General features: G+C 45.9%; 1 long non-coding RNA gene across 1 annotated transcript; it reads left to right on the top strand.

Annotated features, from left to right (window-relative positions):
• The first annotated feature begins 39,612 nt into the window (after positions 1-39,612).
• LOC137570841 (uncharacterized) lies at positions 39,613-64,336 on the top strand. The gene is made up of 4 exons (XR_011031207.1): positions 39,613-39,799; positions 44,182-44,357; positions 49,065-49,223; positions 64,117-64,336. It is a non-coding gene; the product is annotated as an uncharacterized lncRNA (long non-coding RNA).
• Positions 64,337-72,089: the final 7,753 nt, after the last annotated feature.

Genomic DNA, 72,089 nt, shown 5'->3' with positions numbered 1-72,089 from the left:
ATCTACCTACGTGAGTGCACGCAGTGTGATATACCACTCCGTGCATACCTGTTAACTGCACCTGTGTACCTGCACATTGTATTAGTAAAGTTAGTGCATACCTTTCACTTCATCCCCCCTCCCATATGGACAAAACGGACAAAACAGGTAGAGGAAGAGGTAGAGGCAGAGCCAGAGGAAGGCCGCCCGGCAGGTCTGTGCGAGGTCATGTTGATGTGATTTCATGTGGCCCTGGCCCAAAGTACAGTGCTCAGAAGAAGGCACGTGCCATCAACTCCCAAGATTGTCAGGAGGTGGTTGACTATTTAACACAGAACACCTCATCTTCCGCAGCCACCAGCACTACTACAAGCACCACATCTGCTGCATTTGACACTTCGCAGGAGTTATTTGGTGGGGAATTCACTGATCCACAGCCATTATGTTACAACAAGATGAAGGTGCTAAGCAAGTTACACCACCTCACATGTCTGAGTTAGGCAACACTATGGACGTAAGGTGTGAGGAGGAGGAGGATGAAGTACCTGCTGTTGGTGCAGTTTATGAGGTGTCTGAGGCAAGCGAAGCTGGCGAGGATGATTATGATGATGATGATGATGATACTGCCATGGATGCCACGTGGGATCCTAATAGACGAGATGACCAAGGGGACAGTTCAGAGGGGGAGTCAGAGAGGAGTAGGAGGAGACGAGTTGCTTAAAGAAGCAGGGGGAGCTCATTGTCAGAAACAGCTGGTGGCAGTCTCCAGCGCCATGTATCGCCACCAATGGAAAAACAGCCAACATGCTCTTCAACGTCAGCTGCTGATGCCACCATAGTGCCCACACCCCTGGGCTCACCGGTGTGGACATTTTTTTGTGTGTCTGCCTCAGATCAGAGCAATGTCATCTGTTCTCTCTGCCGCCAAAAATTGAGCTGTGGAAAGGCCAACAGCCACGTAGGGACAACTGCCTTACAAAGGCACATGGAGAAAAGGCACAAACTGCAATGGGAAGACCACCTGAGGAAAAGCAGCACACAAAAGCAAAACCACCCTCCTTCTCCTCTTACTCCTTCAGGTGCATCATCTTCAGCCGCTTTCTCCCTTGCACCTTCATAATCACAGCCACCCTCCTCCACTCCGCCTCTCAGCTTGAGTGGTTCCTGCTCCTCTGCACACAGCAGCAGCCAGGTGTCCGTGAGGGAAATTTTTGAGCGGAAAAAGTCAATGTCTGCCAGTCACCCCCAATTTGTGGCCATTGGGACACCGCAGTACAAGATACCAGGCCACAATTATTTCTCCAAAAAGGCGATACCCAAACTGTACTATGAAGTTGAAAGGCAAGTGGTGTCATCTCTGGCACACAGTGTTGGGTCAAGGGTCCATCTGACCACGGATGCCTGGTCTGCCAAGCACGGTCAGGGCAGATACATTACTTATACAGCCCATTGGGTCAACCTGGTGACCGCTGGCAAGCAGGGAGTACGTGGCTGTGCAGCGGACCTAGTTGTGACACCTCCACGCTTGCAGGCAGGCCTCCTGCCACCTCCGCTCCTTCTCCTCATGCTACATCCTCTTCGCTGTCGTCGTCCTCCTCCTCCTTGGCTGAGTGGCAGTTTAACTCTACTGGTGCTGCGATCTCCTCTCCAGCTACACAGCCCCAGCTCCCCAGGGCCTATGCTGCATGACAGGTACGACGGTGTCATGCCATCTTAGACTTGTCTTGCCTCAAAGCGGAGAGTCACACTGGAGCAGCTCTCCTGGCTGCTCTGAACAAACATGTGGAACAGTGGCTGACCCCGCACCAACTGGAGATCGGCAACGTCGTGTGTGACAATGGCAGCATTCTCATTTCGGCTTTGAATTTGGGAAAGTTGACACATGTACCCTACATAGCACATGTGCTGAATCTAATAATTCAGAGATTTGTGTGTAAGTACTCAGGCTTACAGGATGTCCTGAAGCAGTCCAGGAAGGTGTGTGGGCCTTTCAGGCGGTCTTACACAGCCATGGCATGCTTGGCCGATATTTAGCGGAGAAACAACTTGCCAGTGAGACACTTGCTTTGCGATAGCCCGACTCGCTGAAATTCAATGCTCCTGATGTTCAACGGCCTGCTGCAACAGGAGAAAGCCATCAAACAGTATCTCTACAACTACAGTCAAAGGACATGCTCTGGGGAGCTGGGGATGTTCTGGCCGAAGTACTGGACACTCATGCAAAATGCCTGCAGGCTCATGCTGCCGTTTGAGGAGGTGACAAACCTGGTGAGTCGCAGTGAAGGTGCCATCAGCGACTTGATCCCATATGCTTTTTTCTTGGAGCGTGCCCTGCGTAGAGTGGTGGATCAAGCTGTGGAGGAGCGTGAACAGGAACAGGAACAGGAGGAAGCGTTGTGGGATCAATTCTCAGCAGAAGCAGATAATTCCTCAACATCTGCGGCAGCACAGAGGGGGAGGAGTAGGAGGAAGAGTTGTTTGGGGAAGAGGAGTCAGATGATGATGAGGAAGGTGTTTTTTGGGGGGGGGGGGGGAGAGGAGGAGGTGGAAGAACAACCGCAGCAGGTTTCGCAGGGGCCTTGTGCTGCTCAACTTTCCCATGGTATTGTTCGTGGCTGGGGGGAGCAGGAGAAATTACGTGACATCACTGAGGAAGAGCAAGAGGAGATGGATAGTATGTCTGCATCCAAATTTGTGCAGATGGCGTCTTTCATGCTGTCCAGTCTGTTGAGGGACCCCGTATAAAAAAACTCAAGGGGAATGAGCTGTACTGGGTGGCCACGCTACTAGACCCACGGTATAAGCACAACGTGGCGGAGATGTTTCCAAATCACCAGAAGGCAGAAAGGATGCAGCACTTGCAGAACAAGCTGGCAACTATACTTTACAATGCGTTTAAGGGTGATGTCACAGCACAATGGAAAAAAGGTACCACTGCCAGTAATCCTTCGCCAGTAATGTCCACTGCCAGTAATGTCCACGCAGGCAAGGACAGGACGCTCCAGCGATCTCATGGTGATGTCGGACATGCGGACAATCTTTAGTCCAACATCTCACCTTAGCCCTTCCGGATCCACCCTCCACCAACACCTCGACCGGCAGGTAGCCGACTACCTGGCCTTAAGTGTGGATGTAGACACTGTGAGCAGCGATGAACCCCTGGACTATTGGGTGCGCAAGCTTGACCTGTGGCCAGAGCTGTCACAATTTGCCATCCAACTTCTGTCTTGCCCTGCCTCAAGCGTCCTATCAGAAAGGACCTTCAGTGTAGCTGGAGGCATTATCACTGAGAAGAGAAGTCGCCTAGGTCACAAAAGTGTTCAGCACCTCACCTTTATCAAAATGAATGAGGCATGGATCCCGGAGGGTTACTGCCCGTCCAAAGACTAAGTCGGTCCTCACACAGCATCTCTGCCTGCAGGCCGCTTGACTGCCTTCTCCGCCACCACCAACAGGGACCAGGACTCCAGGTGGATTCCTGAATTTTTAAGGCCGCTGCTAGCAGCGGCCGCTATAATCATTTTTCTGGTGCGTGTACATGCCTGCCTTATTTTTCTGGCTGCACTGCAGCTGCAACAACAAAACAAAAGGCATGTACATGTGTCAATTCCCCTTCGTGATCGTTACCTTGCCGCGGTGAAGAGACTTGTGTATCACAATGAAGCAATGACCGACTGCTATAATAGCAAAATAGAAAATGAGAATTGGCTCTTGGGTGCATGAAAAGGACCGAAATTTTATTCATATATCACAAATATCAAACAACATGAAAAATACAAATATCCCATAAATATAAAATAACCCCATAAAATTACTCCTCACATGACCTCCAACAACCCAGGGGCTGCAGTCCCCTATAAACAATTAGTAACCTGCACCATGAGAACTTGAAATGGTACCACTAATGTAGGTGAGATGAAAAAGCACAAAGGGTCAAGCCCGCCATATAAAGCCCGCCATATCGCCCTGTTCCTCCGTCCTCCCTATTGGGTGGCCACCTTTGACGTCATCCACCCGGCGCCATCTTGCGCCGTTGTGTGATGCGCATTGGTTGGAGCGCACCTGCGCTCCATTTGCTGGCCACACACATGCCCACAACTCCGGTGGGCGTGTCGGGATGACGTCTGTGACTGGGGGTGGGCCGGGGGGCGGGCCGCGCGGCCGCAGTCAGCATTTATGGACGCCGGCATGGCGTCCATGCATATTTCCATGCTGTCTGCCTTTGAAAAGGCCGCTAGGTGCGGCGAAACACGTCAGGCTCCTCCTGACAGCGTCCACTCCTCCACACCTCCACATCTCCTCTAATCTACACCTCCTTGGTCCCACGGACATTGAGCGTACAGGCCATTTGGGTCAGCCTCTTGCCAGCACAAGGGAAGCCTAGCATGCATCCGCACAGCCTTATGGACCTTGCCATTGCTATTTGGTAACTATGAGAGGCCATCATTCTTAACACACACCTGCTTGTTTGGCTGCACATGCCCTGCGAATGAGGGACTGTTAACTACATTTGGCATATGTGCTTATACCTGTGAAGATCTTCAGCTCTGCCTCACCTATGCATACTTTGCGTTTGGGGGACTGCTTGCTCACACTTGCCATTGCCTGTCATCAGGTTACACTATTGGCCATCAACACTGCATGCCATTAGCTTGCTTAGACGCTATCTACCTGCTTCAAGCTTCAGTGTGTTGCTGTGTGTCTTTCTGGATGCTGCCACTCCATCTGCTCCTTTGTGCTAACATCATTTATGAGCTTTGCCTGCATCCGCTGGCTTCCAACTGTCCATTATATGGCGGGCTTGACCCTTTGTGCTTTTTCATCTCACCTACATTAGTGGTACCATTTCAAGTTCTCATGGTGCAGGTTACTAATTGTTTATAGGGGACTGCAGCCCCTGGGTTGTTGGAGGTCATGTGAGGAGTAATTTTATGGGGTTATTTTATATTTATGGGATATTTGTATTTTTCATGTTGTTTGATATTTGTGATATATGAATAAAATTTCGGTCCTTTAATGCACCCAAGAGCCAATTCTCATTTTCTATTTTGCTATTATATATATTATGTTGGCTATGACCGACTGCTATATGATTGTCTCGGGGGGGGGGGGCACACCCAAGGTAATAAGGTTGTTGCTTCATTGTGGACAGACCAAATTCGATCAGCTGGACAGTCACTGTTCTGTCATTGAGTTACCTCCTCAGCCTGGCTGCAATATAGGCTGGAAAGCCGCCATCACCTGCACTCTCGTCATGGTGTGCACCAGTCCAGCATGGCGGGGTTGCCAACCTATTTTCTAATTTTTGACGGACAAAAGGCCCCAAAAAGCAGAACACTCAAAATTTTGGACAGACAGGGGGCGGAGTTGGGGGCAGAGTTGGTAGTGCAGTGAGGTTTTATTGTAAGGTGCATTTATTTTCTATTATATAATTCACTGAGAAATGGCTGATATAATGTATGAATCTCCTTTATGAAACTATAATAGAAAATACATGCACCTCACAATAAAAAAAAAGTTTTGTGTGCAATACTAGACTGCAATAGTACACTAAGTTGCACAGCATTACTTTAGGGCAGATTTTCATCCATTATTTAGCATTGTGTGAGACATGCAGCCCTGCCTTGCTTGTCAGGGCTCTGCATTATGTCACACACACCATAAGCAGAGGAATTCTGTGTCATCTGCTCCTGGCTGCAGAGATCATATACCCCCGGAGCAGACGACTCAATCTCACAGGAATTACACTAATTTATACCTGTCTGGCTGGCTGAGATCTAAAGAACATGGCTGTGAGCAGTAAGCAGTTCTTTCTCCTGACCTGTTGTGCTACTGCTACTGTAGACGGAGTTTGTGGAGGGCGAGCTCTGTCGGCTGGCTGCCTCTTTCATTGGCTGGAGGAAGGCACCAGCATAAAAAAGAAAGCTCCTGATTGGAGGGCGGGAGGGGAAAGGGGGAAAAGAAGCTCCTGATTGGTGGGCGGGAGTTAAGGGGAAAATAGAAGCTCCTGATTGGTGGGTGGGATTTAAGGGAAAAAAGAAGCTCCTGATTGGTGGGCGGGAGTTAAGGGGAAAATAGAAGCTCCTGATTGGTGGGTGGGAGGGAAGGGCAAAATAGAAGCTCCTGATTGGTGGGTGGGAGGGAAGGGGAAAATAGAAGCTCCTGATTGGAGGGCGGGTTTTTGCTTAACAGGGCAGCCGGCAGGGGACTTGGCTGCCTATAGCAGCAGTGCCAGAGAGTTATTTTAACGGACGCCTGTCCCAAAAGGACGGGCACAGGGGAAATTTCATGTCTTTATTACGGACTGCCCATCCTTAGACGGACGGTTGGCAAAACTGCAGCACGGCCGACACTACACAAACAGCTGTGTGCGGTGCGTTACACAGTGAGTTTGGTGTGTCAGTGTGAAGCAGTACACTAATTACACTACCTGATCGATGTATACACATGCAAGATGTTTTAAAGCACTTTAGGCCTCCAATTTAGCACGCAATGTGATTTCTGCCCTTAAAATGCTGCTATGAATCAAAACCAGATTTTTCCCCTGGACTTTTGGCGTGTATCCCACTCCGCCATGCAAAAACTCAGATGTTAGACCCCTTGAAACATCTTTTCCATCACTTTTGTGGCCAGCATAAATATTTCTAGTTTTCAAAGTTCGCCTCCCCATTGAAGTCTATTGCAGTTCGAAAAGTTTGCGCGAACCGAACTTTTTGCGGAAGTTCGCATTCGAGGTTCGCAAACCGAAAATCGGAGGTTCGAGCCATCTCTATTTATAAGCAATGTTGTAATGCTTTTGCGACCCAGGATACAGAATTGTACTGGAAATTTATAATAATCTATGGCAAAAGTTGATTTTGTAAGGATTAACAGTGTCCACTGAATATTTCTATGTAAAAGTTAAAAGTTGTAGGGATTAGATTGTGAGCGTCTCTGAAGGACAGTTAAAGAGACTCTGAAGTCTCCTAAAATTGCACTTTTTATTTAACAGATATCTTCAGCATTATAACACAAGCTAAAAAGCCACATCCCCGCGGCAGATTGCTACATTTAAACCCCCCAAATCCCCTGGGCTAAATATGGGGAGCGCTTCCTTGTAGAGGCAGAGCTTACTGCTATAGCTCTGCCTCTACTCGCGTCAATCCCCGCTGATCTCCACCTCTCCCCGCCCCTCTCAGTCTTCTTTTCACTGAGAGGGGCACAGGAGAGGCGGAGATACACATGGATTGACAGGAATGGAGGCAGAGCTGAAGCTCAAAGCTCTGCCTCACTGGGCAGCAAAATCCACGACTTCGAAAGTTGTGGATTTTTACCCCGGTACTTGGGGGGTTTAAATGTAGCGATCTGCCGCGGGGATGCAGCGTTTTAGCATGTGTTATAATGCTAAAGACAACTGTTAAATAAAAAGGGCAATTTTAGGAGACTTCAGTCTTTAATTAACTGCATTGAAAAGTGACAAACAGCAGATAAACATGGGAGCAAACTTCAGTTTTGCAAACTTAATCCTACCGTGCAAAGAGGGGAGTGTGGGGCAGTGGGTGCTGAACACTGAACACAGGCCTGAGGGCCGTTTCACATGTAATATGCTGCTTCTGAGGCAGGGGGCCATTTGGCTATTTAAGTTGCAGGACGGTAATGAGCATGACAGGGCTTCCATGCTTGCGTGTAATGTCGCTTCCTCCTGTCCACTGCCGTGCGTTGCGGTTCAATTAGGTCTTAACCTAGGAGCCAGGGCTGCTTGCGTTCCATCTAAGTAACCCTGTGGTCTGCATATTCACAGGCCATCAAGTTTATTAACTATGTTAGCGATAGGTGGGGCGCAAGTTTCCCACAAGTTTAGCATATGCTAAAGAGTGAATAGTGAAAGATGAAAGTAAAACAGGAATGGGATTAAAAGGGAAAGTGATGATAGGAAGGAAAAGATATATGCGTCATTTGTGAAGTTAGAGGCTTGTGCCATGCCAAAATGGGGGCGTAGTTATAAAGTGGGCCCACGGTGTATGGGACAGTCCAAGGGGAATCGCTGTGCGATATTGGAGAAGGAAGAGTTACGGTGGATAATTTGTGACATTAAAATTAGATACATATAAAAACAATAATATACAGGGGTGAGCCTGGGGTGCCTGGCACCTGGGTGCAAGATTTTCTCTGGCGCCTATGGGTGTATAGGTGTCCCCAGTATAGCCAGGTGTATAGGTGTCCCCAGTATAGCCAGGTGTATAGGTGTCCCCAGTATATACAGCCAGGTGTATAGGTCTCCCCAGTATAGCCAGGTCTATAGGTGCCCCCAGTATATGTAGCTAGGTCTATAAGTGCCCCCAGTATATGCAGCCAGATGTATAGGTCTCCCCAGTATATGCAGCCAGGTGTATAGGTCTCCCCAGTATATGCAGCTAGGTGTATAGGTCTCCCCAGTATATGCAGCTAGGTGTATAGGTCTCCCCAGTATATGCAGCCAGGTGTATAGGTGCCCCCAGTATATGCAGCCAGGTGTATAGGTCTCCCCAGTATATGCAGCCAGGTATATAGGTCTCCCCAGTATATGCAGCCAGGTGTATAGGTCTCCCCAGTATATGCAGCCAGGTGTATAGGTGCCCCCAGTATATGCAGCCAGGTGTATAGGTGCCCCCAGTATATGCAGCCTGGTGTATAGGTCTCCCCAGTATATGCAGCCAGGTGTATAGGTCTCCCCAGTATATGCAGCCAGGTGTATAGGTGCCCCCAGTATATGCAGCTAGGTGTATAGGTGCCCCCAGTATATGCAGCCAGGTGTATAGGTGCCCCCAGTATATGCAGCCAGGTGTATAGGTGCCCCCAGTATATGCAGCCAGGTGTATAGGTCTCCCCAGTATATGCAGCCAGGTGTATAGGTCTCCTCAGTATATGCAGCCAGGTGTATAGGTCTCCCCAGTATATGCAGCCAGGTGTATAGGTGCCCCCAGTATATGCAGCTAGGTGTATAGGTGCCCCCAGTATATGCAGCCAGGTGTATAGGTGCCCCCAGTATATGCAGCCAGGTGTATAGGTCTCCCCAGTATATGCAGCCAGGTGTATAGGTCTCCCCAGTATATGCAGCCAGGTGTATAGGTGCCCCCAGTATATGCAGCCAGGTGTATAGGTGCCCCAAGTATATGCAGCCAGGTGTATAGGTCTCCCCAGTATATGCAGCCAGGTGTATAGGTCTCCCCAGTATATGCAGCCAGGTGTATATGTGCCCCAAGTATATGCAGCTAGGTGTATAGGTGCCCCCAGTATATGCAGCTAGGTGTAGAGGTGCCCCCAGTATATGCAGCTAGGTGTATAGGTGCCCCCAGTATATGCAGCCAGGTGTATAGGTCTCCCCAGTATATGCAGCCAGGTGTATAGGTCTCCCCAGTATATGCAGCCAGGTGTATAGGTGCCCACAGTACATGCAGCTAGGTGTATAGGTCTCCCCAGTATATGCAGCCAGGTGTATAGGTCTCCCCAGTATATGCAGCCAGTTGTATAGGTCTCCCCAGTATAGCCAGGTCTGTAAGTGCCCCCAGTATATGCAGCCAGGCTTGTAGGTGTCTCCAGGAGGGGAGACGGCCAGTGAAGGAGGGCGATGGGCATAGCAGTGGAGAAGGGGGGAAGTTCCCCCCCCCTTCCCTCACCTTGGTGCCCCCCTTCCTGGCTCTCCCCTCCGGAATCTGTAAAGTGTCGCACAGCGGGCAGTGGCTGACAGCGGGCGGAGACCTACCGCTGTACAGCCACCGGAGGGAGCGCTGATCTGTGTGCCGCTGGTGTGGGCTTGAGTAGACCACACTAGCGGCACACAGATCAGCGCTCCCTCCGGTGGCTGTAAGTCTCCGCCCGCTGTCAGCCGCTTCCCGCTGTGCGACACTGTTCTGCCCGTCCTTCCTTGCCTTCCACCGGCGCCTGTCAGAGAGAGGTCGCCTGGGTGCAATGCACCCTCAGCACCCGCCCAGGCGCGGCCCTGATAATATACAAAAAGGACAATCCAAACCCTCCTCGAAAGGCATGCATGACATGCTCCATCATTAACATTAAATCAATAGTCTATATTTATTAGATTCTTATTTAAATTAGCAAGGACCTGACTGTCCTAATTATAATTGACAAACATGTGGCTGTCATGCCTAAGAGAAGGGAATGTAGAAAAGTTATTAACCTCCCTGGCGGTGCATTTCTGTCTGGAGATATGAGTCAGCGGTACATTTTTTTCAGGAATTTTAGGTGTAAGGCTTGGTGGTGTATTCTCCACAGTCAGCATGCAACGCATGAGCTGGCGTGGAGGAGGTACACACACCAGCACAAGGAAACAGGCTATCCCTAGTATAGTGGAGGGGAGGACTGACTCCAATAGGAGATTGTGGCGCACAGAGCCGGTGCAGATCTGACAGCCACAAACAATGCTTTCGTTATAACGACTCAGCGCAAAGTAGCGCTGAGCGCATAAACCAGAACTGAGGAGATCAGGACAGGTAGACAGAATGAACACTTGCTAGCTAGCGGCTACTTAGCGACAGCAAGCGTCCAAAACAAGACAGACTGGAATGAGGCAGCCAATGCGATTGCAGCGATGGCGTGCCTCACAAAGACAGGACAGGATAGTCAGGAAATAGCAGGATCAAGATAGATGAACGTAACACAGACAAATATACAATAAGTATGTTTTCCTAGCGTATTACAATTACAGCTATCAATGAAACTATTTGTAACGTCTGACTAACATATGTATATATCGGCAATGAACCGATATATGACATAAGCAGGAACGCTGACTAGGACTGGAGTAATACAGGGAATAGGACTCAGAAGGATTCGCTATCTTTTCGCAGAGATGAACGCAATCCACAAACGGTAACAGAACAGGATTCAGAAGGATTCGTTATCTCTTCGCAGAGATGAACGCAATCCACAAACAGTAACAGAACAGGATTCAGAAGGATTCGTTATCTCTTTGCAGAGATGAACGCAATCCACAAACGGTAACAGGACAGGATTCAGAAGGATTCGTTATCTCCTCGCAGAGATGAACGCAATCCACAAACGGTAACAGAACAGGATTCAGAAGGATTCGTTATCTCTTCGCAGAGATGAACGCAATCCACAAACAGAACCAGGAGCAGGGTAACTACCTCAGCACGGGTGGTCACGGTACGCGCAACCTACCAAAACGTGCTGGAAAGCTGACTAACTGCACACAGGATATAAACAGTTCGTGTACGTATACATCAGCGACACTGATGTATCAACGTAACACAAATACAAGAAAAATAATAAACGTGCTAGTATGCATATATATTGGCAATGAACCAATATATGATGCAAAGACCAGCAAAGTATCTTTAGAACAAGAAACACGATCGAGGGCTGAAGCGACAGCAAGACAGGCTTAAACTGAAGCTATGAAAACCCAAGGAAACCCTGCAGGAAGCAGATCTTTATACTGAGGTCATCCAATGGGAGCAGACATGCAGATTCCCACACAGGTGAATGATAATCAGTCACAAGCTGACAGCAGGGAAAGACAGACAAAGCTATGCAGCTTGCATGGAAAGACATCAGAACTGCCTGAGCTGCAGCACTACTACTTCCAGCAACACCTGCTGCAGCAGCGATCATTACAGTACCCCCGCCCTTAAAAGCGGATTCCAGACGCTTTTCAAAACTGAAATTCCCAACAAAACAGTCTGACTGATAATTCATGATGACCGGGACAGCCCGGCAAGACCGAATTCCAGAATCAGTCCCCACAAGACTGGACCCATCAGAACCAGAACCTACAGAACCATGCCCATCAGTACTACAAGCCCCAGTGTGACACCCATCAGAACCATGATTTCCAGAAGAAAGCCCTCCGAAACTCCCTGAGCGATACCCACCGCCTTCCAGGAACCGTTCAGAAACGCCAAAGCCTTTGCAATGCCCACCGGGACTGTCTTTACCAACACAAAACCCACTGTTGAACCAGTCCAAGACACCAGGACAAGTTTTCTCAGAGACCTCCCAGAACACCTTGAAGCTCCAAAGAGATCCCCATAGGTCAGAACGCCCCTTAGGCTCACATGGAGAACTATCAAGAACCCCTATGGAACCTAGGGCAATTCCCGAGTCAGGGCCACAAGGACAAACATCAAGATCAGGGCTTTCAGGGACCAGAACCATCTCTGGGCATGCAGGCAGACTGGCAACATCAGAACATGTTCCCACTAAGGAAGCATCAGAGCACGCTAACAGCTTAGACACACTTGGGCATTCTGGCACACAAAGAACATCTGGGCACACTGGCACAAGAGAAACCTCTGGGCATGTCAAGGAACTGTGAGCCTCAGGGTCAGCCAAGACAGGACCAAAACCAGGACTGGCCAAAAAAAAATCATCATGACTAGACTTCGCAACTACTGGACTTTTACACGAGAATGCAGGATCAGACTTAGATGTCGCTGATTCCAGCAAAGTCAGTAACAAATCAGATTCAGGGGCACTAACAAGACAGGACAAATCTTCTGATGTATGCACTGAACCAGATAGGGACTCCACAACTACCTCTGGACTGGACAGAGACTCATCTAATACACTGGATTGGAGCTCATGAGGCGCTGCAGAACAAGTCAGTATTGCAGCAGCCCCCACTGGACTAGGCAAAACTGAGGAATTCCCTGGACAGGAAGGGGACTCTGGAACCTCTGCCACAGCGGCCAGAGAACCAGAATCTTTCAGGATACAGGGCTGGGTTTCAGGAACACTCATCAGACCGGACTGAAATTCTGAGATTTCTATTATTTTGACCAGAGAATCAGAATTATCCATGTTACAGGGCAAGACTTCTGAAACATTCAGAGGACAGGGCTGGAGTTCCTCGGCTGTTACAACACTGGAGAGGGACTCAACAACATTGGTTAAATCAGACTGTGTACAGGGCAAGGTATCTAACACACTTGCTGACGAGGACAATATTTCAATGGCTTCTGCTTTGCTGGGCAGAAATTCATCAAGTTTTATTAGAGCAGACTGTAATTCCAAAACAGCTGCTAGACAAGTGAATATTACTGCAACACCAACTGAGGTAAGCAGTGCCTCAGACTCCTCTGCTAGAGGGTTTGAAGTATCCAAAGTAATGGGTGAAGCATAAGACTCTGCGACCACAGCTTCACTGGACAGGATCACTGAACAGTCCATATTGCAGGGCAAAACCATGGAAGCACCTGCTGGACAGCATAATGATTCTGTGACCTAAGTTTCATTGGAGAGATCTACTGCACAATTCATGGTACAGGGCAAATTTACTGGAACATTTTCTGAACAAGGTAATAATTCTGCGATTTCAGGTTCACATAGCAGATGCTCTGAGCTATTCACGAAACTAGAGCGAGGTGTAGAAACAGGAAGATCAAGACACAATGTTTGCGCATCTGAATCACCATTCATTTGTAAAATTGGAAAATTCAGATGCTGGGGTTCTGAGGTTTCTAGACAGGATTGCTGGGACTCGGAAACTGATGTAGTGCATCTATTGGCATCTGCTGGATCAGACAGGAGTTGAACTTTATTAACACAGGTAATTTCTGCAGAAGTGTTTGCAGAGGCAGGCAAGATTTTTCTGGTGTCTGTTTCACTGAACAAAGAGTCATGAGTACTGGCTAGGCTGGACTCGGAAGTCAGCAGGACCTCTGGATTCTCTGCTGAGAAATTTGCGCAGGGCAAGGTTAAGAATGTATCAGTGGCTTCTGTTTTACTGGTAAGTAACACTGAGTTATCCATGGTACAGGGTGGAATTGCAGGAACTTCAATTTCACACAAAAAGAGCTCCGAATCACCTGCTGAATCAGCCAAAGGTGCTGAAGCAGGCGGGTCAGAACGCCAAATTTGCGAATTCGGAGTCACATAAAAATCATCCAAAATCAGTTCCCACACATCAATCAATGGAGCCACAAAGTCATACCCACACACACCAGTTTTTATTAGGTTATAGGCAGACTTAATGCATGCATTCAATACTAATTCACTTTTTGCACTGTAAAATTGACTAAATGAACTTGAATCATTCTTCCATTCATTGACCAGAGCTTCCATCTCTCCTTTCTCAAATGGAGGATTCCAAGCATACTTAACAGGCAGATCATGGTTTGCAGATATGATTGTAGCAGGGACATATATTGGGTTAATTAGCAGGTGATTGGCAGATTCCTTATTCCTAAGAATCTCCAATACCTGTAGCAAGTGCTGAACTGTAGTGTATGCAAACTTTCCTTGCTTCACAAATAAGTTGATTTGTTCAATACTCTGTAATATCTCCTCATAATCATACTCAGATAATTCTTTTAAACAAAAATCTTTATTTTCCCTAGCCAGGGAGGAAAGTTCATTAGTAGTTTCATAAGTCCATTTAACTCCCCTGAAAGACAATTGCATTTCATTATCTGTTAATGGCAGAATCTCATTATAGGTCTCAGTCGCTAAGGATAACGACTCTGCAGATCGGACACGTTTCTTAGAACGTTTGCGTTTTGCCTTAGACCCTGCTGTTTTTGGTGATTTATTCAAGGCTGCAGGAAAATTATCAGTAACACTTTCTGCTTGCTGAACATTTTTGCAAGCAATTGAAGGAGTAGCTGATTGGCCTGCTGCCAGGAGTTCATTAAGAGGAAAAGGCAATGGATCTATGCGCAACCAGTTATGGATCACAAACGCTAGAAATTCCAGCGGTCTCTCTTTCAAATCGGAATGATTGAGAACATCAAATGCCCACTGGAATAATTCCCCTTTAAACAAAATATAACTTAGTTGGAGTGCCCAGGTTGAAACAGGAGTCGCTTGGAGATCGGGATTGGCCAGGAACCTGGCACATTCAGAGAAAAACTCATTTTCTGTTTCAGAGCTAAGTTCTTCAAATTTCTTAAAGGAACAGGAACCATAATTAACAGTGTCATACTTTCTGGGAATCCCCCCCACAATGGGGATTGGTAATGGGGTTTTCATAATGTGAGGCTTGGTGGTGTATTCTCCACAGTCAGCATGCAACGCATGAGCTGGCGTGGAGGAGGTACACACACCAGCACAAGGAAACAGGCTATCCCTAGTATAGTGGAGGGGAGGACTGACTCCAATAGGAGATTGTGGCGCACAGAGCCGGTGCAGATCTGACAGCCACAAACAATGCTTTCGTTATAACGTCTCAGCGCAAAGTAGCGCTGAGCGCATAAACCAGAACTGAGGAGATCAGGACAGGTAGACAGAATGAACGCTTGCTAGCTAGCGGCTACTTAGCGACAGCAAGCGTCCAAAACAAGACAGACTCGAATGAGGCCGCCAATGCGATTGCAGCGATGGCGTGCCTCACAAAGACAGGACAGGATAGTCAGGAAATAGCAGGATCAAGATAGATGAACGTAACACAGACAAATATACAATAAGTATGTTTTCCTAGCGTATTACAATTACAGCTATCAATGAAACTATTTGTAACGTCTGACTAACATATGTATATATCGGCAATGAACCGATATATGACATAAGCAGGAACGCTGACTAGGACTGGAGTAATACAGGGAATAGGACTCAGAAGGATTCGCTATCTTTTCGCAGAGATGAACGCAATCCACAAACGGTAACAGAACAGGATTCAGAAGGATTCGTTATCTCTTCGCAGAGATGAACGCAATCCACAAACAGTAACAGAACAGGATTCAGAAGGATTCGTTATCTCTTTGCAGAGATGAACGCAATCCACAAACGGTAACAGGACAGGATTCAGAAGGATTCGTTATCTCCTCGCAGAGATGAACGCAATCCACAAACGGTAACAGAACAGGATTCAGAAGGATTCGTTATCTCTTCGCAGAGATGAACGCAATCCACAAACAGAACCAGGAGCAGGGTAACTACCTCAGCACGGGTGGTCACGGTACGCGCAACCTACCAAAACGTGCTGGAAAGCTGACTAACTGCACACAGGATATAAACAGTTCGTGTACGTATACATCAGCGACACTGATGTATCAACGTAACACAAATACAAGGAAAATAATAAACGTGCTGGTATGCATATATATTGGCAATGAACCAATATATGATGCAAAGACCAGCAAAGTATCTTTAGAACAAGAAACACGATCGAGGGCTGAAGCGACAGCAAGACAGGCTTAAACTGAAGCTATGAAAACCCAAGGAAACCCTGCAGGAAGCAGATCTTTATACTGAGGTCATCCAATGGGAGCAGACATGCAGATTCCCACACAGGTGAATGATAATCAGTCACAAGCTGACAGCAGGGAAAGACAGACAAAGCTATGCAGCTTGCATGGAAAGACATCAGAACTGCCTGAGCTGCAGCACTACTACTTCCAGCAACACCTGCTGCAGCAGCGATCATTACATTAGGGCTCCGATTTTTAAAGGGAACCAGAGATGAACGTTTCACACAAAATAAACATATCAGTCGATAGCTTGTAAAGAACAAATGCTCTACCTGATAATTTAGCCGCTCTGGTGTGCCTTTTTTTAGCTTTTTTTATCTATTATTGCTCCAGGAAAAATCAAATATGGCCGCCGGCTCATATCCCTTCTCCTTCCGGGTTATGAGTTGTTCTGGATGTGCTGTCTAGGCTATATGAGACTATGCTACTATCAGGGGCGTAGCTAGAAATGACTGGGCCCCATAGCAAAAAAAAATTATGTGCCCCCCCCCCCCCCCACGACCTTCCAAGCCCACGGACCTTGGACCTTCCACCCAAACATTTTGTGGGGAAATCTGATTTCCCCACAAAATGCAACCAGATTGTCGGCAGATTTCCCTACAATATGCAACCAGATTGTCAGGAGATTTCCCTACAATATGCAACCAGATTGTCGGCAGATTTCCCCACAAAATGCAACCAGATTTTTGGCAGATTTCCCCACAAAATGCAACCAGATTGTCGGCAGATTTCCCTACAATATGCAACCAGATTGTCGGAAAATTTCCCCACAAAATGCAACCAGATCGTCGGCAGATTTCCACACAATATGCAACCAGATTGTCGGCAGATTTCCACACAATATGCAACCAGATTGTCGGCAGATTTCCACACAATATGCAACCAGATTGTCAGCAGATTTCCCCACAAAATGCAACTAGATTTTTGGCAGATTTCCCCACAAAATGCAACCAGATTGTCGGCAGATTTCCCTACAAATATGCAACCAGATTGTCGGAAGATTTCCCAACAAAATGCAACCAGATTGTCGGCAGATTTCCACACAATATGCAAAGAGATTGTCGGCAGATTTCCACACAATATGCAACCAGATTGTCGGCTGATTTCCCTACAATATGCAACCAGATTGTCGGCAGATTTCCCCACAAAATGCAACCAGATTGTTGGCAGATTTCCCCACAAATTGCAATCAGATTGTCGCCAAATTTCCCCACAAAATGCAATCAGATTGTCGCCAGATTTCCCCACAAAATGCAGTATATGTAGTTAGGTCTATAGTGGGCTAACATTAATTACCTGGAGGGAGGGTGGTTGGGCAGGCTGGCACACTACTTGCGGTGCAGGCACTGCACTTGGTAGGCAGTTAGGTAGCTGACTGGGAGGGTAGGCAGATAGGTAGACGGGTGGGAGGGTAGGCAAATAGGTAGACGGGTGGGCAGTTAGGTAGCTGGGTGGGAAGTTAGGTAGAAGGGTGGGCAGTTAGGTAGCCGGGTGGGAAGTTAGGTAGCCGGGTGGCAGGGTGGGCAGTTAGGTAGCCGGGTGGGCAGTTAGGTAGCTGGGTGGCAGGGTAGGCAGATAGGTAAGCTGGGTGGGCAGTTAGGTAGCTGGGTGGCAGGGTAGGCAGATAGGTAGCAGGGTAGGCAGATAGGTAGCTGGGTGGCAGGGTAGGCAGTTAAGTAGCTGGGTGGGCAGTTAGGTAGCCGGGCGGGCAGTTAGGTAGCTGGGTGGCAGGGTAGGCAGATAGGTATCCAGGTGGGCAGCTAGGTAGCTGGGTGGGCAGTTAGGTAGCCAGGTGGGAGGGTGGGCAGTTAGGTAGCCGAGTGGGAGGGTAGCCCTTAGTTAGGTAGCCGGGTGCGAGAGTGGGCAGTTAGGTGGGAGGGTGGGCAGTTAGGTAGCCGGGTGGGAGGGTGGGCAGTTAGGTAGCCGGGTGGGCAGTTAGGTAGCTGGGTGTCAGGGTAGGCAGATAGGTAGCTGGGTGGGCAGTTAGATAGCTGGGTGGCAGGGTAGGCAGATAGGTAGCTGGGTGGGCAGTTAGGTAGCTGGGTGGCAGGGTAGGCAGATAGGTAGCAGGGTAGGCAAATAGGTAGCTGGGTGGCAGGGTAGGCAGTTAGGTAGCTGGGTGGGCAGTTAGGTAGCCGGGAGGGCAGTTAGGTAGCTGGGTGGCAGGGTAGGCAGATAGGTAGCCAGGTGGGCAGCTAGGTAGCTGGGTGGGCAGTTAGGTAGCCGGGTGGGCAGTTAGGTAGCCGGGTAGGAGGGTGGGCAGTTAGGTGGGAGGGTGGGCAGTTAGGTGGCAGGGTGGGAGGGGAGGTAGCTGAGTAGTTAGTGGGGTAGGGGCCCAACCCTTATCCCCCCTGCCTCACCTGGGGTCCCCCCTCCTTCCATCAGCGGCGAGAGAGCGGCATATACAGGAAGCTCCGGCGGGGTAATCATCCGCTAGAGGTTCAGCTGCCTCCCGGGCTACGGTGTCCCCACTGTATTGCTGCTCGCAATAAACCAGGAAGTGGTGCGAGCAGCAATACAGAGGAGACAGCGTAGCCCGGAGGCAGCTGAACCTCTAGTGACAGTTTACCCTGCCGGAGCTTTCTGTATATGCCGCTTGCCTCTCTCGCCGCTGATAAAAGGAGGGGGGCACCGAGTTGAGGCGGGGGGGGGGGGGGGCACCGAGGTGAGGGAGGGAGGGGGGCCCAAGCCGGCTGGTGAAAATAAAAATAAACAAAAAAAAATAAACAAAAAAAGTCCTCTCAGGACAGGTAGCTGCGGGCCCCCTGTGACGTAGGGCTGCCGCGGGGCCCCATAACAACGCTATGGTGGCTATCCCCATTGCTACACCACTGGCTGCTATCTAGGCTAAATGCAGCCTTTCATCTGTGTGCTTTCATTTTGGTATGGAGATGAAGATTTCATTTTTCAGCACGACTTGGCACCTGCTCACAGTGCCAAAACCACTGGTAAATGGCTTACTGACCATGGTATTACTGTGCTCAATTGGCCTGCCAACTCTCCTGACCTGAACCCCATATAGAATCTGTGGGATATTGTGAAGAGAAAGTTGAGAGACGCAAGACCCAACACTCTGGATGAGCTTAAGGCCGCTATCGAAGCATCCTGGGCCTCCATAACACCTGAGCAGTGCCACAGGCTGATTGCCTCCATGCCACACCGCATTGAAGCAGTCATTTCTGCAAAAGGATTCCCGACCAAGTATTGAGTGCATAACTGAACATAATTATTTGAAGGTTGACTTTTTTTGTTTTAAAAACACTTTTCTGTTATTGGTCAGATGAAATAAGCTAATTTTTTGAGATAGGAAATTTGGATTTTCATGAGCTGTATGCCAAAATCATCAATATTAAAACAATAAAAGGCTTGAACTACTTCAGTTGTGTGTATTTGAATCTAAAATATATGAAAGTCTAATGTTTATCAGTACATTACAGAAAATAATGAACTTTATCACAATATGCTAATTTTTTGAGAAGATCCTGTATATGTACTGTATATACATCGACAGTGGAATGCAAACGTTTGTGCAACCTTGTTAATCCTCATGATTTTCCTGTATATGCATACCTCAAGCGGCTCTGTTTGTGCTGTGGGCGGAGAAAAGGCTTCCTCTGCATCACTCTCGCATACAGCATCTCCTTGTTTCAAAGTAAAATGTATGCACCTGCCTAATGTTGTTTATTGCACACTTTCTGTAAATCCAATAAACTTCATTTCAGGGGCGTAACTAGAAGTCCCAGTGCCCCCCTGCAAGAATTTGAGCGGGCCCTGTCACCCCACCCTGGGGCCCGCTCATGGCCGTTTTGGGGGGGCAGGAGGGGTCGCAGCATGAGGGGAGAGCCTTGCACATCGGCGGGAAGGGGGGACAGTCCCCCCCTCCCTCACCTCGGTCTCTCCCCTCTGCGCTCCCCCTCCTGCATCTGTGTCAGCAGCGGTGGCAGCAGCAGCTATAATTACCTCCATTCACCACCGGAGGTCTCCGATCTGCAAGGGCTTCACATTACTTCCTGTTTTAACAGATCGGCAACCTTCGTGGTGAATGGAGGTAATTATAGCTGCTGCCGCCGCCGCTGCTGACACTTAGATAGATGCAGTAGGGGGAGCGCAGAGGGGAGAGCCCAAGGTGAGGGAGGGGGAGGACTGTCCCCCCTCCCCGCCGATGTGCAAAGCTCTCCCCTCATGCTGTGACCCCTCCTGCCCCCCCAAAACGGCCATGAGTGGGCCCCAGGGGGGCCCCTGGCCCCCCGCGGGGGCAGGGGCTGCTTCCCCTATTGTTACGCCAGTGCTTCATTTCACTTCTCAAATATCACTGTGTGTGTCTCCTACCGTATATATGATATATTTAACTGACATTTTTAATAGTAACAACCAACGATTTATACAGGAAAATCATGACGATTAACAAGGTTGCCCAAACTTTTGCATCCCATATATTATATATATATATATATATATATATATATATATATATACATACATGTACTGTATATACATATATATGTATAAATAATTACATAATAAAAGTGTAAGTGTGTGTGTGTGTGTGTGTGTGTGTGTGTGTGTGTGTGTGTGTGTGTGTGTGTGTGTGTGTGTATATATATATATACGAGCTGATGACCTGGCGTTGCCTGGGTATGTATTTGGTGTTGGCCCCACCCACTTTTTCTAACACTAACACACAAACACTCAGTGACCAAGTTTGTGAGCTTTGGGGTCTTTGACATCAATAATTTGTATATTCTCATAGAAATTAAACAAATCAATATTGGCAGTGTGTGACCCCGCCCCTCTCCAGCATTTGAACCTCAGTCACCCAAGCCTGTAGCAGGTTTGAGGCATCTGCTATTAACATTGTAAAAATGACAGCAATTTAAATATTCCTGTAATGATCCGCTCAGCTGGCTGCACAGGCAGACAGCTGTTTGACCATTCCTCTGACCTGTCTTTCCTTTGCAAGTTTCTGATCTGCTCTGCTGCTGAGGAATTTGCATACATTGGTTATGCAAATCACCTAGCTGCCTCCTTTGTAGGCTGGCAGTATAAAAGCCATGTTTTCCCAGAGTCCTTTGCTGGTCATCCTTTCATGGTTTGTTACTGAGAAACACTCCTTGAGTGTCAGCCTTCCCTATTGATTTGTTAAAGTTATCTTAGAGTAATTCTTGGGACTGCACTAGGCAGTTTCTCTAGTGCAGTTAGGTTGCTTATCTGTTTTGTCTGTATTGCCTCTCTGCTGCGATTGTCCTGTTGCCAACGGTGGTCATCAGGAAATCGTTCTGTCTGTCTGAGGGTGCTAACCAGAGCAGCGGTTGCTACTGGTAGCCTCTTCTGTTTATCTGTCTGTCTTGTTTGGATCGCACTAGCCTCTAGCGGTAGCGACTGTGGATCCTTCTGATCTATGTTCTTGGAGTGTAAGCTGGAGCAGCGGTTGCTACCGGCTACCTCATCTGTCTGTCTTGTTTGGATCGCACTAGCCTCTAGCGGTAGCGGCTGTGGATCCTTCTGATCTATGGTCTTGGAGTGTAAGCTGGAGTAGCGGTTGCTACCGGCTACCTCATCTGTCTGTCGTGTTTGGATCGCACTGGCCCCTAGCGGTAGCGGCTGTGGATCCTTCTGATCTGCTATCCTGTTCCTGTACACGGATCGCACTCGCTCTGACGGAAAGAGCAGTGGATCTTTCCTCTCATATTCCTGTTTTCCGTTTGTCTGTCTTGTCTGATACGAACGCTTGCTGTAGGCTCGGTGAGGTAACTGTTTAGCAAGCGTTCATGTCTTTGGTCAGTCAGGGTGGCATGCTTGTCTCTGTTGCGCTTTTCGTGCGGAGACCACACTGTAAACATGTTCACTGTTGCGAATGAGTGCGGTGTTCGCGTTTAGCTAGCGTTTGTTGTTTTCGTTATTTCTCGTTGTTGTTTGCTGTGCCTTTGCTCCTCTCGTGCTCTGTCCTTTTCTGTCTGGTGTCTCTTGGCAATCGCCATTCTCTGCAATTGCGTTCTTGCTTTTGTTTCTGCTGATGTGTGTTCGCCGTCGCTGGGTGGCGACTAGATTGGTGTACACGCATTCATCCTGTATCTGTGCTCTTTCTCCTTAAGGGCTGTTCAGCCCTGCATTGTCTTAGATCTGTACAATTCCCATCTGGCATTTGTGGCCGTGCAGAGGCTGTGCTCCTCTGCATTCCACAGCGCTATCTGCCGGTGGGAATTGCCCTCTGCTAGTGCATTGCACCAAGCCTGTGTTATTATTATTATTTAGTATTTATATAGCGCCGACATATTATGCAGCGCTGTACAACGTATATATATATATCTTGTCACTAACTGTCCCTCAAAGGAGCTCACAATCTAATCCCTACCATTGCCGTATATCTATATATTATGTAGTGTAAGTACTGTAGTCTAGGGCCAATTTTTTAGGGGAGCCAATTAACTTATCCGTATGTTTTTGGAATATGGGAGGAAACCGGAGTGCCCGGAGGAAACCCACGCAGACACGGAGAGAACATACAAACTCTTTGCAGATAGTGCCCTGGCTGGGATTCGAACCGGGGACCCAGCGCTGCAAGGCGAGAGAGCTAACCACTACGCCACCGTGCTGCCCTGTTTGTTCACCTAATTATACACTTGTGGGGTTTTTTTGCTGTGTCAGTGCGCATCTTGTGCGCTGACCACGAAAACGATTCCGTAAACGTTACAATTCCCCTTGAAAATTAACATGTGATATCTGATTGGCTATTATAGGCTCCACCCACTTCCCTGAATATTAATCAGTCACCCAGTGACTATCTGGGCACAGTTTGAGAACCCTGCCATTAACGAATGGCTGCAGTTTATATTTTCCCAGTTCCTGGCATCAAAATTGTGTGAATGGAAGCAGTTTATCCAGCAAAGAAATCTGATTGGCTGTTTGTGGCTCTGCCACTTAGTGACCGACTATAGCAGGTTTGAGGCCTCTGCCATTAACAGTGTAAGAATGGCAGCAGTTTTAATATTCCCCTTGAAAATCAATAGGTACATTTCAATTGTGTGTTGTAGGCTTCACCCACTTTTCTGAATATTAATCCCAGTCACCCAGTGACCAACTGTGTCAAGTTTGAGAACCCTGCCATTAACAGTGTAAGAATGGCTGCAGTTTATATTTTCCCATGTGAAAAGTTAGTTGTTTTTGGCTTCGCCCACTATTTGTTACCTTGACATACAGTCAGTTAATGACCAAGTTTTTGAGCTTTGGTGTCCTTGGCATCAATAAGTTGCACTTTCCCTTTGAAATTAAACAAATCTGATTGGTTGTTTGTGGCCCGTCCCCTTTTCAGAATTTCAACCCCAGTCTCCCAGTGATTGACTTTACCAGATTTGAGGGCAGCAATGTAAATATTCACCTTGAAAATCAATAGGTGAATTTTGTTTAGATGTTGAAGGCTCCACCCGCTTTCCTGAATATTATTCCCAGTCATCCAGTGACCAACTATGTCAAGTTTGAGAACCCTGCCAATAACAGAATGGCTGAATGTAACAAATCTGATTGGCTGTTTATGGCTCCACCTTCTTTAGTGAATTTGGACACCAGTCACCCAATGAATGTTTCAGGTTTGAGTCCTCTGCCATTAACAGTGTAAGAATGGTAGCAATTTATTTATTTATGTAAGTATTTTCATAGCGCCAACATATTACCCAGCATTGTACAGAGTATATTGTCTTGTCACTAACTGTCCCTCATAGGGGCTCACAATCTTGTTCCTACCATAGTCATATGTCTATGTATGTATCATGTAGTGCATGTGTCATAGTCTAGGGCCAATTTAGGAGGAGGCCAGTGAATTTATCTGTATGTTTGGGGATGTGGGAGGAAACCGGAGTGCCTGGAGGAAACCTACACAGGCACGGGGAGAACATACAAACTCCTTGCAGATGTTGACCTGGCTGGGATACGAAACGGTGCTGCAAGGCGAGAGCGCTACCCACTATGCCACCATGCTGCCCAATGTAACAATGTAAATATTCCCCTTGAAAATCAATATATGAATTTTGATTGGCTGTTGTAGACTCCACCCACATTTCTGAATATAAATCCCAGTCACCCAGTGGCCAACTATGTCAAGTTTGGGAACCCTGCCATTAACAGTGTAAGAATGGCTGCAGTTTATATTTTCCCATGCAAAAAATTAGTTGTTGGTGCCACCCACTTTTTGTAACCTTGCCATACAGTCACTCAAGTTTTTAAACTTTGGGTTCCATGGTATCAATAATTTGTATATTCTCATTGAAATTAAACAAATCTGAGTGGCTGTTAGTGGCTCCGCCCCCTTTCTAAATTTGATCCTCAGTTACCCAGTGACCAACTGTACCAGGTTTGAGCCATCTGCTATTAGCAGTGTAAGAATGGCAGCAATTTAAATATTCCCCTTGAAAATCAACAGGTGAAGTTTGATTGGCTATTGTAGGCTCCACCCATATTCTTGCATATTAATTCCAGTCACCCAGTGACCAACTGTGCAAAGTTTGAGAACCCTGCCATTAACAGTGTAAGAAAGGCTGCAGTTTATATTTGCACAGTGAAATTTGTTTTTGGCTCTGCCCACTTTTTGCAACCTTGACACACGGGGCCGTATGCAATTCACCTTTTCACCTGAGTTTTCTCCTAGGAGATAATTTTTCATCTTCAATTTAAAATAGTTTTCCAGCACTTTTTAATTAAAAAAGTACCAAAAAGTAGGTAAAAAAGTAATATTAAAATTATTTTGAGTATTTTCTTGCTTTCTGGTGGCTTAAAATGCATTTTATTGACAAGTTTAAAAATATCACCTAGGAGAAAACTCAGGTGAGAAAGTGAATTGCAAAAGGCCCACAGTCACTTAATTGCCAAGTTTATGAGTGTTCAGGTTCCTGGCATCAAAAATGTGTGAATCGAAGCAGTTTATCCTCCAAGAAAATCTTATTGGCTGTTTGAGGCCCTGCTCCTTTAGTGAATTTGGACCCCAGTCACCCATTGACCAACTGTAGCAAGTTTGAGGCCTCTGCCATTAACAGTGTAAGATGTGTAACGTTTGCGGAATCGTTTTCAAGGTCAGCGCACAAGATGCGCACTGACTCAACGAAAACCCTCCACACGCGTATAATTAGGTGAACCCAGGCTAGGTGCAATGCACCAGCAGAGGGCAATTCCCACCGGCAGATGGCGCTGTGGAGTGCAGACGAGCACAGCCTCTGCACGGCCACAAATGCCAGATGGGAATTGTACAGATCTAAGACAGTGTGGGGCTGAACAGCCCTTAAAGAGAAGAACACAGAGATAGGCTAAATGTGTGTTTCCCAAACTAGTTGCCACCCAGCGACGGTGAACACACATTCGCAGAAAGTATGAACGCGATCGCCAGAAGTGACACAAGACTGATCAGAACAGAATGCAAGAGTTGCAAAGGTACAGCAAACGACAATGAGAAAATAACGAAAATAACAAACGCTAACTAAACGCGAACACCGCACTCATTCGCAAAAGCGAACGCGTTTACAGCGCGATATCCGCACGTTAAGCACAACAGAGACAAGCACGCCTAACTAACCACCGACAGACAAACACGAAACAGAGGACGTGAGCGCTTGCTTAACGGTTACCTCACCGAACCTACAGCAAGCGTTCGTATCAGACAAGACAGACAAACGGAAAACAGGAATAAGAGAGGAAAGATCCACTGCTCTTTCCGTCAGAGCGAGTGCGATCCGGGTTCAGGAACAGAATAGGGAAGATCCACTGCTCTTTCCGCCAGAGCGAGTGCGATCCGAGTACAGGAACAGGATAGCAGATCAGAAGGATCCACAGCCGCTACCGCTAGGGGCCAGTGCGATCCAAACACGACAGACCGATGAGGTAGCCGGTAGCAACCGCTGCTCCAGCTTACACTCCAAGAACAAAGATCAGAAGGATCCACAGCCGCTACCGCTAGAGGCTAGTGCAATCCAAACACAACAGACAGATGAGGTAGCCAGTAGCAACCGCTGCTCCAGCTTACACTCCAAGAACAGAGATCAGAAGGATCCACAGCTGCTACCGCTAGAGGCTAGTGCAATCCAAACAAGACAGACAGATGAACAGAAGGGGCTACCAGTAGCGACCGCTGCTCTGGTTAGCACCCCAGACAGACAGAACGATTTCCTGACAACCACCGTTGGTGACAGGACAATCGCAACAGAAAGGCAATACATACAAAACAGACAGCAAGCTAACTGCACTAGGGAAGCTAAAAATAACGTCCTGTGAGCTCACAAAGGTATAATTCATAAATCCAACAGGAAAAAGTTCATGTTAAATAGCTTGGATCTCGTCTTGCAAAGCTTTAGGCATACAATTTCATATACATCCACCAGGAGTAAAGTGGCTAATTCCGCATTCCTTGGTATGCAAATTAGATCTTGCAGGATTTTGTATAAGCAGATTGCATTTGCACAGACCTCTAGAAACAAATAGCGTCCTGCAGAACTTTACAAAAGCAGAACTTTTCAAAAACAGATAATGTCCTGGCTAATTCCGCATTCCTTGGTATGCAAATTAGATCTTGCAGGATTTTATATAGGCAGATTGCATTTGCACAGACCTCTAGAAACAAATAGCGTCCTGCAGAACTTTACAAAAGCAGAACTTTTCAAAACTTTTCAAAAACAGATAACGTCCTGCAGAATTTTCAAACTTCCATTTCTTTGCATAACATTCAAGCAAAATAGCGTGCTGCGGGTCCAAAGGACAGTTCAAATAACTCACGCAGCTTAAGGGGTAGATAACTGATTCCTTTATGCTTACGGTTCCGCTATGTCTTCTGGCAGCATGAGCCCCGGCCGGTGGCTCCCGTGTTAACCTGACGTCTGCCGCGGATGTTAAGCACTTTGCTGAAAAATCGTTCCTCAGATTCAATCTGGAACTGTAGAGGTGACGTCACCACTCCGACAACCCAATGCCGACTAGTTTCGGTAGGATACGCCTACCTTCCTCAGGGCGTGTTCTCGTTTGCTTCTCAGCTCTTTTTATGTCATAGCTCCACCCCTGTCTCTATGCTATTTGCTACAAATGCCTGCAGTGTGTTTTTCTCCATAGATCTGCATGAAAACATATAAGAACATTCCTTATGTAAAAGCGAACAGTTCCACATCTAAATTCAATCCCAGCGGAGCCAAACTGTTCAATATATAAATCCAATTGGTTTCTTTTCTTGACATGTTTTGAATAAAGTCTCCTCCCCTTAAATCTTTCTCGACAGTTTGAATTGCATAGAATCTAAAAGTCTGCAGGCTTCCCCCATGACATTCCCAGAAATGTTTGCTTAGTGGCAATTTATTATTTCTTTTTTTAATACTGTTCACATGCTCTCCAATTCTAGATGAGAGTTTCCTTTTTGTTCTTCCCACGTATTGCTTATTGCAACCGCATTCTATGATATATATTACACCTTTGCTGTTACAGTTTAAATTACCATAAATATCAAATTCTTCCTGGGTCACTGCTGATCTAAATTGTTTTATTGGTGCATTGTACTTGGTGCTTTTGCATGGAACACAAAAACCACACCTCCTAAAAGACCCTTTCTGTTTCTTTACTCTCTTGGTTTCAACAACAGTTGGTGCAATCATATTTTTCAGATTATTTGCTTTACAAAATGTAAACCTTGGTTTTTCGGTTAAAATCCCATTTAGGGTCCTATCCTGTTGGAGAATACCCCAATATTTATCCACCACCCTCTTGATATCTCTAGACTGTTGGTTATATTGCATTTTAATGCTTAATGGTGGAGTCAAATCTTCTTTCCTTCTGGTTTCTAGTACCCTTTCTCTAGGACAATTTCTTACTTCCTTTAAGGCATGTTCAACTAGTTCTTCCTCATACTTTTTTTCTAAAAACCTATCCTTTAAGATGTCTGCCTGCAAATCGAAGTCCTCTAGGTCGGTACAATTCTGCCTAATACGAGTGAATTGATTCTTTGGAATGTTCGTTAGCCATTTCAACATGTGACAGCTGTCCATAAAAATATAACTATTAGTATCCACCTTCTTAAAAAATGTCTTTGTTTTGATTCCCCCTTCTTGAATAAAAATAGTTAAATCTAAAAAATTAACCTGGTTGGTACTAAATTCACTCGTAAAGACCAAATTGTACTCACTCTTTACGTTTAACCAATCTAAAAATATACGCAACTTGTCCTCACCTCCCCTCCAAATAAAAAACGTATCGTCTATGAACCTCCGCCACAGGACGAGGTCCGCACCGGGGCCCCCCGGGCCCCTCAGGACAAACTCCTCCCAATAGGCCATATACAGATTGGCGAACCCCGGTGCGAACCTCGTCCCCATAGCTGTCCCGACCCTCTGTAGATAATAATCAGACCCATAAATAAAATAATTGTGAGTCAAAATGTATAAAATTGATTCCTTAATAAAATCCACCTGGTCCTCAGGGACATTCCCATATCTTTCCAAAAAATAGGAAACCGCCTCAACCCCTTTCTCATGATCTATTATCGTGTATAGTGAACTAATGTCCGCTACACACAATATGTCTCCTTCTTGCCACTCTATTTCCTTTAGTATTTGCAGGATGTGTCCCGTATCCTTGACATAGGACTGTGTTTGAACCACAACTTTTTGCAAAAATGTATCAATATATTCAGATAAATTTGCAGTCAAGGATCCAATCCCGGAGATAATCGGTCTCCCGGGTGGATCCCTGACATTTTTGTGTATTTTTGGAAGGTGATAATACACCGGTAGTCTGGGATTCTTTTGTAGAATATAAAGAGATTCTTTTTTGTTAACAATCCCTATCTCTTCTCCTTTTCTTACCAATATCTCTAACTCTTTTTGAAATTGTATACAGGGATCAAATAGGTTCTTTCATCTTTCAGTTGACGTTCTGCTTCCTTATTATAATCATTGATATTCTGGATAACCACCCCCCCTCCTTTGTCAGCTGGTCGGACAATAATATTGGGATCTGTTGGATTTATGAATTATACCTTTGTGAGCTCACAGGACGTTATTTTTATTTTATTGATTTTTGAACAAGAAAGGCTATTATTGCCATTTTTAAGGTGCAAAAACACTTTTTAACATTGGAAAGGTGCTATAGGGATTGGTGCAATTTTATGCTAGAAAACGAAGTTTACTCAGCGAATCAATCTATAGGTATATGTTGTGGCGTGTGCCAGACTGTTTACCATAGGGAGGTGGGACTGACAAAGTTGGCTAGTGTTTGCTTGCATATTAATGTAATATATATGAATTTGAATTTATGAATTGAATAAAACTGTATATGTGATGGTATATATAGGCGCATGAGTGATTTTTAAAACTTTATGAATGCTTGAATGGTGGGGGTGTGAGTAACCCCATTTATCACTGACTGCAGGCAATTGAATTCATTTTATATTGAGTGGGCGCAAATCTACCTGTTTAAATTTTTTAGCACTAGGGAAGCTGCCTAGTGCAGTCCCAAGAATTACTCTAAGATAACTTTAACAAGCAATAGCACGGCTGACACTCTAGGAGTGTTTCAACAAACCATGAAGGATGATCAGCAAAGGACTCTGGGAAAACATAGCTTTTTATACTGCCAGCCTACAAAGGAGGCAGCTAGGTGATTTGCATAACCAATGTATGCAAATCCCTCAGCAGCAGAACAGGTCTGGAACTTGCAAAGAAAAGACAGGTCTCTCTTCCAGAGACCTGCAGCCCACAGACTAGAGGATTGGTCAAACAGCTGTCTGCCAGTACAGCTAGCTGTGCGGATCATTACAGTACCCCCCGCCCTCTAGGGATGGATTCTGGACGTCTCTCAAAACTGGTATTTCCACAAAACTCTAACTGAAGACTCATGAAGGTCGGGACAGCCCGACAAGGCCCAATTCCAGAGTCAGTGCACCCGAAACCGACCTCATCGGAAGCAGAAGCCACCGAAACATGCCCATCAGTACTACCAGTCTCAGCATAACACCCATCAGGACTGTGAATGCCAGAGAAGAAGCCATCGACACCCTCCAGACAATATCCACCACCTTCCAGGGAGCGTCCAAAAATACCAAACCTGCCACGATACCTGTTCGAAGTGTCCCTTTCAACACAAAAGCCACTGTTGATCTTAACCAGTGTACCAAGCTAAATTTCTCCCGGAATCTCCCAGAATCCTTTGAAGCTCCGCAGAGATCCCAAGAGGCCAGAATGCTCACCAGGCTCACATGGAGAACTACCAAGAACCCCTATGGAACCTAGGATTATTCTGGATTCAGAATTACCAGGACACCCATCAAGATCAGGACTTTTAGGGACCACTTCTGGGCATGCAAGGAAGCAGGCAATATCAGAGCATGTCTCCACCGAGGAAGCATCTGAGCATGCTGGTAACTGAGGCACACTTGGGCTTTCTGGGTCACAGAGCACATTGGGGTACACCAGCACAGGAGAAACCTCAGGACATGGGGAACTGCCAACCTCAGAGTCCGACATGACAAGACCAAAACCAGGACCGGGCAGAAAATCATCACAAGTAGAGGTCACAGGTACTGGTCTTTCAAAAGAAGACTCGGACTTAACTTCAGAATTTTCTGTGACTGTAATATCATCATTGACTACACATGAGTGAAGCTCCACAAGAGCTGCAAAGGTAGTCAGCACAAGAGCAATGCCTACCGAAGTGGGCAAAACCTCAGACGGATCTGGGGGGCAGGAGGCATCTCCTAGAAGTTCTGCACCCTTTAGGAGGGACTTGGAAACCTCCAAAACATCAACTAAGACCTCAGAAATGTCATTTTCCAAGTTTTCTATGAAGGATTCTGAACTATCCATGTTACAGGGCTGAACATTAAATACCTCCTGCAGGCAGGGCAGATGTCCCAGAAATGGTTCCACCATAAGCTGAGACTGAATTTCATCATCAGGACAAAGAGACACAGGAATATCTAGTGAAACTAGCTCTGACTCTCTGAGTTTCGTTTCACTGCAGGCAGATATTATACAAGGCAAAAGTGACTCATCCAGAGTACAGGGTGGACTCAGAGAACTCTTCTCTGGACACAGCAAGGATGCTTCCATGTCAGATTCGCAAAACCAAAGTGCTGTCTCACTCTTAGACTCGGCTAACGATGTCGAATCCGAGGAGACAGAACGCAAAATTTGCGAATCCACGATCGCTTTAGGTTGCGAAACCGACGCTTCCAAAGCACAAGCCTCCGCAATCTGTGGAGAGGACTGCAAGGTGTTAAAAGGGTTACTTTAGAGGCTGCATGGTTTAGGAGTTTTCTCCATAACAGGATTATGAGAAAAACAGGCATCAACTCGCACAGATTCAAACTCCAAACAGAAGAGGATTTATCAGAATTCACACAGGTGTCCACAAACGAGGCACACCCATTCATCTCAGGTCGCACAGTGCTTAAACTCACTTGCATTACCCCAGGAAGACAGGAATAATCATGTGACAATGGTGTCTCTTTATTGGAAGTAATTGGTTGGTGTGTGTGCAATTCATCCAAAATAGTCTGCCACACACAAATCACCGAATCCACAAGACACTCGTCACACTCATCAGAATCAATCAAATCGTACATAGAATCGAGACAATCATTTAGAACATCTTCGCTTTTTGCGATGTAAAAATCGCAAAAGGACTTCCAATCAAAGTCAAATTCTTCCACTAAAGCCCCAATTTCCCATGAGGCAAATGGCGGTTCAAACAACCCTGTATCAAGGTAATCTTCATATGGGTTGGAATAAGGAACTTGCACAGATTTTTTAACTGCTTTAATATAATGTAAGATCCTACCTATAATAGGATCCACATATGCTTTTGTCTTAGGCAATGACATCTGAAGCAAATCGAACATTCCCTCTACCCTGGGAATTTCGGTTTGGCTGGTCATTCTGTAACGTTTGCGGAATCGTTTTCGTGGTCAGCGCACAAGATGCGCACTGACACAACGAAAACCCTCCACACGCGTATAATTAGGTGAACCCAGGCTAGGTGCAATGCACCAGCAGAGGGCAATTCCCACCGGCAGATGGCGCTGTGGAGTGCAGACGAGCACAGCCTCTGCACGCCCACAAATGCCAGATGGGAATTGTACAGATCTAAGACAGTGCGGGGCTGAACAGCCCTTAAAGAGAAGAGCACAGAGATAGGCTAAATGTGTGTTCCCCAAACTAGTCGCCACCCAGCGACGGTGAACACACATTCGCAGAAACAAAGTATGAACGCGATCGCGAGAGAGGCGATCGCCAGAAGTGACACAAGACTGATCAGAACAGAACACAAGAGTAGCAAAGGCTCAGCAAACGACAATGAGAAAATAACAAAAATAACAAACGCTAACTAAACGCGAACACCGCACTCATTCGCAACAGCAAACGCGTTTACCGCGCGATCTCCGCACGTTAAGCGCAACAGAGACAAGCACGCCTAACTAACCACCGACAGACAAACACGAAACAGAGGACGTGAGCGCTTGCTTAACGGTTACCTCACCGAGCCTACAGCAAGCGTTCGTATCAGACAAGACAGACAAACGGAAAACAGGAATAGGAGAGGAAAGATCCACTGCTCTTTCCATCAGAGCGAGTGCGATCCGGGTTCAGGAACAGAATAGGAAAGATCCACTGTTCTTTCCGCCAGAGCGAGTGCGATCCGGGTACAGGAACAGGATAGCAGATCAGAAGGATCCACAGCCGCTATCGCTAGGGGCCAGTGCAATCCAAACATGACAGACCAATGAGGTAGCCAGTAGCAACCGCTGCTCCAGCTTACACTCCAAGAACAAAGATCAGAAGGATCCACAGCCGCTACCGCTAGAGGCTAGTGCGATCCAAACAAGACAGACAGATGAGGTAGCCGGTAGCAACCGCTGCTCCAGCTTACACTCCAAGAACAAAGATCAGAAGGATCCACAGCCGCTACCGCTAGAGGCTAGTGCGATCCAAACACGACAGACAGATGAGGTAGCCAGTAGCAACCGCTGCTCCAGCTTACACTCCAAGAACAGAGATCAGAAGGATCCACAGCCACTACCGCTAGAGGCTAGTGCGATCCAAACAAGACAGACAGATGAACAGAAGGGGCTACCAGTAGCGACCGCTGCTCTGGTTAGCACCCCAGACAGACAGAACGATTTCCTGACAACCACCGTTGGTGACAGGACAATCGCAACAGAGAGGCAATACAGACAAAACAGATAGCAAGCTAACTGCACTAGGGAAGCTGCCTAGTGCAGTCCCAAGAATTACTCTAAGATAACTTTAACAAGCAATAGCACGGCTGACACTCTAGGAGTGTTTCAACAAACCATGAAGGATGACCAGCAAAGGACTCTGGGAAAACCTAGCTTTTTATACTGCCAGCCTACAAAGGAGGCAGCTAGGTGATTTGCATAACCAATGTATGCAAATCCCTCAGCAGCAGAACAGGTCTGGAACTTGCAAAGAAAAGACAGGTCTCTCTTCCAGAGACCTGCAGCCCACAGACTAGAGGAATGGTCAAACAGCTGTCTGCCAGTGTAGCCAGCTGAGCGGATCATTACAAGATGGCAGCAGTTTAAATATTCCCCTTTAAAATCAATAGGTGAGATTTAATTGGCTGTTGTAGGCTCCACCTACTTTCCAGAATCGTAATCTCATTCACCCAGTGACTAAGTGTGCCAAATTTGAAAACCCTGCGATTAACAGCCTAAGAATGGCTGCAGTTTACATTTTCCCATTGAAAATGAATTGCTGAAATTTGATTGGCTGTTTTATGCTCCGCCCACATTTCCTTTTGTAACCTCTGTCATCAAGTGACCAACTGTGCCAAGTGTGGGGACTCTGGCTTAATTTGTGTGAGAATGGCAGCCTTTTACATTTTTCCATTGACATGAATGGGTGTAATCTGATGTTGTTTGTAGCTCTGCCCAGGTGTGCAGGGGGGGCAGAAGACCTCCAGAACCTATCATCCCAGGTAGTAAGGGATCTGTATACCAAGTTTCGTTTAAATCAGTTAAGGCGTTTTCGAGTGATCACATACACACACATACATACACACACACATACCGTACATACTGTAACGATCTGCTAGTTTGTGAGCACTAACAGACAGACAAATATCAGATGTTCCATGAACGGGAAATGTATACAGACAGTGTCAGTAGAAGGCCACACTAACACTACACAGTACAGAATAATGAGAATGATCAAACAAATCAGGTCGGCAACAGATCAGATTGGTAAGGTACAAAATCGGCAGGCAGTTCAAAGTGGTTAGTCAGGCAGAGGTTGGCAACAGATCAGATTGGCAAAGGTACAGAGTCGGCAGGCAAAATCTAAGTGAGTAATCAGGCAGAGGTCGGCAACAGATCAGATTGGCAAAGGTACAAAATCGGTAGGCAAAAAGTGGTCAGAAAACAGGCAGAAGTCAAACACAGTAATCAATATAATAATAATAGTAGGCTAGCTAGTATGGAATCCCCGGGGTCCTGCCGGTTCAAGCCACACACGGAACTGACTAAGGTCTGAAGCCTTCACTGCGAAGTGTTAGTTAGAGCAGACAGTGAGCAAGTGTCAGGACAGTGCTTAAGAAGCCCGGGTAAGCAGGAGACCACGCCCCCCCAGCCGCTCAGCCAATCCGAAACTGGAGGTGGAGTCCTGCGTGTCACCTGACAGCTGGTCAGCTGACACGCTTCCTTAGAGCATAAGAGGAGCGACGCTGCCAGCGCATGTGTCCGCCCTCATTTTCAGTCAGAGTAACATGCGGCCGGGACCCCGCAGGCACGCTGTTGACATCATCCCTGCCACTGTGACAGGCCGCACCAGAAGCCCCAGATGCGCTGCCAGCGGAGGTAACAGCAACTGAGCTGGTAAGCGCAGGATTACTGACATTACCCCCCCCCCCCCCCTTGAGGCGTGGACTCCGAACACGCCAGAACTGGTCTATCTAGGTGAGAATTATGAAACTCAGAAACCAATTCATCTGCATGAAGTCTATAAGCAGATACCCAAGACCTCTCTTCCGGGCCGTAACCCTTTCAATGTACTAAATACTGTATGGAATTTCTTATTCTTCTGGAGTCTAACATTTTTTCCACCTCAAATTCAGGTTCACCTTTAATAATAACGGGAGGGGGGGAGTGGAATCAATATCAGCATCAGCGGCAGATTTCAGGATCGACACATGAAAGGCCTTGCTCCCTTTCATGGAAGCTGGCAGGGACACTCTATAGGTTACTTCATTAATTTTTTCAGACACAATGTAAGGACCAATGTGTTTGGGCCCGAGTTTGGCCGATGGTTGGCGCAAGCCAATATTTTTCGTGGAAACCCATACTCGGTCACCAGGAGAGAACTGCTGGTGAGGAGAGCGATGACGATCTGCTTGTCGCTTCTGGGATGCGACAGCTTCCTTTAAATTCTGATTGACAGAGGCCCAAATCTCTTGCATCCTGACCACCCAATCCTGCAGAACTGGGAAGGAAGAGGAAGCAGAGGGGACAAAAGAGAATCTGGGCGATCTCCCAAAAACCACTTGAAATGGAGAACATTTTGAGGAAGCATTCAATAAGTTGTTCTGTGCAAATTCTGTGAATGTCAAAAACTGTACCCAATCTTCCTGGGATTCAGAAACATAACATCTTAAAAACTGCTCTAGAGACTGATTAATTCTTTCTGTCTGGCCATTCGTCTGAGGATGGAATCCAGAGGAAAAGGACAAAGACATACCCATATGTGCACAGAAGTTCTTCCAGAACTGTGACACAAATTGTACCCCTCTGTCTGATACAATATTTTCGGGAATGCCGTGTAATTGAAAAATATTTTCAATAAATAGCTCAGCCAATTCTTTGGCAGAGGGTAATTTTTCAAGTGGTATGAAATGTGTCATTTTGCTGAATCGATCCACCACAACCCAGATGACCGTCTTTCCCTGGGACGCAGGGAGATCTACAATAAAATCCATAGAAATATGCATCCAGGGAACTGGGAATTGGCAATGGTTGAAGTGTACCAGCAGGAGCATTCCTGACCGCTTTGCTTTTAGCGCAAACCGTGCAAGCTGACACGAATTCCTTGCAATCGGTGCGAATTTAAAGCCACCAGAAATGCCGTTGGAGTAACTCCAACGTTCTGGTCACACCTGGATGACCCACTACCTTACTGCAATGACATTGCTTCAGTACAGATAGCCAAAAATGTAATGGAACAAATAATCGCTCCGAGGGTTTCCCCGACTGGGACTCTGCCTGAAACTGGGCTAATGATTCCAACAGATCAACCGATCAGTTGCCGAATTGACAATATGTTCAGGAAGTATATTAGAAGGAGTGGTAGGTAAAGACTCTATGGGGTCAAAACATCTAGATAACGCATCAGCTTTGACGTTCTTGCTCCCAGGTTTATATGTTATGATAAACCTGAACCGGGAAAAGAATAAAGCCCAGCGTGCCTGCCTGGGGTTCAGTCTCTTAGCTCCTTCTATATACTCCAGATTCTTGTGATCCGTGTATACAGTAATGGTGTGTTCTGCCCCTCCAACCAATGCCTCCATTCCTCAAAAGCCATCTTAACTGCCGGCAATTCCCTATTACCAATGTCATAGTTTCTCTCTGCCAAACTAAATTTTCGTGAAAAGAACGCACAAGGGTTCAAGCGTTCTGCTTGACTGGAATATTGAGATAGGACAGCACCTACCCCTATCTCTGAGGCATCAACTTCAATGATAAAAGGTTGGATGACATTGGCGTGCATGAGGACGGGGGCAGAACAAAACGCTTCTTTGAGAGTTTGAAAAGCCTGGGAAGCCTCAACAGACCAGTGAGAGGGATCGGCTCCTTTTTTGGTCATGTTTGTCAAGGGAGCTATAATGGTAGAGAAATTGCGAATGAACTTGCGATAATAATTCGCAAAACCGATAAACCTCTGCAATGGTTTCAGACCCAGTGGTTGAGGACATTCCAACACCGCATCAACTTTCTTTTTGTCCATAGACAAACCGGAATCTGAGATGATATATCCCAGAAATGGAATTTCCTTGACCTCAAACACACATTTTTCAATTTTAGCATAAAGGGAGTTCTCTCTCAATTTCTGTAGCACGAATTTCACATGTTGACGATGTGCATCGATATTTTTGGAAAAAATAAGAATATAGTCTAAGTAGACGATAATGAATCTGCCAAGTACATCTCTAAAAATCTCGTTCACAAAATCCTGAAATACAGCAGGTGCATTACACAACCCAAAAGGCATCACTCGTAGTGACCGTCTTGTGTATTGAAGGCGGTCTTCCATTCATCCCCCTGTCTGATCCTGATTAGGTAAGATAAGCCCCTCTGAGATCTAATTTGGAGAAAATCTGTGCCCCAGTGACTTGTGAGAACAAATCCTCAATAAGAGGCAAAGGATATTTGTTCTTAATAGTGATGTTATTAAGACCCCTATAATCAATGCATGGTCTAAGACAGGGGTCTCAAACTCAATTTACCTGGGGGGCCGCAGGAGGCAAAGTCAGGATGAGGCGGGGCCACATAAGGAATTTCACAATCGCGGCGCATCGCCGCCTCTGCCCGCCCCTCTCACTCTACCTTCACAGAGAGGGGCAGGCAGAGGCGGCGATTGACGTCAGGAGGGGCAGAGTTGAAGCTGAAAGCTCTGCCCCTTCCAGGAAATGCCGGCGGATTGCCCCCCAGGCGATTTGGGGGCTCTGCAGTCCTCGTTTAGCGGCGGGATGCGGCGGATTACTTGGGAGCACTGAAGCGAACTATAAGGAAGCTTTTGCCGGCGAGGGCCACAAAATATTGTATCGAGGGCCGCAAATGGCCCGCGGGCCGCGAGTTTGAGAACCCTGGTCTAAGACCTCCATCTTTCTTTTGGACAAAGAAGAACCCTGTTCCGGCCGGAGAACTAAAAGGGCAGATACAACCTTTCTCTAGATTTTCCTTGATGTACGCCTTCATAGATTTCTTTTCAGGACCAGACAGGGGGTAGATATGACCTCTAGGGGGCATAGTACCTGGACGTAGATCTATAGGGCAGTCGAAGGAACAATGCGGAGGCAATTTGTCCGCTGATTGAGGGGAGAACACATCAGAGAAGATAGCATACTGTTTAGGAACCCCCTCTACAGACAGACGTGCAATGGCAGATTTTGTAAACAATTCTTAACACAGAGTGGGGACCAAGACGTGAGTTGTCCTGTGCTCCAGTCAAATTGAGGAGAATGTTTCTGTAACCAGGGGAGACCCAGAACTATGGAACATGACGACATTTTCAACACATAAAATTGCATCTCCTCTACATGAAACAACCCAATCTGGCATGAGAGAAAGGTTGTTTGAGAAAGTGGCTGATGATCTTGTAGAGGAGAGTCATCAATACCAGTTACGTAGAGTTTCTTCTCCATGGGTATTAAAGGAATTCCCCATTCCTCCACTAAACTGGCATCAATAAAATTCCCTGCTGCTCCTGAATCGATGAAGGCTTGGGAAGAGTACTCACAATCCTTCACAGATACCTTAATAGGTAGCAGCAATTTATCAAAAATTTGGGGTGATTGTGCATCGCCTAGGGGTACACCCCGGACAGATGACAGAACCTAGGCGGAGAAGTTTCCTGACTTCTTGACACAATTCTGTACCACATGCCCTTTTTCCCCGCAATAGAGACACAAACCCTCCTGTTTCCTTCTCTGTTTCTCCAGATCAGACAATTTAGTGTGTCCCAACTGCATGGGTTCATCTCAGTGTGCAACAGAGCTGGAGGTTACCACGGTGGAACGTAAAAGTGACCGGGATCTGCTTTGGTGGTGATACCGGATCCTACGGTCAATTTTAATAGCCAAAGCAATGGCTTCCTCCAGAGTGCTAGGCTCAGGATGACCAATCAAGACTTCAGACACTTTATCAGATAAACCTAACATAAATTGATCTAAAAGGGCAAAGTTTTCCCACCTAGAGGCGCTAGCCCACTTTCGAAATTCTGCCGCATAATCCTCCTCAGAACGATGACCCTGACGGAGGTGACGGATCTTATGTACAGCAGTAGCAGCTGTATCAGGATCGTCATAAATGACCGCCATAGCGTCAAAGAAATCACTGACAGATTTTAAAGCCTCATGGTTAGGTGGAAGGTCATAGGCCCAAGTTTGGGAATCACCCTGCAGTAGTGTTTTTACCAGGGTGACCCTCTGATGCTCATTGCCGGAAGCAATAGGTCTGACTTCAAAGTAGGACTGACAGCAATTCCTGAAGTTGCGGAAATCGCTTCTATTTCCTGAAAATTTCTCTGGCAATGACTTTTTGGGCTCAGGTACCAGGAAGACTGGTGGAGCAGTTTGAACTTGCTGTTGCGGCTGCAGTCCGCGAACAGCCTGGGACAAACTGTCCAACTGTTGCTGTTGGTCGGTTACAGTGGTGCTCAAGTTACCAACCGCCAGCGTAAGAGCTTGTACTTGCTTGCAAAGCTCTTCCATATCGATATGGTCTGCTCTAATGTAACGATCTGCTAGTGTGTGAGCACTAGCAGACAAGACAAATATCAGATGTTCCCTGAACGGGATATGTATACAGACAGTGTCAGTAGCAGGTCGCACTAACACTGAGTACAGAATAATGAGAATGGTCAAACAAATCAGGTCGGCAACAGATCAGATTGGTAAGGTACAAAAGGATCTGGTGAGTGTGACTCACTAAGGGGGTGTCCAAAACCCCCCTCTTCGTTATGTTTCCAGGTGGAGGTCTCTCTTTACACAAACTTTGTGGAGTGAATCACAGGGTGGTTCAATTGAAGCAATATTGCACTATATATAGATCTTTTACAGGGAAATCCTATATCCTCATTGGAAAGCAAGGATTGTGATCGCGGCCTATGATTTGAATTGGATCGTTATTGAAGAATATATGTGTTCTGGTGAAGTCTGCGGATCCCCTATTTTTAACTGGTGACATTTTTGTTATATATATTCTACGTGCTGTGGAGCGCAGTCCTTTGCCTTTCGTGGTATTCTGGGTAAGGGAAGCGGGAAAAAAGGACGCAGGCCGCTAGTGGACAAAAAGGGCGCCGCCATTCACTCTCATAATAAATAACGTTTAACCACTTGCCGACCGCACACTCATACCGTGCGGCGGCAAAGTGGTAGCTGGAGGACCGCCAGGTGCCTCCTTAATTAATCAGGAAAGCCTGTCAGATCACAGAGCGGGTCTCCGTGAATAGCCTGCGAGCCGCTGATCGCGGCTCGCAGACTAAATGTAAACGTAGGAGACACATGTCTCCTTTGTTTACATTCTACGGCGCTGCTGCGCAGCAGCGCCGTAAGGCAGATCGGCGATCCCCGGCCAATCAGCGGCCGGGGATCGCCGCCATGTGACAGGGGACGTCCTGTCACTGGCTGCACAGGACGGATAGCGTCCTGTGCAGCCCGGATCACTGGGCATGACAGGTAGGAGAGGGAGGGGGGGGGAATTTCGCCGCGGAGGGGGGCTTTGAGGTGCCCCCCCGCAACATGCCCGCAGACCGGAGCGATCAGACCCCCCCTGCACATCATCCCCATAGGGGGGAAAAAAGGGGGGCGATCTGATCGCTCTGCGTGCCCACTGATCTGTGCTGGGGGCTGCAGAGCCCACCCAGCACAGATCCCAACAAACAGCGCTGGTCCTTAAGGGGGGGGGGGTAAAGGGTGGGTCCTCAAGTGGTTAATGGGCGCCGAGCAGGAAAAAAGGGCGCAGGACATAAATAACGTTTACAAACGGTGCCAGGAGATTTTTAATGATTTATAAGTGTGCTTGTGGTGATTTACGTTTATAAAATGCACCCGTGCCGAATAACGTTTATAAAAATACTAAACATATTAATCTTATTTAACTAATTAAAACATTATTTAAAGTTTTATCCCTTACTGTTTGTATAACATTATTATTCACAAAATAAAGCGATCAGTACGTAACGTAAATTGCTAAATATTTTTTGCATCCACAATTAGTAAAACATTATTATCCACATAATAAAGGGGGGTCTTAGGTTTAGGCACCACCAGTGGGTCTTAGGTTTAGGCACCAACAGGGGGGTCTTAGGTTTAGGCACCAACAGGGGGGTCTTAGGTTTAGGCACCAACAGAGGGGTCTTAGGTTTAGGCACCAACAGGGGGGTCTTAGGTTTAGGCACCAACAGGGGGGTCTTAGGTTTAGGCACCAACAGGGGGGTCTTAGGTTTAGGCACCAACAGGGGGTCTAGGGGTTTGGGGTAGGTACAGGGAGGGTTACTTAGGCACCAACAGGGGGGGTCTTAGGTTTAGGCACCAACAGGGGGGTCTTAGGTTTAGGCACCAACAGGGGGGTCTTAGGTTTAGGCACCAACAGGGGGGTCTTAGGTTTAGGCACCAACAGGGGGGTCTTAGGTTTAGGCACCAACAGGGGGGTCTTAGGTTTAGGCACCAACAGGGGGTCTAGGGGTTAGGGGTAGGCACAGGGAGGGTTACTTAGGCACCAACAGGGGGGTCTTAGGTTTAGGCACCAACAGGGGGTCTTAGGTTTAGGCACCAACAGGGGGGTCTTAGGTTTAGGCACCAACAGGGGGGTCTTAGGTTTAGGCACCAACAGGGGGGTCTTAGGTTTAGGCACCAACAGGGGGGTCTAGGGGATAGGGATAGGTACAGGGAGGGTTCTGTGTAAGAGTAGGCTTAGGTATAGTTTTAGTAAAATTTTAGTAATAATTACTAATGTTTTACAACACTTATTACGAACGTAGTTATATTTATATCATCGTTATAAAGAATATTTTCAGATTTTATTATAAGAACAAACCGTAAATGAAAGTCATTCACAACAATATAGAATTATAACAATTAAACATATATTATTGTTTTTTTAATAAACGTAATTATAAGTTTAACTTTAGAAACAGGGAAGATTAACGTTTTCACAATTTCCGATTTCATAAACATTATTTAATGATTTATAATTTTGTTAAACATTATTTGTAAACGAAATATAGCACACTATTTTTATAAACCCTATTAATGATTAATTATTATTTAGAGTTTACACCCCGCACCTTTTTTGTCCAGGCGCCCTTTTTGTACGTACGCCTGGGTAAGTGCAAAACAATGTCTGGGCATACATCATGCAAATAAAAGCTCTGAGTTGGGTGACCCCACCTGAGCAAATCTGATTAAAGAGAGATCTGTTGGCTGCCCATGCACTACAGGGCGATTCCCGATTTGACCGAGCCTGCCACGTCTGCCGCATCTGCCCCCTCATTGCTATTCCCCTAATGTATAAATGTGCTGTAAGTGTGTGTTTATACATTACCTGTCCTGTGTCACGGTGTCTGTCTGTCTTCCACCTCTCAAGCCGTATACAAGCTGTTGGCGGGGTGCGCGTGTGACATCACGCGGCAGCGTGCTATGCACTGGCAGCATGTATGCAGCTAATAGAAGAGGGGCAGAAGACAGATGGGTACCGTAACACAGGACAGGTAATGTATAAATGCACACTCATTTATACATTGCAGGAAGAGTGCCGGGGGTTTTATCGGTCGTCCCGATATTGCTTCCCGTTATCACCAAGCACCCAATCAAACAAGTCAGCCCTACATCTTGCAGCATGTCTGACTGATTAACCAAATGTTGATTTTAATTCAGTATATCTACGCCCTCAGAGACTTCATATTAGCCTTAGGGGCATAGATATACGTATGTCTCCACGATCGCTGCCGTGCATGCTTTCATTTGCTCTCACTCGCATTCTCGGAGCAGCGTGTTAGTGCTGTGATCAATTACCTCTGGCATAAATGAGATGCTGTGGTTATTGAGAAAATGAGAGTAACACATACACGGTGCATTACTTTCTGTTAGCATACTAACAGTATGCACAGGAAAATAAAGTGAGGGGACATCTAGTGTCCAAATAATAAAAGTACACCTATATACACTTCTTAAATAAAAATACATACATTTACTATTAAAATTAACCCCTTAACTCCACCACTCTCCCTTTAGTAACCAAAATAAAGTACTTGCATATAAAAAATAAATAAATACATATATCTACCTTAGGGACTCAACTTTTTTTTAATATGTATGTCATATTACTGTTATTTTTGCAAATAAGGGCATGTAATTAGTGACAAATTCAAACCGGAAAAATACACCATTATTTCCAAATAAAATATTGTCGCCATACATTGTACTAGGGACATATTTTAAACTTAATAACCAGGACAAATGAGCAAATAAAATGTGTGGGTTTTATCCACCGAACCACAATTTATTTTAAAACTATAATGGCCAAAAACTGAGAAATAATTAATTTAAAAAATTAAATTGCATTTAGGATTAAATAATTGTTAGCAAAATTAGAAAGCCTAATTGGTTGCAAAAAAACAAGATATAGATCATTTCATTGTGATAAGTAGTGATAAAGTTATTGGTGAATGAAAGGGAGGAGTTCTAAAATGTGAAAATTGCTCTGGTTCATAAGGGGAAAACCCTCACAGTGGTAAAGTGGGTAATGTGACCAATTTCAAACCAAAAATGGTTGCATCATCAATCTGGCATGCACTTGGCGGCACCAAATTTTACCAGATTCCGAGTATATTAATCAAATCAGATGGTAGATCGACCGCTAAGTCACCTGATGTATGGCCACCTTAAGGCTTAGATTTTGAACTTCTTTGAGTGACAGTGAGTGATACGACAATGTCCTTCGTAATGCACTGTGGAAGATGTCAGCATGATATAAATACATAGTAATAATAATAATAATAATGCTCTCCATCTGTATCCTACCAAAACTAAAAACTCACTTCTGCTCTCTTCACAATTTTTGCACAAAAGAGTAGACAAAAAAAAGTAACCTACTAGAAGATTCAGTTCCTTTTAATTCACTGTTTTAGGAAAGATAAAGCTATCCATTGTGCTCATTAGGAAGCAGCAGCAGTTTTGCTTTCAGACAATGACACATAGTTTAAACTACAGAAGCGTGCCAGTACACGGTTGTAAAACTGCTCTGTTAAACTGCTGATTCATTTCTGTTTTATAGGGTTTGCTAAACACAATCTGGGAACGTGTGCCTTATAATAAAACACGAAGAGCTATAATTCTGGGTGACCCTTGAAGAGAAGAACAAATGTCACCTGGGTGACCCATGAGGAGAAGAACAATTCCTGCTTTGCCAAAGCTGACCTGAGTGGGAACTTGCCACCTAACAATGACATGGTAAATAATGGACCCTACATGTTACACTTGTTGAGTGAGATTACGACACATTGCATGAATCATCTGTTTTTGTTAAGAGAAAATTAGTGATGGTCTGAAAGGTTTTGTCTGCAGACCTGGTATGGCATGGCCACCTAAAACGCTCCTGTTGTTGTGTCACATCATGATGACTCTGTTGGTGAGCAAAGGGTATTTTTCACAGGGCAGGAAACAGGATGTTATGTTTATAGTGTGATAACTGCTAGTATTTCCTGCAAAGTTCATCATCAAGAGTTTTTAACTCTCTTATTTTGGTGACATTTTAAATTTATATGAAAATATAGTAATGGCTGTTTTTACAGTTTTGGAAGGTTGCTTAATAATCAGGTACTGATCTTGTCTAATTTTCATTCCTAACAACCAGGGATGCTCATCCGGATTCCGGATATCCGGGTAACCCGGATATCCGAACTTTTTTATGCTATCCGATTCGGATTCCGGATTTTTTTTAAAAATCCGAATAGCTATCTTTAAGCCAATCTGAATACACAACTCTGAAGGTACATTTGCTAAATATTGTTCCTCATCATGTGAACTGTCGTCGTTTTTTAAGAACAAGTATCACTACTGTCCCCTCCTATCCATGATACTGTATATATGAATCCATCTCTCCAGTCACATCAAACTCTTTCACTCTTTTGAACAATGGACATACAGTATATTTCAAATGGAGGAATTATTTTCCAAAACTGCAATCAGAATCAGTTTATTTGCCATGTATGACAGGGGTCATACCTGGAATTGTTTTTGGCACAGACAGGCTCAACATTAGTGTGGTTGACAGAAAAGGTGCAATGGCTGTGAATAACTTTAATATACAGTAATACAGTAAAACAAGGAGCAAAGACTATGACTAACTTTACTGTACAGTAAATACAGTGGATACATAAAAGTCCATAGAGGTTTTGTATGGGACAAGGAAGACTATGGGGAGACTAGTGGAGTTGGTTACAATAAAATAAATATATCAGCGCATCACATATAACTCAATCAAAGTTCATTGGAGAAGCAGCCAAAGTCCAACACTTCAGTACAGCGTTTTCATCAATTGTATATATATAACTTCAGCGCTAATCCTATGCATCCACCACCACGAACACCATAGAAAATGGATGTGCTTACCAGATTGTTACAGACCTTAATTACAGGGTCTGTAACATAGCATAATAGGTCAGCGGCCGGTATCTTCCCAGCTGGCCTCCTTTCCAACACGATTGTCAGCAATATTTCAGGCTCTTATATGCAGTAATCACCAATATTTGCATGAAAAAACAATGGTAGACTCATCTAAGTGTATCTATCTTGATGTTTAATGTAAGAACGGTTTAAAACACACAATACAAATCATTAAAATCACTCACATCTGGGTCCTTGTTACAGGGACCCAAAGTAGATATCAGCATGTAATATATCACAGGACGCCATCCAGCCACACGTCCGCCTCACCTGACCGGTTTCACTGTTATAGTTTCCTCAGGGGCTTACATTAAACATCAAGATAGATACACTTAGATGAGTCTACCATTGTTTTTTCATGCAAATATTGGTGATTACTGCATATAAGAGCCTGAAATATTGCTGACAATCGTGTTGGAAAGGAGGCCAGCTGGGAAAATACCGGCCGCTGACCTATTATGCTATGTTACAGACCCTGTAATTAAGGTCTGTAACAATCTGGTAAGCACATCCATTTTCTCTGGTGTTCGTGGTGGTGGATGCATAGGATTAGCGCTGAAGTTATATATACAGTGGGTTGCAAAAGTGCTCGGCCCCCTTGAAGTTTTCCACATTTTGTCACATTACTGCCACCAACATACATCAATTTTATTGAAATTCCACGTGAAAGACCAATACAAAGTGGTGTACATGTGAGAAGTGGATTGAAAATCATACATCATTTCAAACATTTTTTACAAATAAATAACTGCAAAGTGGGGTGTGCGTAATTATTCGGCCCCCTGAGTCAATACTTTGTAGAACCACCTTTTGCTGCAATTACAGCTGCCAGTCTTTTAGGGTATGTCTCTACTAGCTTTGCACATCTAGAGACTGAAATCCTTGCCCATTCTTCTTTGCAAAACAGCTCCAGCTCAGTCAAATTAGATGGACAGCGTTTGTGAACAGCAGTTTTCAGATCTTGCCACATATTCTGGATTGGATTTAGATCTGGGCTTTGACTGGGCCATTCTAACACATGTTTTGTTTTAAACCATTCCATTGTTGCCCTGGCTTTATGTTTAGGGTCATTGTCCTGCTGGAAGGTGAACCTCCGCCCCAGTCTCAAGTCTTTTGCAGTCTCCAAGAGGTTTTCTTCCAAGTTTGCCCTGTATTTGGCTCCATCCATCTTCCCATCAACTCTGACCAGCTTCCCTGTCCCTGCTGAAGAGATGCACCCCCGAGCATGATGCTGCCACCACCATATTTGACAATGGGGATGGTGTGTTCAGAGTGATGTGCAGTGTTAGTTTTCCGCCACACATAGCGTTTTGCATTTTGGCCAAAAAGTTCCATTTTGGTCTCATCTGACCAGAGCACCTTCTTCCACATGGTTGCTGTTTCCCCCACATGGCTTGTGGCAAACTGCAAACGGGACTTCTTATGCTTTCTGTTAACAATGCCTTTCTTCTTGCCACTCTTCCATAAAGGGCAACTTTGTACAGTGCATGACTAATAGTTGTCCTATGGACAGAGTCTCCCACCTGAGCTGTAAATCTCTGCAGCTCATCCAGAGTCACCATGGGCCTCTTGACTGCATTTCTGATCAGCGCTCTGCTTGTTCGGCCTGTGAGTTTAGGTGGACGGCCTTGTCTTGGTAGGTTTACAGTTGTGGCATACTCCTTCCATTTCTGAATGATCGCTTGAACAGCGCTCCGTGAGATGTTCAAGGCTTTGGAAATCTTTTTGTAGCCTAAGCCTGCTTTAAATTTCTCAATAACTTGATCCCTGACCTGTCTTGTGTGTTCTTTGGACTTCACGGTGTTGTTGCTCCCAATATTCTCTTAGACAACCTCTGAGGCCCTTACAGAGCAGTTGTATTTGTACTGACATTAGATTACACACAGGTGCACTCTATTTAGTCATTAGCACTCATCAGGCAATGTCTATAAGCAACTGACTGCACTCAGATCAAAGGGGGCCGAATAATTATGCACACACCACTTTGTAGTCATTTATTTGTAAAAAATGTTTGGAATCATGTATGATTTTCGTTCCACTTCTCATGTGTACACCACTTTGTGTTGGTCTTTCACGTGGAATTCCAATAAAATTGATTCATGTTTGTGGCAGTAATATGACAGAATGTGGAAAACTTCAAGGGGGCCGAATACTTTTGCAACCCACTGTATACAATAGTGGAGTTGGTTGGTGGGAGGTCTTATGTTAAGGAGTTGGACAGCTTTAGGGGAAAAAAGTGTCCATGTCTGGAAGTTCTAGTGAAAAATGATCTGTAACGGCAGCCTGATGGGAGAATATTGAGATAATGATTGCTGGGTGGAAGGGGTCATTCACTATCCTGTTGGCCCTGGTTTTCAGTCAGAAAGTGTTAGGTCCAGCGATGGCAGCATTGTCTTGATCATCCTAGCGTAGCACTGATGACTCTCCAATGTAGTTTGTTCCTGTCTTGTCAGTAGGTCCTGTGGCATTCCAATTTTTTTAAGAGAAATAGCGTTGGGGACTGTCTTGGTGTTTAATTGAGTGCAGAATCTTGATAGCCTAACTAGCTGGATTCTGTTTGTGAGGAAGTCTTTTATCCACATGCAGATGTTCATATGGACTTCAAGTTGTACTAGGTTGTCATACAGGGTGTTGGGGTAAAAAGTGTGTGAGCTGAAGTCCAGTAGTGGGATCCTGACATAGGTGTCTGGGCTAACAAGATGATCCATGATGTACTTCAGGATGATTTTGATGGTGTCATCTATGTACCTGTTTGCCCTGTATGCTAACTGGAGTGGGTCTGTAACACTGGCCGTGACGCAGGCTATGAAGTGCACACTGAATATATGATAATCGAGGTCAGATTGTCAACTGAGGTCATACACGAAGTCAGAGATATGCGGTACACAGGGACTGAGGCAGAGCAACATCAATAACAGACTAGGATCATACATTGGTAATCAGATGGCTAAAGTACAGTAGGCTAAGACAGGTGCGAAAACTTTATACAGGCCGAAGTCATACACATAGGTCAGATGTCAGTCGTATTGGAAGGATCAAACAGGAGAGAAGTCAGGGACAGGCCGAGTCATACACAGGTATCAGATGGCAGTAATACAGAGGGGCTAGGCAGATTCGAGGTCAAGAGGCAGGCAAAGGTTGATACACAGAACAATATACAATATTAAAATAATACAATACTGACTGACTAGAGTACATATATATCTCGCTGATGCGCAATATATGAAATGTAGCTCTCCGGAACTTTAACTAGACTATGTAGTAAAGCTAGGTCCAACGCTCAGAGAACTGAAAGCTATAACGGACAGCGAGTAACTGAATGCCCAGGGTTTATATAGAAGGAATAGAGCACAGACCAAGCCCCCAGGAAAATCAGACCAATCAGCAACATCCCTGCAGCAAGTGTCAGCTGACTGCAGGAATCAGCTGACACACTTCAAACACACCTCCTTAACCTATAAAGGCAGTTCTAAGTTGTGCATGTCCTCCTAGAGAGACTGCCAGAAACAACGCGTTGACCCAAATCTACAGGGGAGCCGGGGATGCGAACATGCTGACTCACGTCTACAGGGGAGCCGGGGATGCGACCGACCAAAGAGGAAGAGGAAGCTTCCTCCAGCTGCTCAGAGCAGCCTCCAGAGACAACATCAGGTAAGTTTGTTACAGGGTCAATTAGTTTTTTGTCTTCATGGGTCCAAATAAAACATTAATATGGATTTCTGTGGTTCAAATACAATGCTGCCACTAGTTAACACTAGAGTTGGGCCGAACCTCCGATTTTCGGTTCGCGAACCGGGTTCGCGAACTTTCGCGAAAGGTTCGGTTCGCGTTAAAGTTCGCGAACCGCAATAGACTTCAATGGGGATGCGAACTTTGAAAAAAAAAATTAATTATGCTGGCCACAAAAGTGATGGAAAAGATGTTTCAAGGGGTCTAACACCTGGAGGGGGGGATGGCGGAGTGGGATACATGCCAAAAGTCCCCGGGAAAAATCTGGATTTGACGCAAAGCAGCGTTTTAAGGGCAGAAATCACATTGAATGTTAAATGACAGGCCTAAAGTGCTTTCAAACATCTTGCATGTGTATACATCAATCAGGTAGTGTAATTAAGGTACTGCTTCACACTGACGCACCAAACTCATCGTGTAACGCACCGCAAACAGCTGTTTGTGTAGTGACGGCCGTGCTGGACTGGTGCGCACCATGGCGAGAGTGCAGGTTTTGGTGGCTTTACAGCCCATATGGTCAGTCACCTGGCTGATGTAGCTGAATGACAGAACAGTGACTGTCCAGCTGATCAAATTTGGTCTGACCACAATGAGGCAACGACCTTATTATCGTGGGTGTGCCCCCCGAGACACTCATCTAGGCGCCGGTCATTGCTCCATTGTGATACGCAAGCCCCTTCACCACGGCAAGGTAATGATCACGAAGGGGAATGGGCGCATGTTCATGCCTTTTCTTTTGTTGTTGCAGCTGCCCGCAGTGCAGCCAGAAAAATTAGGCAGTCATGTACACGCACCCGAAAAATTATTACAGCGGCCGCTGCTAGCAGCGGCCTAAAAAATTCAGCAATCCGCCTGGAGTCCCGGACCCTGTTGGTGGTGGCGGAGAAGGTAGTGAAGCGGCCTGCAGGCAGACATGCTGTGTGGAGGGACTGGGAGCGACTTAGTCTTCTTGGGGCAGGCCAGGCAGCCAGTCACACGGCGTGCAGGCAGAGATGCTGTATGTGCGGGGACTGACTTAGTCTTGGGGCGGGCAGCAGCCCTCCGGGATCCATGCCTCATTCATTTTTATAAAGGTGAGGTACTTAACACTTTTGTGACTTAGGCGACTTCTCTTCTCTGTGACAATGCCTCCAGCTGCGCTGAAGGTCCTTTCTGAGAGGACGCTTGCGGCAGGGCAGGAGAGAAGTTGGATGGCAAATTGGGACAGCTCTGGCCACAGGTCAAGCCTGCGCACCCAGTAGTTCAAGGGTTCCTCATCGCTGTTCACAGCAGTGTCTACATCCACACTTAAGGCCAGGTAGTCGGCTACCTGCCGTTCCAGGCGTTGGTGGAGGGTGGATCCGGAAGGGCTACGGCGAGGCGTTGGACTAAAGAACGTCCGCATGTCCGACATCACCATGAGATCGCTGGAGCGTCCTGTCTTTGACTGCGTGGACACGGGAGGAGGATTAGTGGCAGTGGTACCTTGCTGGCGTTGTGCCGTCACATCACCCTTAAAGGCATTGTAAAGCATAGTTGACAGCTGGTTCTGCATGTGCTGCATCCTTTCCACCTTCCGGTGAGTTGGTAACAGGTCCGCCACTTTGTGCCTGTACCGAGGGTCTAGTAGTGTGGCCACCCAGTACAGCTCATTCCCCTTGAGGTTTTTTATACGGGGGTCCCTCAACAGGCAGGACAGCATAAAAGACGACATCTGCACAAAGTCGGATCCAGTACCCTCCATCTCCTCTTGCTCTTCCTCAGTGACATCAGGTAAGTCAACCTCCTCCCCCCAGCCGCGAACAATACCACGGGAAGGTTGCGCAGCACAAGCCCCCTGCGACGCCTGCTGCGGTTGTTCTCCTGCCGCTGTCCCCTCCTCCTCCTCCTCCTCCCCCAAAGAAACACCTTGCTCATCATCCTCTGAGTCTGACTCATCTTCTGCACATGACCTCTCTTCTTCCTCCTCCTCCCCCCTCTGTGCTGCCGCAGGTGTTGAGGAAACAGCTGGGTCTGATGAAAATTGGTCCCATGCCTGTTCCTGCCGTAACGGTTCCTGGTCACGCTCATTCGCAGCTTCATCCGCCACTCTACGCACAGCACGCTCCAAGAAGTACGCGTAGGGAATTAAGTCGCTGATGGTGCCCTCACTGCGGCTCACCAGGTTGGTCACCTCCTCAAACGGCCGCATGAGCCTGCATGCATTTTTCATCATTGTCCAGTTGTCGGGCCAGAACATCCCCATCTTCCCAGACTGTTTCGTTCTACTCCAGTTGTAGAGGTACTGGGTGACGGCTTTCTTCTGTTCTAGCAGGCGGGAGAACATGAGGAGGGTCGAGTTCCAGCGAGTGGGGCTATCGCAAATGAGGCGTCTCACCGGCATGTTGTTTTTACGCTGAATTTCTGCAAATCGTGCCATGGCTGTGTAAGAGCGCCTCAAATGCCCACAGAACTTCCTGGCCTGCTTCAGGACATCCGCTAAGCCAGGGTACTTTGCCACAAATCTTTGAACCACCAGATTCATGACATGTGCCATGCAGGGTATGTGTGTCAGCTTCCCCATATGCAAAGCGGCAAGCAGATTGCTGCCGTTGTCGCACACCACGTTGCCTATCTCCAGGTGGTGCGGGGTCAGCCACTCATCCACCTGTTTCTTAAGAGCAGCCAGGAGAGCTGCTCCAGTGTGACTCTCCGCTTTGAGACAAGCCATGTCTAAGATGGCGTGACACCGTCGTACCTGGCATGCAGCATAGGCCCTGCGGAGCTGGGGCTGTGTAGCTGGAGAGGAGAACTGCCACTCAGCCAAGGAGGAGGAGGAGGACAGCGAAGAGCATGTAGCAGGAGGAGAGGAGGTGGCAGGAGGCCTGCCTGCAAGCCGTGGAGGTGTCACAATTTGGTCCGCCGCTTTCTGCTTGCCATCGTTCACCACCAGGTTCACCCAATGGGCTGTGTAGGTAATGTAGCGGCCCTGCCCGTGCTTGGCAGACCAGGCATCCGTGGTCAGGTGTACCCTTGACCCAACGCTCTTCGCAAGAGATGACACCACTTGCCTCTCAACTTCACGGTGCAGTTGGGGTATGGCCTTTCTGGAAAAATAAGTGCGGCCTGGCATCTTCCACTGCGGTGTTCCGATGGCCACAAATTTACGGAAGGCCTCAGAGTCCACCAGCCGGTATGGTAACAGCTGGCGAGCTAACAGTTCCGCCACGCCAGCTGTCAGACGCCGGGCAAGGGGGTGACTGGCCAAAAGTGGCTTCTTCCGCTCAAACATTTCCTTCACGGACACCTGACTGCTGCTGTGGGCAGAGGAGCAGGAACCGCTCAAGGGCAGAGGCGGAGTGGAGGAGGGTGCCTGTGAAGGTGCAAGGGAGAGAGCGGCATAAGCAGATGATGCACCTGAAGGAGGAAGAGGAGAAGGAGGGTGACTTTGCTTTTGTGTGCTGCTGCTGCTTTTGCTCAGGTGGCCATCCCATTGCTGTTTGTGCCTTTTCTGCAGGTGCCTTCGTAAGGCACTTGTCCCTACGTGAGTGTTGGCCTTTCCACGGCTCAATTTTTGTTGGCAGAGCGAACAGATGGCTTTGGTCCGATCTGAGGCACACACATTAAAAAATTTCCACACCGCTGAGCCACCCTGGGATGTGGGCACCTCAGCAGCTGATGCTGAAGGGCAAGTTGGCTGGCTGTACATAGGTGGCGAATCTGGCGATACATGGTGCCGGACTCTGCCACCAGCTGTTTCTGACGAAGAGCTGCCCCAGCTTCTTTCAGCAACTTCTATCCTCCTACTACTCTCTGACTCCCCCTCTGAACTGTCCCCCTCTTCATCTCCTCTATTGGGAACATACAGAGGATCCCTATCATCGTCATCATCGTAATCATCCTGCCCAGCTTCGCTTGCCTCAGAAAAATCCAAATGTGTAGGTCCTTCATCCTCCTTACACGTTACATCCATAGTGTTGTCGCGTAACGCAGACATATGAGCTGGTGAAAATTCATCTGGCTGTAACAATGGCTGTGCATCAGTGATTTCACCACCACTAAATAATTCTTGCGAAGTGTCAAATGCAGCGGAAGTGGTGCTAGTAGTAGCGCTGGTGGCTGAGCAAGATGAGGTGTTCTGTGTCGCTAAATACTCAACCACGTCCTGACAATCTTGGGAGGTGATGGGACGTGCCTTCTTCCGAGCACTGTACTGTGGGCCAGGTCCACACGAAATTACATTTACACGACCTCGCGCAGACCTGCCGGGTGGCCTTCCTCTGCCTCTGCCACTACCTCTTCCTCTTCCTCTACCTGTTTTGTCCATATCGGGTATGCACGGAGTGGTATATCACACTGCGTGCACTCACGTAGGTAGGTGGGTTCACTTAACTGCACAGGTATGCGCACTGATGCGGTGGGTTCACTGAACAGTACAGGTATACAGTGGCGGGTTCACTGAACACAACAGGTATGCAGTGGCGTGTTCACTAAACAGGTATACAGTGGCAGGTCCACTGAACAGAACAGGTATACAGTGGCAGGTCCACTGAACAGAACAGGTATACAGTGGCGGGTCCACTGAACAGAACAGGTATACAGTGGCGGGTTCACAGAACAGGTATGCAGTGGCAGGTTCACTGAACACAACAGGTATGCAGTGGCGTGTTCACTAAACAGGTATACAGTGGCAGGTCCACTGAACAGAACAGGTATACAGTGGCGGGTTCACAGAACAGGTATACAGTGGCGGGTCCACTGAACAGAACAGGTATACAGTGGCGGGTTCACAGAACAGGTATGCAGTGGCAGGTTCACTGAACACAACAGGTATGCAGTGGCGTGTTCACTAAACAGGTATACAGTGGCAGGTCCACTGAACAGAACAGGTATACAGTGGCGGGTTCACAGAACAGGTATACAGTGGCGGGTCCACTGAACAGAACAGGTATACAGTGGCGGGTTCACAGAACAGGTATACAGTGGCGGGTCCACTGAACAGAACAGGTATACAGTGGCGGGTTCACAGAACAGGTATACAGTGGCGGGTCCACTGAACAGAACAGGTATACAGTGGCGGGTTCACAGAACAGGTATACAGTGGCAGGATCACTGAACAGGTATGCAGTGGCAGGATCACAGTACAGGTATGCAGTGGGCTGAGGGCTCACTGAACAGAACAGGTATGCTGTGGCAGGATCACTGAACAGCTATGCAGTGGCAGGATCACAGTACAGGTATGCAGTGGGCTGAGGGCTCACTGAACAGAACAGGTATGCTGTGGCAGGATCACTGAACAGGTATGCAGTGGCAGGATCACAGTACAGGTATGCAGTGGGCTGGGGGCTCACTGAACAGAACAGGTATGCTGTGGCAGGATCACTGAACAGGTATGCAGTGGCAGGATCACAGTACAGGTATGCAGTGGGCTGAGGGCTCACTGAACAGAACAGGTATGCTGTGGCAGGATCACTGAACAGGTATGCAGTGGCAGTATCACAGTACAGGTATGCAGTGGGCTGAGGGCTCACTGAACAGAACAGGTATGCTGTGGCAGGATCACTGAACAGGTATGCAGTGGCAGGATCACAGTACAGGTATGCAGTGGGCTGAGGGCTCACTGAACAGAACAGGTATGCTGTGGCAGGATCACTGAACAGCTATGCAGTGGCAGGATCACAGTACAGGTATGCAGTGGGCTGAGGGCTCACTGAACAGAACAGGTATGCTGTGGCAGGATCACTGAACAGGTATGCAGTGGCAGGATCACAGTACAGGTATGCAGTGGGCTGAGGGCTCACTGAACAGAACAGGTATGCTGTGGCAGGATCACTGAACAGGTATGCAGTGGCAGGATCACAGTACAGGTATGCAGTGGGCTGGGGGCTCACTGAACAGAACAGGTATGCTGTGGCAGGATCACTGAACAGCTATGCAGTGGCAGGATCACAGTACAGGTATGCAGTGGGCTGAGGGCTCACTGAACAGAACAGGTATGCTGTGGCAGGATCACTGAACAGGTATGCAGTGGCAGGATCACAGTACAGGTATGCAGTGGGCTGAGGGCTCACTGAACAGAACAGGTATGCTGTGGCAGGATCACTGAACAGCTATGCAGTGGCAGGATCACAGTACAGGTATGCAGTGGGCTGAGGGCTCACTGAACAGAACAGGTATGCTGTGGCAGGATCACTGAACAGCTATGCAGTGGCAGGATCACAGTACAGGTATGCAGTGGGCTGAGGGCTCACTGAACAGAACAGGTATGCAGCCAGGAAGAAGTTAAGCCTAACTAATCTTTCCCTGAGAGACAGTCTGCAGCAGCTCGCCCTACTCTGACTAATGCAGGCACACGAGTGGCCGTAATGGCCGCCGCTGCCTGCCTTATATAAGGGGGGGTGGGGCTCCAGGGGCTAGTGTAGCCTAATTGGCTACACTGGGCCTGCTGACTGTGATGTAGAGGGTCAAAGTTGACCCTCAGGTGCATTATGGGGCGAACCGAACTTCTTCCGCAAAAGGTTCGCGTGCGGTACCCGCACGCGAACCACCTAAGTTCGCGCGAACCCCGTTCGCCGGCGAACCGTTCGGCCCAACTCTAGTTAACACTCTGTTATCAAATGACCATTTTTTTAACTACTATAATGCTAAGTTAGACCTTTGTTTTCATGAATAAAATCAGTCATAAAAGCAAACATAGTATGGTAAAAATACACTCGCCTGTGTCTTTCACTTTATTTTCATTATATATTACATTTGCTTGCAGAGTGCATGTGATGAGTAATGAAAACATGCTTATTTTTTGGAATATTGCACTGTTCTTAGTTATGCTTAATCATTGGGTGCATTTTTTTACAATTCTCCATCTAATAAATCAAGTGGAAACCTCAAGTAAGGGAAATACTGGATGTGTAATTGTTTTAGACGTAAATGTACACTGTTTTTTGAAATATCAGTTTTATTTATTTTGTTCTAAAATTGAAAAAAAAATCTTAGTATTTGTTTTATTGCAAACATGAAAATATTTCCTATTTGGCATTCCACCTGCTGGTTTTATGGTGAAGTTTCATAAGCCTCAGAGAGTTCTCCCTTAATGCTGCAGAAAAGATGTCATATAAAAAGGCAAAGTTTGGCGACAGATACTGTAACTAGACTTTATTGTTTGCTATGGAGCTACCCTTACTATACAACGGCAAAAAGAAGTATTACTTGAACTTACAAAATGTGGCTGTGAAACCAGCAAGTAAAACTAAAAAAAATGATAAAAATATATTTCCATTGTACAAAAAGAAAAGCACGTGAACCTAGTCGTGTTCATTGGCAGTGGATCACATCCATGACAAAGAATACTTTACATCAAGGTTATCATGTTATACTGGCCTGAGTGTCAGCCGTGGTGGAGGAGGTGGGTGGCGGGTAGAAACGGGAGATAAGCGACGGCCGTTTCGTGGCAAACTGACACTTGGTCACGTTGTGTTCTACCTGAAAAGGGCGAGTGGGCAGCATCCAGCATATTACGTGGACAAACCCCGCCTCTTCTGGTGTTGCTGCTCACTCTGTGATTGGAGCAGAAGGGCCAGGTGGGAGAAAGTGACGTAACACGCCCATCACCAAATACAAGCGTCTGCACGGATGCAAGTGCGTGTACTACAATACCCAGGAGGCTTAGCAAAAATTATTACTGCGCAGTCTCAGTCTTCACATTCTCTGCTGAAGACATACGGGTGGGACAAAACCATTATCTAGCCCAACCATGTACAATTTGGCCTTTGCTGGCATGCATAGGGCTTGATTCACAAAAAAGTGTTAGTTAGTAGGTTAGTTAGCACGCGGGCTTAAGCCTTTGCGCGCGCCAGGGGAGGACTGGGACCTTTTGGCCTGGGGGGAAAACACAAATTAGAGGCCCATTTTTACAGCAGCCCCGGCCCAAATGATATCACACACATGCCCCATGTGCTATATTCCAGTAGTGGGAGAGAGGTGAGAATAGCCTGAGATGGATCAAAGAGCTTATCTGTATTGCAGCCAAATCACACAGAGGCTACTTGCCTATAATATCAATCCTGTCCCTGCCAATCTCTCACACAAGTCCTGAAAGCAGCCTCTTTGGAGTCTAGGGGCTTTTTGCCAGCAGACGTCCTGGAATCTAGGGACTGTCTGCCAGCAGCCCTTCTGGAGTCTAGGGACTGTTTTCAAGCAGGCCTTCTGGAGTCTAGGGATTGTCGAATACTTTTCAACCTATACAATACCTTATGTAACTGTGCACATGCAGTCATTTTAACAATGGTGAGAAACCAGACAGATTTGTTCCCACAGACCCTGCAGGCAAGCCTCTGCTCTGTATCATGCTACGTATATTTAACATCTTGCCCACCCTCTAATTGCTCTGTAATTGGGCATTTATTTGCCTCAGCCAGCCTAGTGGTTCACATTGCCTTAAACAAAAACATCAATGCACCAGGCCATGCACCAGCCCTAAATCATTAAATAAGAGGCAGCCTGGGGGGAAATCTCCCCCCTTCCCCCCTGGCCAGTCCTCCCCTGGCGCGCGCAAAGCTGCACGCGCATCACCACGCATGTTAACTGCGTAGCATGGCCGTGCTATCAGTTAACACTCTTTTGTGAATCAACCCCATAGTGTATAGAGCATAATGATGTCACGTTCCCAGCCACCAACCCACATATAGATTGGGACTTAAAGTGACAGTGTTAAGAAATAGTGATATACATAACAAGTGATATACAAAATTTTAAATTTAAAATAGGAAAAAACTTAGTTAGCTATTAAATAGGACAGAACACCACTGTAGAGAATACATACATATTTAAATGGAACATTCCAAATTTCAAAATTGTCAATATTATCAATAGACTTTGGCGGCTGAGGACAGCAGCATAACAAAAATATTTTTTCTTAGTAGATTATGCAGAAACTATCTTATATTTCTATAATAGTATTGCTGAACTCACTCCGCAACAGTCCAGGGACAGCGAACATAGTACCTACTTTCCCACACTACATATCTAATACAAGGAACAAATTCTAGAACCTTTTACTTTAATCGACAGTCCAGAATGACGTAAAAAAAAGGAATTCACATTATGGATCTAAAGTGCTAGCCAGTTCAACTTTATCATTTAGGCCTAAAGGACCCATAGCTACAGTTAATAGGATCAATTTAGTCTCTCTCCTCAAAAGCAGATTGTACCGATCACCGCCCCTACGTAGGGTTTTATCCAGACCAGCAAATTGTATTCCTCTGCCTTTAGAGGCATGTGCCTCCCTCATGTGATTAATAAAACGGGTACAACCCTTCCCAGTCTTAATGGAAGCTATATGTTCGCGTATTCTTATTCTCATTTTTTTTTTCAAATAAGTTTTATTGAATTTTTGCATAAACAGACATACATTGATAAACAATCAACATCAATTCCTCCCTTCCCTCCCCCACCAGTCCACCCATCTCTTCTCGACCCATTTTTCTCTCGCAGTCCCCCCACCCACCCATATTAGAATGAATTATGAGTGTTAAACATGAGTATCATAGGCAACACCATGCTTCTTAAAGAGAAACTCCAACCTAGAATTGAACTTTATCCCAATCAATAGCTGATACCCCCTTTTACATGAGAAATATAATGCTTTTCACAAACAGACCATCAGGGGGCACTGTATGACTGATTTTGTGCTGAAACCCCTCCCACAAGAAGCTCTGGGACCGCGGTACTTTTGGCAGTTTGTTACAATGTAACAAGGTTCCCAGACAGGAAATAGCTGTTTACAGCTGTCTCTAACAGCCAAAACAGCTAGGAGCAGCTACATAACCTGCCCACAGTAAAAATATCACCATGTAATAAATGTCAGAATGTAAATCGGGGAGAGGAAAGATTTTACAATGAGCAAACACTGACTAAATCATTTATACATAATTATGGTAAAAATGAAGCACTTTTTTACTACATTATTTTCACTGGAGTTCCTCTTTAAGGTGTTCTATCCACGGAATCCAGATGCTATCAAATTTCAGGGGACAATTCCTCTGGATATATGTTAGCTTATACATGGGTAGAGTAGCATTAATTATTTTTACCCAAGCTGCAACGGATGGAGCATCTGGCTGTATCCAGTGTAGGATAATAGTTTTCCTGGCAAAAGCAGCACCAATCTCCTGGAAGGTGTGATGTCACCCAAAATCCCAAATAAATGTGTTTTAGGATCAAGAGAGATAGGTCTTTTGAATATTTTTTGGAGTAAATATTTAATCTGCAACCAGTATACGCAAATGTGTGGGCAGTTCCAGACCATGTGCAAGAAATCATCGGGGGATTGCCTGTATCTAGGACATTTATCGGATTTGTCTGGGTACATATTTGCTAATCTAGCAGGAGTATAGTAGATGCGGAATATAAACTTCAGTTGAATAAGCCTGTTTTTACAGGATATTAAGTACTCCCCCGGATTTTCCAGAAGATCTTGCCACTCCAGCTCCTCCAAAGAAGGTATATCTGCTTTCCAAGCCCAATAGGCCTTATCCACTCTAGAAGTCGATGTACCTACCAGAGTTGCATGAATTGCTGATAGAGGGTAGCAGGGGCGTAGCAATAGGGGGTGCAGAGGTAGCGACCGCATCGGGGCCCTTGGGCCAGAGGGGCCCCAAAGGGCCCTCCCTCAACTACAGTGTTAGATTTCTATTGGTCCTGTGATCATAATAAATACTTCTATAGATACTTTGAACGGTAGTAATCATTAACAAGCTATTTCCCACCCCCTTCTTGCATCTCTGACACTGTAGTTGCCATTGGCAGGTTTTGATGCACCGTATCAATTGTTATGTATAGAGTGCTTGGGGGGCCCCAATGTAAAACTTGCATCGGGGCCCATAGCTCCTTAGCTACGCCACTGGAGGGTAGTCTAAGTGTTTCGGTACAACAAGTGTTTCCAAAGGATCAGATTTTAAAGTAATAGGATTGGGAAACTGAGCTTGAGCCGCATGCCAAATTTGAATATACCTAAAAAACATTTTGTTATTTAGAGCAAAATCAGATTTAAGTGAGTTAAACATCGCCAAATGCCCATCAGTAATTATGTGCTGCAGCCACTTAATACCATATGATGCCCATAAAATAGGATCAGGGATATTGAAGAAGTGAGATAAATGAGGATTACACCACAACGGGGTATACGGGGAATGGACATCCTGTTGTTTATATTTTCTCTTAGCTGTTTCCTATACCTTTACAGTGAGAATCATAGGTGAGGGGAGGTTTGAGTAAGCTTTATGACCTCGAAATGGTGAAAGGGAGAGTCCCTCATAAGACCCCATCACTGCAGCTTCAAGAGTTGAGGCTGTGTTTCTGTCATCCTGGGCAAACCACCACCTTAGGGTAACAAGAGCCGAGGCCCAAAAATAGATTTTAAAATTAGGAAGCGCCATACCATCCAGTGTGCATGGAAGTTGGAGAGTGGAGAGAGCTATCCGTGGAATTCCTCATGCCCAAAGGAAAGTTACCAGTATGTTATCAATTCTTTTAAAAACAGGTGTAGGGATCCATATTGGAGTTTGACGGAAGACGTAGTTAAGTCTCGGTAAGTACATCATTTTTATGAGGTTGGCTCTACCAAACATTGTAAGGGGTAAAGTGGGCGGCCCATGTTTGGCAATGCTTTTCTAGAGAATTTATATTAAATATATATATAATATTGGTTTTGATATACTGATTGAGAGGAAATTCAATAACTATTCCTAAATATTTAAATTTATTTACCCATTGTAAAGGTGTGGTCACAGCTTTAGTTTTTGCAGCCTGATCTATAAGGAATAAAGAGGACTTGTCCCAATTTATTTTAACCACTTGATGACCAGGGGATTTTCCCCTTCTCTGTGCTGCGTGGGCTCTTCAGCCCACAGCACAGATCGTGTTTCAGCCTGGGCGATCAGAAGGGGGTCCCCCTTTTTCCCCACTAGGGGGATGTCCTGCTGGGGGGGTCTGATTGCCGCCGGCTGTTTGGGATTTGGCGGGGGGGCTCCTCGAAGCCCCCCTGCGCAGCACTATTGTGCCCTACGTCCCTTTCCCTCCCTCCCCTCCTTGCTGTGGGCGGCGCAGGACGGCAATCCGTCCTGCGCCGCCTCTAATAGGCTTTAGGCTATCAGATGCCAGCGATCCCTGGCCAATCAGAGGCCGGGCATCGCCGATCTCCTTTATGGCGCTGCTGCGCAGCAGCGCCGTATTGATGTAAACAGCGGGGATTTCTTCCCCGTGTGTTTACAATTAGCCTGCTAGCCGCGATCGGAGGCTCGCAGGCTGTTCACGGAGACACTCTCCATGAACTGACATGGAACGGCCTCCATGGAAACACCACTTCTACCTGCCGATGCCTATCGGTGTTAGGCGGTCGTTAAGTGGTTAAGGCCTGAGTGACTTCAAAAGGTGTCTATCAGAGAAAGTACATTTAGCAAAGAGTTGTTGGTGTCCCCAAGAAAAAGGAGATCATCTGCGTAAAGCGTTATTTTTTTCAGTGAGTCTCCCAATCTGCAGTCCTTGCACAGAATCATCAGATCTAATCCAAGCCGCCAGGGGCGTAACTAGGCCCCACCGGGCCCCCCTACAGAATTTCAGAGCGGGGCCCCCCCCTGCGGCCCGCTCGGGGCCGTTTTGTGGGGGCTGGAGGGGTCGCAGCATGAGGGGAAAGCCGTGGCCACAGTCGGCAGGAGGGGGGACGTTCCCCCCCTCCCTCACCTCGGGACTCTCCCCTCTGCGCTCCCCTCCAGCTTAAATGTGTGTCCGTGGGCAGCGGCGAGCAGCGGCGGGCAGCAAACAGATACATACCTTCCGTGCGCTCCAGCCTGCGTTCCTCTCGCTAGCCTCTGACGCGACTTCCTGTTATACTTGAAGTCGCGTAAGAGGCTAGCGAGAGGAACGCAGGCTGGAGCACACGGAAGGTATGTATCTGTTTGCTGCCCGCCGTCGCTCGCCGCTGCTCTCAGGCACACATTTAAGTTGGAGGGGAGCGCAGAGGGGAGAGCCCCGAAGTGAGAGGGGGGGGACGTCCCCCCTCCCCACCGACTGTGGCCACGACTTTTCCCTCATGCTGCGACCCCTCCAGCCCCCACAAAACGGCCCGGGGCCCGGGCCCCCCCCATGGGAGCAGGGGCTGCAGGCCCGGGCCCCCCCACGGGAGCAGGGGCTGCAGGCCCTATTGTTATGCCAGTGCGAGCCACTAAGGGCTCAATGGCCAAGGAGAAGAGGAAGGGAGACAGTGGGCACCCTTGCCTTGTGCCCCTCTGCAACTCGAAGGAAACAGAGGATACACCGTTAATAAGAACCCTGGCTCTGGGAGTGGAATAAAGTAGGTGGATCCTCTTAAGGAATTATTCTTATCCTCATTGCTCTAGTCGTTTGACCAATGTAAAACCTGCCACATTGACAGAACATAACATAAACCACATATTCAGCTTGACACGTAATAAAACTTTTTACCTGTATCAATTCTTTTCCAACTTGAACATATTTTTGAGTCAACATCTGTCTACAAAACTTACAGTGGTCACAACGATAATTGCCTTTTGAAATTGCTTTATCCAACCAAGTGGTAGATCTAGGAAAAGATCTACCACTTGAGTTCAGCAATACTATTATAGAAACTATCTTATAGTATAGAAATATAAGATAGTTTCTGCATAATCTACTAAGAGAAAGTATTTTTGTTATGCTGCTGTCCTCGGCCGCCACAGTCTATGGATATTATGGACAATTTTGAAATTTGGAATGTTCCATTTGAATATGTATGTATTCTCTACAGTGGTGTTCTGACCTGTTTAATAGCTAACTAAGTTTTCCTATTTTAAATTTTGTATTTCACTTGTTATGTATATCACTATTTCTTAACACTGTCACTTTAAGTCCCAATCTATATGTGGGGTGGTGGCTGGGAACGTGACGTCATTATGCTCTATATACTATGCGTGCCAGCAAGTGCCAAATTGTAATTGGTTGGGCTAGATAATGGTATTGTTCCCCTTCCGGTATTTGTCCCACCCCAATGTCTTCAGCAGAGAATTGGTGAAGACTGAGACTGCGCAGTAATAATTTTTGCTAAGCCTCCTGGGTATTGTAGTACACGCACTTGCATCCGGGCGGACTCTTGTATTGGTGATGGGTGTGTTACGTCACTTCCTCCCAGCCAGCCCTTCTTCTCCAATACCAGAGTGAGCGGCAACACCGGAAGAGGCGGGGTTTGTCCCAGCATATGCTGGATGTTGCCCGGTCGCCCTTTTCAGGTGGAACGCAGCATGACCAAGTGTCAATTTGACACAAAACGCCCATCGCTTGTAGTTTCTACCCGCCACCCACCTCCTCCACCACGGCTGTAACTCAGGCCAGTATAACATGATGACCTTGATGTAAAGAATTCTTTGTCATGGATGTGATCCACTAGAAATAAACACGACTAGCAAGGTGCACGTGGTTTTCTCTTTGTACAACAGATTCTATGCCTTTCTTCTTTTCCCACTATGGAGCACGCGCCCCAGTGAAGCGGCAGGAAGAATGCAACATAAGTGGTGAGAGTTTTGCTTCCTATTACTTTCTCATATGTATGCCTTGAGGAGAGATCGCCACACTATTGCTTTCTCTTGAATACAGATAAGATATATTTCCACACATACATTCCCTATGAAAAACTATAAACTACATAAAAAAATATTTGTTTTTTTACTTACCAGACTAAAGAATCCCTTTGGGCATTTTTACACATTCCACATAATTATCAACAAGTACAGTATATTATTGCAGAGTTTCCAGGGACCCCATTAGTAATACAGTATGCAACCTAAATTGATCTTTCTGTGTTTTTTATTAGCAGTTTACAACTACTCTTAGTGAACCTGAAGTGAGAAGAATATGGAGGCTGCCATCCTAATTCCCATATAAACAATTCCAGTTGCCTGGCTGCCATGCAGAGCTTTTATGTGTCACATGCCATTGATTCAAATAGAAATTGCCTACCAAAAGTGCTATCTTCATTTCTTCTTTGCATACGTTGGAGTGGATTGGAGGACCACTGAGGACCGCCTCCGGGCAACATAGGTATTTCATGTGAGAGAGTGAGTGAGGCTGCTTGAACCTTTTAATATGTTTTGAGCTATTGGCATTTTGGCCTCAAACTGCTGCCCATTTTGTTGTAGGTTTCCAAAACCACACCTTTATACATAAAGTTCATGCTAGCAGGCTTAAAAAAATTCTAAACATGAAACTAAACAGGTATTATACATAAATACACCGAAGAGATGCATTAGCATTAACATTTATCAATATAAAACACCATACCCACTGTCTCCGAGTGCTCCCGAAGATGCTCCACTAATATCGCCTTTTGGACGTTATGGATGTAGAGCAAATGTTGTAATAAATATTACAACTTTAAGTCCCATTGATAAGCATACAGTACAGTTGATGGCTAAAAGGACAGACCCTCATGAAAGGAATTTGGCTTCAAGTGTGCTTAGAAACCACAATCTGCTCTACAGTACTGATGTCTGTTATGAGAAAATTAGATTTAATCTGTGTTTATGACCACATCCTTATTATTATCTTAAATATTACAGAAATTAATTAAATACTGTTAACACTGGCCCTTTTTTTTACCTCAGTATAAAGTGACAGATAAAAGTCAATTAGTAGCTTCTTGAGTGTAGTTCAATTTTAAACAAAGTAGAACAATTACAATGCTCTTGACAGTGGACATTGTATAGAAGAGTTCCTGTTTTGTTCCAGCTCCTTATAGCATAAATATTCACATTTCAGTATCTTTCGTCTGTTCTATGGTTGTACACAGATATGTATCATGTGAAAGACCTTTCCTGCCTGCCTTCGGTTTACAGGGTCTCTGAGGTAATTCTGTATTTGCTGCACATATTCAGGGACAGTAATGACAGAACCATACATTCACAAATATAATTTCTCTTGTGCTGATAGGCAAATAAAAATGATAGCAGCTGAAACAATTGAGTACTAACACTCCAAGTATCAAAGAGTAATAACAGTTTATTTTATGGAACTGTATAAAATGCATAAACAAAAGCCTGAAAGACGTGATCAGGGGCATACCAATTGCCATCACAACCCCTGCAGTTGCAGGGGAACCTAGGTTCTAAAGGGAGCCTAGTCCTCCTCCCCCATGCTACTTACCCCTCCCCAGCAGAAACACAGTGGAACACATTTATCTGTTTCTAGCACTGGTTGATGTCTCCTCTCCTCTTCAATACAGCCACTTGCTGTGCGTGTTATGTTGCCACACTTGTTTGTGGAGAATTGGGGTAACATTTCTTAAGGGGAATAGCAACTGCACTTACTGTTAGGGGAGAGGGTTATGGCCACACATTTTGTGGGAGGGGGCTGCTATTGCTTGTTGGAGACTGAAAGGGGTTAAGGTGGCATCACATCACCATGGAGCAGGAAGAAGGCCCCATGAAATTTTCACTCGCAGGCATAATGGCCCCTGTTTTATTAACTTTTTCTCTTCAGTTGTCTTCTAGGGGATATTTTTAGGCCTGATTCATACTGCCAGAGCTTTTCTAAGCTCTTGTGATTTGTAAAGCTCTTGCTAGTACAATGCTGTGAGTGTGTTATCACTTGAGAAATGTGCTTTAAAAAAAAAGTCACCCATAACATTACATAAGAAAGAGCTTTTCAAATCGCTGATGCATAAAAAGCTCTTGCAGTGTGAACCAAGCCTTACACCTTGTCAATAAAATACCTTTTAAGCCACCAGCATATTGCCCTCTGATGCATTCATATATGTTAAAGGGAGTCTGAAGTGGAAAAAAAAACATACTTACCTAAGGAAAAGAAAGGCTCTGGGTCCTATAGAGTCTTCCCGGTCTTCTCACGGTCCCCACGTTCCCCAACAGGCTCCCACATTAGCAGTCTACACAAGCACTCAGGCTTCTGAAGATGGGCCGCTCTATAATGTGCACGCGCGAGCACCCTCTCTTGCACACTCACGTGCAAGAGCTGCCGGTCTTCGGGAGCCTGAATGCTTCCAAAGACTTCCAAAGTCTCCCACAGTGGTCGATTCAAACAAAGGAGCCTGCAGGGAACAAGGACAGAGTAAGGAGAATGGAGAGGCCTTCCCTCTACTTAGGTGAGTATCTATATATTTTTTTTCAATTTCCCTTCAGACTTTATTTAATTAGATCTGCTCTAATGCGTCTTTTCTCCAGACTAAATTAGCCCAGTTTATCTAACCTTTCTTGATTAGTGAGACCTTCCATCCCTCTAATCAATTTTGTTGCTCGTCTCTGCACCTGCTCTAAAACTGAAATACAGTGAAAGTTTGGGCAACCTTGTTAATCGTCATTATTTTCCTGTATAAATCGTTGGTTGTTACGATAAAAAATGTCAGTTAAATATATCATATAGGAGACACACACAGTGAAATTTTAGAAGTGAAATTAAGTTTATTGGATTTACAGAAAGTGTGCAATAATTGTTTAAACAAAATTAGGCAGATGCATAAATTCGGGCACCACAAACTATAAATTAAATCAATATCTAGTAGATCCTCCTTTTGCAGAAATTACAGCCTCTAAACGCTTCCTGTAGGTTCCAATGAGAGTCTGGATTCTGGTTGCAGGAATTTTGGACCATTCCTCTTTACAAAACCTCTCTAGTTCATTCAGGTTTGATGGCCTCCGAACATGGACATCTCTCTTTAATTCACACCACAGATTTTCAATTATATTCAGGTCTGGGGACTGAGATGGCCATTCCAGAACGTTGTACTTGTTCCTCTGCATGAATGCATTAGTGGATTTTGAGCAGTGTTTAGGGTCATTGTCTTGTTGAAAGATCCAGCCTTGGCGCAGCTTCAGCTTTGTCACTGATTCCTGGTCATTGGTCTCCAGAATCTGCTGATACTGAGTGTAATCCATGCATACCTCAACTTTGACAAGATTCCCAATCCCTGCACTGGCCACACAGCCCACAGCATGATGGAACCACCACTATATTTTACTGTAGGTAGCAGGTGTTTTTCTTGGAATGCTGTGTTGTTTTTCTTCCATGCATAACGCCCCTTGTTATGCCCAAATAACTGAATTTTAGCTTTATCAGTCCGCAGCACCTTATTCCAAAATGAAGTTGGCTTGTCCAAATGTGCTTTAGCATACCTCAAGCAGCTCTGTTTGTGCTGTGGGCGGAGAAAAGGCTTCCTCTCCATCACTCTCGCATACAGCATCTCCTTGTGTAAAGTGCACCGAATGGTTGAACGATGCACAGTGACTCCATCTGCAGCAAGATGATGTTGTAGGTCTTTGGTGCTGGTCTGTGGGTTGACTCTGACTGTTCTCACCATTTATCACTTCTGTTCATTTCAAAATTTTTCTTGGTCAGCCACTTCGAGCCTTAACTTGAACTGAGCCTGCGGTCTTCCATTTCCTCAATATGTTCCTAACTGTGGAAACAGACAGCTGAAATCTCTGAGACAGCTTTCTGTATCCTTCCCCTAAACCAAGATGGTGAACAATTTTTGTCTTCAGGTCATTTGAGAGTTGTTTCGAGACCCCCATGTTGCCACTCTTCAGAGAAAATTATAAGAGGAGGGAAACTTACAATTGACCCACTTAAATACTCTTTCTCATAATTGGATTCACCTGTGTATGTAGGTCAGGGGTCACTGAGCTTGCTGAGCCAAATTGAGTTCCAATAATTAGTTCTAAAGGTTTTGGAATCAATAAAATGACAACAGTGCCCAAATGTATGCACCTGCCTAATTTTATTTAAATATTGCACACTTTCTGTAAATCCAATAAACTTTATTTCACTTCTCAAATATCACTGTGTGTGTGTCTCCTATATGATATATTTAACTGACATTTTTTATCGTACCAACCAACGATTTACACAGGATAATCATGACGATTAACAAGGTTGCCCAAACTTTCGCATCCCACTGTATCTCTCTTCATAATGTAGTGCCCAGAACTGAATTCCATATTCCAGATGTGGCCTTACTAGAGCGTTAAACAGGGGCAATATTATGCCAGCATACCAAGTTTTTATTACCCTTTTAATGCATCCTAAAATGTTATTTGCTTTACCTGCAGCTGCTTGGCATTGAATAAGATTATTTTACTAGTTGTGGATGAGTACCCTTAAGTCCTTCTCCAAGTTTGATGTCCCCATCTGTATCCCATTTATTTTGAATGGTGCTAGACCAAAATGCATGACTGTAACGCTCTTACCTACTAATGGTTCAAGCGAGGGCTCAGGCAGCACTGAGCTGCTGCAGGAAGCTTCTTCTTCCGATTTCTGCAGCGGCATCCCCAGCACCCCTGCAGCTGTGGCTCAGCATGTATGTTCCTCCAGCCTCCCCAGTGGGACGCGCCCATCCCAGAGCAGTTCTTATAGGTTGAGGAGGCGGGTCTAGTGGGTGTCAGCTGACACCCTGGTCAGCTGACACTTTTCTGCTGGAACCTTTGCTGATTGGCCAGTTCCTTTTCTGGGCTGATCTGTGATCTTTTCCACATGTATATAAACTCTGTTCATTCAGTTGCTCACTGCCCGTGATAGCAATCAGTATGCTGGTTTTGCTGGGCACTTTATCACTCCCTGATAAACATATTGTATTTCAATGTGACTTCCATTATTGTATTTCAATGTGACTGCCAGACTGACTTAGATACGACCTTAGCTTTACTGACCACTCTCTTGCCTAGTCCTCTGTGCTGCAACCATCCGATCTAACGTGTATTACCTTAGCCTGTTACCGACTCTGATTCTGCCTAGTCCTCTATACTGCAGCCATCTGATCTAACGTGTATGACCCTAGCCTGTTACCGACTCCCAGAGGCGGGACAAGGTCCTCCAGCACCCAAGGCTGAGACACCAAAGTGCGCCCATCCATCCCTGCCACCCCAGCTGTCACACACTGATTGCTATTAGACTAAGAGGGCCACAGGGCCCACAACCTCCCCAACACCTTAATCTCTAGTTATCTGGCTTGCAGTCACTGCTATGTATCCCCTTTTCTTATTTCTTTCTGTTTCAAACACAATTGGGAATGACAGCTGAATGAATTGTGCTCCCCCTCCTACACTGCGCCCTGAGGCTGGAGCCTCTCCAGCCTATGCCTCGGCCCGGCCCTGCCGACTCCGATTCTGCCTAGTCCTCTGTACTGCAGCCATCTGATCTAACGTGTATAACCCTAGCCTGTTACCAACTCCGATTCTGCATAGCCCACCATACTGCAGCCAGCTGATATTGTGTATTGGTACACATAGCACCTAGCGTGATAATGACTTTACATATTTCAACATTGAATTTCATCTGCCATTTATGTGCCCATATAGCCATCCTGTCCAGATTCTTTTGCAATATCTCAATATCTTCCTGAGAGTTGATGATTAGCACAATTTTTTTATCATCTGCAAAAATAGCAACATTGCTTTCTACTTCATCTACTAGGTCATTAATAAATAAGTTGACGAGCACTGGACTCAGTACTGACCCTTTGTACGGACCCCACTGCTAACAGTCACCCCTTTTAAATATGATTGATTGACCTCACTGGCCACCCAAATGAGGACAATGTTATCCATTATGCCTTGATCAATTAGCACCATTTTTGCTATCGGGGGCCCAGTCAGAGGTTTGCTCAACTGTAATGGCCCTCCCTTTTCAAAACAGGAGATGATCAATACAAATAAGTCCAGATTGCATTCGGAGGGAAGTGTTGGAATCAGGTCATTGAGAGGGAACAAGTAATATTACCGCACTGGCCCCAACAAGATGGGAAGCCTACAAGTTTACCTTGTTACAGCAGGACCCCAAAGGAAGCCTGATGTGAACAGCCACAGCTGATATGTACTGGAAATTACTGCAGCTATCACCTGAATCAGCTCAAATCAGTTGTTAGTGAAAACCAAATAAAGAGGTATCTAAGTCAGGTAAACAAATCTCAATTAAAGGAGCTTTAACAGAATAATAAAAAAAAGATCTTATTAGAAAAAAGTTACCAAATACATTATCTAATATGTGTGATAGTTTGGACTCAATTAATCAAAAATATAAATAAATCATGGAAGCAAGAGTTAAAGTCAAACTTGATAATTACATGGTTTTTAACCTTTCCACCATTGTTGGACTTTGTTCTCCTCTCCTAAACCAATATGCATGACTTTACAAATCAAGCCAGATGAGATGGTCAGGTTTGGCAAGTGATTTGTCATATATTTGGTTCATTTTATTCGGTTATATTCAGTTAATTTTGGTTAGTCAACCATATCAAATCCCTGATCCACAATTACCGGGAATTAGTTAGTTTGGTTGAAAAAAAACATCATCAGTATTAGAACTGTCATTTAAAATGCATGAAAACACCATGTGTTACCTTGATACCTTGTAGCAGACAAGGCGCGTGATATATCTGAAAAGTTTACAAAAAAAATCATAAGAAAATGTTGGTGAGGACATTAGTGCTAGTGTTATTCATTGTTGAAAACAGGAATCCATAGAGGAAGAAGTCAAGTTTACAAGAGCTTTATTTAGCCCATAGTATGTTGTCTTCCTGGCAGGAAGCTTACATCAGACATATGTTATCTGATGATTTTGAAAATAATGATAATGACTTAAAGTACTGTAGCTGCACATTTATGATGTATATACTTACTTTCTATAACATTCACTCGATGCTTCATCAACACAGTGCGGACCTTCAGAACAATCTAAAAATATGACATCTGAAAAACAGCATACCACCCACAAATTTGTGAATAACAATAATTTTTCATTTTACGTTTTTATAAAATTGTCATGAATACTGTCCGAAGACCAGAGTGTATTAAAAAGCATATCTAAAAAATGAACCAGCATTAGCATTCAATCTGTCAGATCAGTAGATGAGCAATGAAGCATGAGGGCTGTTTGTCAAATATTGCTTGTCCTCTCCCCTTTCCTCTTCATAAAACAGAACAGACTGTGACTGTAGCCAAGCAACATGTCTGTACAGCATTTTTGTTATGAGCACTCTCACCCTAACAATCACTTAGCGATTGTTTATGGCCAGGGGCGTTTCTAGCCATTTTGTCACTCCAGGCAAGAAAACCTTTGGCGCCCCCCCCCCCCCCCCCCCCCCCCACACACACACACACACACACATGCAGTGTCAACCCTTATTCCACAACACAATAACACACTGGTTGGATTGCTGGCTGTGGGTCTGTGATAAGCAAACTGCACACCCTCAGCCAGTCGTCCGTCCTCCATTCAGGACAGCAGCGCCACCTCCTCCTTTCTGCTGTGCAACTAGTAGAGATCAGCACACACTGCAGTACAGGTACAGAGTCACAGCTTATACTGTACATACTGGAGGTAGCAGAGATCAGCACACGCTGCAGCTAGTTTACTAACAGCGCAGGAAAAGAGTAACAGCCTATACTGGAGGAAGCAGACATCAGCACACACCACATCTAGTTTACTATCAGTACAGGCACAGAGTAACAGCTTATACTGTACATACTGGGGGTAGCAGAGAGATCAGCACACACCGCAGCTAGTTTACTATCAGTACAGGCACAGAGTAACAGCTTATACTGTACATACTGGAGATAACAGAGATCATTACACACTGCAGCTAGTTTACTATCAGTACAGGCACAGAGTAACAGCTTATACTGTACATACTGGAGATAACAGAGATCAGTACACACTGCAGCTAGTTTAATATCAGTGCAGGCACAGAGTAACAGATTATACTGTACATATTGGAGGTAGCAGAGATCAGTACACACTGCACCTAGCGTACTATCAGTACAGGCACAGAGTAATGCTGGG

The sequence above is a fragment of the Hyperolius riggenbachi genome, chromosome 4, assembly GCF_040937935.1.
Source record: "Hyperolius riggenbachi isolate aHypRig1 chromosome 4, aHypRig1.pri, whole genome shotgun sequence".
In the NCBI taxonomy this organism is placed as follows: domain Eukaryota; kingdom Metazoa; phylum Chordata; class Amphibia; order Anura; family Hyperoliidae; genus Hyperolius; species Hyperolius riggenbachi.
Note: the sequence above shows the minus strand (reverse complement) of the source record. Positions and strands in the feature narration are given on the sequence as shown.